Raw genomic sequence first — 72,089 nt, forward strand, 5'->3', positions numbered from 1 at the left:
TACAGTGAATTTTTTTTAGGACTCTTTCAGTGCATTTGCCCATTTCCTGATGGGTGATTTATGAGTGCACCTGCCTGCAATGCACTGAGCGTTAGCAGTTTTTGACCAAAAACAGCATGACACCTGTGCCCCACCTTCCCTATTCACCCAATCTCACCCTGAGCCACCTTTTTTGTTTGTTTGTTTGTTTCCCTGGATGAAAACTATCCTGAAAGGGAAACGTTTTGCCAATGTGGAAGAGGTGAAAACAAAAATGACAGAAGCACTAAAAGGCATCAAAATCGAAGAGTTGAAAAACTGTTTTGAGCAGTGGGAAAAACATCTCAAAAGGTGTATTGCATCAAATGGAGAGTACTTTGAAGGTGACTGAAGGTTAAGCATGTAAAAATACTCAATTTTTAATAAATAAATTCTTTTTTGGGGGTTCACCCCTGGTGTGTGTATATACCCATGAAACCATCACAATAATCAAGAAATATATCCATATAAAATATTCATCACCCCAAAAAGTTTCTTTGTGCCCCTTGGCAATTCCTTCCTCCTGTTCTCTAGCATGCACTGATCTACTTTCTGTCACTGTAGATTACTTTGCATTTTCTGGAATTTTATACAAACAAACTCATACAGCATGTACCCTTTCTGTCTGGCTTTTTTCACTCAGCATACTTATTTTGAGATTCATTCATGTGAAATTTTGAGAAGTGGTGAAAGTAGATATCCATGTCTTCATCCTGATACTAGAGCGAAAGCATCCATCATACATGTACTTTACATACAATTATGATGGAATACATCACAATTAGATACATTAACTGTAAAGTTTTCATAGGTGCCCTTCATTGGATGAAGAAGCTTTCTTCTATTCCTAATTTTCTAAGAATGTATGACAGAAGTATATTTTGTCAAATCTTTTTACAGCATTTATTGAAATGATCATATGGTTTTTCTTGTATATTAGTATATTCACTTTGTCCCCTCATTAGCTTACAAACTTGGATTTCAGCCTCTGTATTTAAAAATTAAAATTTAACCTTCTGCCCTGGCTGGTGTAGCTCAGTGGATTGACCATGGGCCTGTGAACCAAAAGATCATGGTTCAATTCCCAGTCAGGACACATGCCTGGGTTGCAGGCCAGTTCCCAGGAAGGGACAGTTCTCAGCAGGGGACACATGAGAAGCAACCATACATTGATTAAAAAAAACTTAAAAAAATTAAAATTTAACCTTCTTAGTATGTATTAATATGGCAGCCCCTCTAGGTCTCATTCTCCCCCATCCCTTGCCCCATCACTTGTAGGCATGTTATTCATTACTATGGTGTCTTTCTCCAAATGTGGTGCCTGAATCTCAGGTACATTTTCATGAGTTACAGATTCTTGTGTTTTGATATAGACTAAAGATAAAGGGCTCAAATACTCTTAGCAATGTTGTAAGTACATATACACATATACACACGTGTGTATATGTGTATATGTATGTACAATTACTACATATTAGTATGTTTATCTTTTGGTCTGTATCAAATTGTTCATTTCTATTTAGTTAATAAATTCATGTACATGTATTTCATCTGTTAAAAAAAGCAGTATGGCAAGAGCAGTGTGCTTATCATAGGAAGATTACAATATAGGATTTTCATGCAACTTTGTTCAAAAGCTTTGAAAACATTAATTTGCTTAATCCATGGGACTAGTGAATATAGCTATAGAAAACACTGTCCTGGACTGTACAGTTTAAGTACTTTACATAGACACAAGGTTGATAGGTTTTTGAAACCTCTAGCTGCTTAAAGCACATCTTCTACACTGTCATTAATCGATTGGCATTCCTTTGACTGTTTGCTCTACAATAACCCAGAGAAAACTTCATTACACATTTCAGTGACACTTTAGATAGAGTGAATACTGGAGAGACAGTAGATTGCCTGAACTGGAAGAGAGAAGATAAATAAATTTATATCCTTTTTTTGTTTTTGTTTTTTGCAACTCTGCAAAACACAAACAGAATTATATAGCCAATCATTAAAACCCCTTTATTTTATTACATAAGCCCAGATCAAAATAATTCCTTTTTAACACAACAGTGATGATGTCCCAGTGCTTCTCAAAGCAGTTCTCTTTCTAATGTTTCATTAGCTTTTTAAACTTCTTGCTTTGATCCAGAGTATTTTTTTCTTTATTTCATTTGCAAAGCAAGTAAATGTAATAAGCTCTCTTTTGGAAAATCAGCCTGGCTTAAATCATGCATTCTTTATACAATGTTAGGAGGAGAATGGTTAACATTTGTAGCCTCATGACTTGCAAATGAAAGAAAATAATAACGCTTAGCAAGACATTAGAAGAACACATTCACCATGAATCATATTGCCCTTGAAGGTGCAGCTTAAAAAAGCAGAGAAATAGATTTGACACCATTTGGACTTGCCGCTCGGACATGCTGCATTAAACTGTTCAAAATTAATTTAATCTGAGCGAGGAGAATAATAGCCTCTCAGTTCAAGGCTTCTGATAGCTGTAATTTGCACTCAAAAGTACTTCCAAAGGGAAAGAATAAATGAAGGGCGACTCTCCAAAACTGAGTGAGCAAATGTATTCACTAAATGAAAGCCTCTTGATCACCCTATAAAAGATCATCCAAAAAATTGACACATTCTATATCATTCTCTTGGGTAAGAATTTTTTTCTTGCAACCATTCAGTTGCTCTGCTTTAGGGACAGATTCATCCCTTTTTAAACTGTTGATGGCTCTGGAGGAAGTGTCTGGCTTCAGCTGCTACATTAATTCAGTGGCCCAAAACCAATTTGACAAAAAATCATGAATTCATGGACTTTGTGCCCAATATTCTCTTTCACACTCTTGGGAAGACATTTCTTGGTGAGTTAGAGCAAGAATCATAGCAACTATTTAGGATTTCAGGCCAGTCCGTGATACTTTTGTATAGTCACAGAAATATTCTCTACAAACTCCAATGGCAAGGTGCTGAGTACAGGGAAGGATATCTACTCGAGACAGGATGCTCACACTCAAAGCTCAGAGACTCACCAAACCAATCTAGTAATGAGCAGGAAAAGACTGGTAAATAGTGTGATTTGAAGAGAGCCAATAGGATCTATTTGTTGGGAATTCTCTCTTCCATGGATTTACCAGAGTCAACAATTCTGTTCATATGTTACTCCCTCGGGGATAATGACTTCAGAAGTCACCGATACATTGTTTATCATATTAGCAGTCATCTGGCACTTCACAGAACTCTGAGGGATTGGGACAAAACACAGGCATTGAGAAAAATTGCTTCAAGAATTTTGGACAGGTGAGACCCTTTGCAACTTAGTGGAAGAGGGAACTCTTGATAAATGTTTCATTCACAACTAATTAAAAAAGGAATAAATGCAGACAAAAATAGTGATACTAAATACTTAAATAATTACATGCACGGAAGGACAAAACTAACTTCATTTTAAGCAATTTCTTTTCCTTGAGTTAATCAAGTACTTTTCCACATACACTGCAAGAAATTATTTTTCCCTTAATTTGAGCTCTAATGGTGGTGAGAAAGTACATGTGGGAAAGTAAAAATAATGAGTTTTTTCCAAATAGCACAAGAATAAGTAATACATCAGTATTCAAGTTTCATTTCCAATTCTTTAGTTGCTTTTCTTTTGCAAATTTAAAGAAAGGAAAACCAAAGGTCTTTTTGAATTCTCTGGTAATACTTAATTTCTTGTGAATAATTTACCTGCCAGTAGTTATTTGTCCTATAATAATTCAAAGAATGCTGGTTATGCCGGAGTCCTTTTTTAAAAAAGAAAAAAGAATATCTCGAAGATACGTTAAAGTTTTAAAATAAATTGAGGACTTCCAGAACATTAAATAAAATACTCAGTTGCTATTGATCACTGTTGCCAAATAAGCTCCCCCAGACCACCCCCCAATAAAGCAGGAATACATATTATTTGAAGGGGTCCAGAACACGTCTGTCCAGAATGTGCCATTTTGGCATGTGGACTATATTGAGCTAAAGACAATCAAGGCCAAAAGAACTCAAGAAGAGCTGATTACCTCCCCTTTAACTGCCTAAAAGGGTTTAGATAGGGGGCCTGAGGCAGGAAGGAAACTATTATCAGAAATAACTACAGAGAATATGGGCTGGCTGTCCTGAACCTTGGGGAATGCTCAGTACCTCCTGTTTATTCAAAGTCCTCTCTGTGTCTCATTGTGTCTACAGACATGACCAACATTGTTTACCAAACATTTGCTCTTCCTGTCTTCCTCTGAATTGTCTTCCCTCCCTTTGAAATCACAGACCCCTATTCCATCTCTTATCTCAGGAAGGCATATAAACTCCACCTGCTCGACTTGTCCTTGGGCCTTAAATATTGTACTTATGGGGCTCCCATAAGTATATCATTAAGTTTGTCTTTCTCCTGTTAATCTGTCTTGTGTTAAGTTGACTCCAGCCAAAGAACCTAGAAAGGTCTAAGGAAAGTTTATCTTCCCTAACATATTTGAAAACTGCACACAGTGTTTTGCATACCTGTTTGGTCTTTAATAATAACTAATGAGACTTCCGGCCAATATGGAGGCATAGATAGACACACCATGCCTCCTCAAACGACCAAAAGAAGGACAACAATTTAAAAAGAAAAAACAACCAGGAGTGACAGAAAATCAAACAGTATGGAAGTCTGACAACCAAGGAGTTAAAAAAGACACATTCATCCACATCAGTAGGACGGGTGGAGTTGGGCATCCAGGGCTGGGAGCACTTCAGCATGGCGGCAGGTAGCGGGTCCAGTGAGGCAGTGGTTAGTGGAACAGTGTGTGCAAGGCTGCAGCTAGCCCACACGGCAGTGGCAGACAGGGCAGTCTCACATTCATATGCAGATAAACCAGGAAGAACAAAGGGGGAGAGGGAAGTCTCAACCTCACAGGATTGTTCATTGGAGAGACCCACAGGATTCTAGAATGTACACAAACCCACCCACCCACCTGGGAATCAGCACCAGAAGGGCCCAATTTGCGTGGGGGAGGTAGGGGAAGTGACTTAAATCTGGCAAAGAGCAGAGCAAGTACCATTGTTCCCTCTCGGAACTGCGCCCCCACATATAGCATCACAACATAGTGACTGGGTTGCCCTGCCCTGGTGAACACCTAAGGCTCTGCGCCTTACTACATAACAGGCAGGTTAAGGCAAAAAAAAAAAATGGCCCAAATGAAAGAACAGATCAAAGTTCCAAAAAAAAAATACAACTAAGCAACAAAGAGATAGCGAACCTATCAGATGCACAGTTCAAAGCACTGGTGATCAGGATGCTCACAGAATTGGTTGACTTTGGTCACAAATTAGATGAAAAAAATGAAGGCTATGAAAAGTGAAATAAAGGAGGATGTAAAGGAAACCAACAGTGATGGGAGGGAAACTGGGATTCAAATCAGTGGAGTGGACCAGAAGGAAGAGGGAAACAACCAAACAGAAAAGAATGAAGAAACAAGAATTCAAAAAAATGAAGAGAGGCTTAAGAACCTCCAGGACATCTTTAAACATTCCAATGTCCAAATTATAGGGGTACCAGTAGGGGAAGAGGAACAGCAACAAGTGGAAAACTTATTTGAACACATAATAAAGGAGAATTTCCTCAATTGGCACAGGAAATAGACTCCCAGGACGTCCAGGAAACCCAAAGAGGAATACACCAAGGCACATAATTATATTAGCCAGGATTAAAATGAAGGAGAGAATCCTAGAAGCAGCAAGAGCTAAGGGGACAGTCACCTACAAAGGAGTTCCCATCAGACTGTCAACTGATTTCTCAAAAGAGACCTTACAGGCAAGAAGGGGCAGGAAAGAAGTACTCCAACTCATGAAATCCAAAGACCTACAACCAAGATTAATCTATCCAGCAAAGCTTTCATTTATAATAGAAGGACAGATAAAGTGCTTCCCAGATAAGGTCAAGTTTAAGGAGTTCATCACCACAAAGCCTTTATTATATGAAATGTTAAAGGGACTTATCCAAGAAAAAGAAGATAAAAAGTATGTACAGTAAAATGACAGCAAACTCACAATTATTAGCAGCCACACCTAAAACAAAAACAAAAGCAAACTAAGCAAACAACTAGAACAGGAACAGAACCACAGAAATGAAGATTACATGGAGGGTCATCAACAGGCAAGTGGTAGGAGGAGAGAGGGTGGAAAAGGTACAGAGAATCAGTAGCATAGATGGTAGGTATAAAATAGACAGGAGGAGGATAAGAATAGTATGGGAAAAGTAGAGGCCAAAGAATCTATATGTAGGACCCATGGACATGAACTAAAGGGGGGGGGGAACGTGGGTGGGAGGTGGTGTGCAGGGTGGAGGGGAGTGAAGGTGTAAATGGGACAACTGTAATAGCATAATCAATAAAATATAATAAAATTTTTTCTGGAAAAAAACTAATGAAATTTCTTCCTAGAGTTATAGCATTTTTAATGGGTTAGATTGATATTATCATGTTGGTGATTTAAAAGGTTTTATAGTTAACAGAATATTTCAAAATGGCCAAAGTTTTGTTCATCTCCTTATATTGGCCAATTTATTATTTTCACTTCAGAAGAAACATGCACCTCTGTATATTACTTACTATTTAATAATATATTAGGCAATGTTTCTCACAATGGGATTCTGAACCATTTGTATCAGAATCATTTGTGCCATTAAGAAAACATGAGTCAGGCCTTATCCCTGACATTCCCTCCACAAAGATCCATTCTGAAGTTTTAGAAAAACTGTATTTCATATTTTAGACCAAGTTCCATACAATACAGAATCCCACCCTAATATATTCATATAGCCTCTGCTTTAAAACTTGCACTAAAATGGAATACATGATGTCACGCATCAGCCATTATTAAACAATGTTTATAGTCAGGAAATTTTACCTTATATTAAAGTCAAATGTATCGTGAAACTTCTACTTGTTGGTTCCAGTTCTCTCCTCTGAAACTATGCAAAATAAATATAATTCCTTGTCTGCCTTATAGTCCTTCAAATACTTAAAGACCACTATTATATTCCATCTTTTTTCTGCATTGGGCAACATATCTTTACTTCCCACAACCTTTTCTTATCTGACACCATTTCCATATCCCTTACCATTCTTTTTTTACCATCCCTAAATATACCCCAGTTTGTTGTTGTCATTCTCCAAAGGTCATGCCTAGAGCTAAACATAATATAAAAGATGTGGTTTGACCAGTGTAAAGTTTTATGATACTATTTTTTTTCTGTCACATATTTAGAAAACTGTCTGTTCAGTCTTAATAAAGTACCCTAAATTTGTGTGGCCTTTTATGACTGTGTGCATTGTTTTGCAGCCACATATCACTGTAGAAGCATATTGTGCTTACAGGGAACAAAAAAGTATAGGTCTTGAGAAGGATGTTCAAGCTGGTGGGTTAGGATGATCCTGAACACACGTCCCACAGACACAACAAATATATACCTACATATGGAACAAACCCCCTGGAAAAGCACTTCAAAACAACCTGAAAGCCTGTTCCACAAAAAGGATAAAAGGGCCATATGGAGATGGGTAGGAGTGGCAGAGACATACTCTCACCAAAAATCCGTGCTGGGACTCACAGTTGGGAGGGATCTCTAAGACAATCACTAACAGAATTTCTCCCTGAGGACCAAGTGATTTGTACCCCACATCAGGCAATCCAAGCCTTGGGTCCTTCATTGGAAGGACACTTTGAAAACCAGTAGGGCTCATGTCCAGGAGAAAAATAGGGGTACAGTGAATGAAGATCTCACTTTTATTTTAATTTTTAAAGATTTTATCTATTTTTTTAAAGAGGGGAAGGGAGAGAGAAAGAGAAGGAGAGAAATATCAATGTGTGGTTTTTTTTCTTGCACACTCCCTACTGGGGACCTGGTCCACATCACAGGCATGTGCACTGATTGGGAATTGAACCGGAGACCCTTTAGTTCACAGGCTAGTGCCCCATCCACTGAGCCACATGAGCCAGGGAAAGACCCCACTTTTTAAAATATTTTATCTATTCATTTTTAGAGGGGATGGGAAGGAGAAAGAGTGGGAGAGAAACATCAATGTGTGGTTGCCTCATGTGTCCCCTATTGGGAACCTGGCCTGCAACCCAGGCATGTGCCCTGACTGGGAATCGAACCCGCAACCCTTTGCTTCACAAGTCTGTGCTCAATCCGCTGAGCTACACCAGCCATGGCAAGACCCCACTTTTAAAGAGTTGCATGTAGAACCACTTGCCTAAGGACCCAGTGCAAAAAGTAACAGGTTGAGACGAGTCCAGACAATATGTGACAAAGAATCACTTGCTGATCTTGAGACATCTGCCAGAGGGACAGAAGTCTGCTGAGACTCTATCCAGGGACAAAATAGTGACAGTCACCATTTTAATAGGCTCTCTCTAACTTGCTGGTGCTGACACTGGCAGGTGACATTTTTGCACTCTCACTCATACCTGCCAACAGTGGCAGGTGAGCGATATTCCCTACTCCACCCCCAGTCACTCATGGTACTGATAAATGTGATAGGAGAGCAGCTACAAACTCATTCCACTTGCAGATCCCCACGAGAACCAATCAGAAATGCAGGTCATATAGGGGACACCCCTTGAGCACCCAGCTCTGGTGGTCAGGATGGATTGCACTTTGGACCCCATGTGACATCTCCTACACAAGACCATTGCTCCAACACTAGGAGAGATATACAGCTCCAAGCTTGCCAAGGTAGCCTTAAGATTCCCAAAAGAATATTTCCACTCCTGCTGCAGCTAGCCTGCCAAGGCATCCCCAGCATGGCATGCCCTGGGTCTTCCACTGGGTCCTGCCTGCTCCAGCTCAAGCTCCAGCCAACCCCACAAAGGGGCTCCAGTGTGGTACATCCCACACTGGAGAACTTCCCCCACCCATATTCACTACAGCTCCAGCTAGCCTGCCAAAGCCACCAGGGATATATAATCTAAACAAGAGACACTCCTTCAAGACTGAGAGAGGCAGCTGTTTCACCTGATTCATAGAAACAAACACAGAGTCAAACAAAATGAGGAGACAAATATGTTCTAAATGAAAGAACAAGATAAAAAAAACAGGAAAAACAGAAACAGGTTAGTAACTTACTCCATAAAGAGTTCAAAGTGATGGTAATACAGTTGCTGGCCAAAATCAGGGGAACAATGGAGGAACACAGTGAGAACTTCAACAAAAACCTAGAATATATGAAAAAATAGAAGTAAAGAATCAAATAACTACAATGAGGGGTTCAACGGAAGATTAGATGGTATAGTAGATGACATATTAGCCAACTGGAAGACAAAGTAGTAGAAATTACCCAAACAGCAAAAATAAAACAGAAGTAAAAAAAAAATTAGGGTAGTGCTTGTCTTGCTTCCTGGCCATATGGGTGGTTACTCTTGATTGGGAATCATTGGAGTCAATCAACTTTAGGATCCACCTTGTTATGAAAATTGGAAAGGAAAAGCTGGGGCATAAGCAGACACTGAAAATAATCAGACAAGACAAAGTGAAACTGGTCATTCTTGCCAACAACCGTCTAGCCTTTAGGAAATCTGAAGTAGAGTAATATAGGATGTTGGCCATGACCAATGTCCATCACTACAGTGGCAATAATATTTAATTGGGCACAGTATGTGGAAAGTACTACAGAGTGTGCACACTGGCTGTCATTGATCCAGGTGATTCTGATATCATTAGAGGCATGACAGAACAGACTGGAGAAAAGTAAATCATGCAAAACTTTTCTTTAATAAAACTGGCCAGAGCTTGTTTTATTTATTTAAAAAGTGAGGATAGAACCCTGGCTGGTGTAACTCAGTGGATTGAGTGAAGGCCTGTGAACCAAGGGGTCGCCGGTTTGATTTCTAGTCATGGCACCTACCTGGGTTGCAGGCCAGGTCCCCAATAGGGGGCATACAAGAGGCAATCACACACTGACATTTCTCTCTCTTACCCCTTCCCCTCTCTCTAAAAATAAATAAATAAAATCTTTAAAAAATAAGGATGGTTTAAGAGACCTCTGGGACAATATCAACCATATTAACACTCACATTATAAAAGTTTCAAAAGGAAAAGAGAGAGAGAAAGGGAAAGAAAACTTATTGCAAGAAATATTGGCTTTTTGGCCAGTCAGGCAGCATCTGACACTGACCTACACCAGAGTCACTCCCAAGAGGCCCCAGAATCAACATATTTGGTGGCTGGCTTCAGATCACAAAAGAGCACTACCCATTTAGCTCCACAAGTGCCATAGGACTCAACAGGCACCAGACTGGACTAGGGTGAATTCCACTTTGTGGATCAGCCCCCACACAGCAGCTCATACAATGTTGTTTTGGTCAATTCATACTGCCACCCAACCTAAAGGTCAAGCTCACCCACAAATGTGCTTTTTTAATTAATTTATTTATTTTTAGAGAAATCGGAAGGGAAGGAGAAAGAGAGGAGAGAAATGGCAATGTGTGGTTGCCTCTTACACTCCCCCTACTGGGGACCTGGCCCACAACCCAGACATGTGCCCTGACTGGGAATCGAACCAGGAAGTCTTTGGTTTGTAGTCTGGCACTCAATCCACTGAGCCACACCAGCCGGGGCAATCTCCAAGATTTTTATGCTTTTTTATGTTATTATAAAAGGATGCCTTTCCAATATGGATGTCTTTAATTTAAATTTATTGCTTAATTGCCCAAGCAAGAACTTGCAGGGAAAATGTTGAATAGAAGAAGAGAGATTGGTTGTTCTTGTCATATTCTTTATCTTAAGGGAAAGTGTTCAGTATTTCACCATTATGTATGATTATCTGTGGGTTTTTGCAGATGCTCTTTATCAGATTGAGGAATGCACCTCTATTCATAGTTTGTTGAATGTTTTTATCATGAAGATGTGCTGGATTTTTTTCTAGTACTTTTTTTCTGCATATTAATATCGTCATTGATCATTATTTTTTAAGTACTCTTTTAAGCTTGCCCACTGTCTCCTCTCTTTTGGGATTCTAATAACATGGGTGTTAGATGTTTTTTTAATAGAAATAGAGGTTCCTGAGGTTATCTTAATTTTTTCCCTCTATTTTTCATATTGGGTAATTCTATTATTCTCTTTTCAAGTTAACCGATTCTTTCTTCTGCACCTTCCATTCTTCTTTGAGCTTATCAATTCACTTTTTATTCTAGTTTTTTGTATTTTTCATTTATGAAATTTCCATTCAATTGTTTTTAAAATGTTCTGTTTCTTTGCCTAGACTTTTTATTTCTTTGCTGAAACTTTCTATATTTTTTATTTGTTTCAAGCCACCTTGTAGTTGCTCCTGGAAGAATATTTATGATGGCTGCTTTAAAACCATTGTCAGGTGATTCATCTTTCCTGTCATCTTGGTTTTGGCCCCGACGAATTGTCTTTTATCATTAACTATGTTCCTGATTCTTGGCAAGATGAGTAATTTTTTAAAAAGAAACCTATGTATTTGGGGTGTGATGTTATAAGAATAGGTGTCTTATTAAAACCTTCTGTTTTTGCTGACTTTATCTGACATCAGCCTGCCAAAGCAAAGTAGGGTGCTGCCTAGTTACTGCCAAATGGGAGTCAAAGTCCAAGTTCCCCGTTAAGTCCTCTTTTGACACTGAGAGTGGCTTCTCATAATGGTGGGTAGAAGTGGTTCCTTACATGTCCTCCCCTGACACCACAGTGGTAGGAGAATGTATGGTATCATGACTGCAGGATAATAGTGAAAGTTTTCATTGTCCTCCTAGACCTTTTATGATACAACTCCATTGGAGAGGTAGTGGGGTACTTCGTTACTTCTTGGTGGGGTAGAAGTCCATACTCCCAGTAGTATCCAGTAAGATACCATGCAGGAAGTAAAGAGAATGGTGTGTTTCCTTACTTCCCCATTCAGGTCAGAGTCCTCACTCACTACTCAGCCTTCTCCTTAGTTCAATTCTCTCAGTGGAGAGTTTGGAATACAACATTACAGCCCTAATGAAGGTAAAGTCTAGGCTTGCCACTTACTGTGTTCTCTGGTGTGGGTAGATATTGGGTCGCAGTTTTTCTTTGGTGTTTTGCTGGAGTAGAGCAGTTACTATCTAAAAGTTTTTTTTTTATGTGATGGTCTGGCCCCTTCCTTGTCCTTTAGCCAGAAACAACAGATTTAGGAGATGGGGGTATCTCTTTTGTTGGCTTTGTTCATATTTTTGGTTGTCATCTTTTGCTTTAAGTTTGGTATAAATGAGGCAAAAAGAAAACCCAGGGAACTCACCATCATGTTGTTCCTTTAGCACCGAGGTCCTCAGCCAGTATTCCTTCTTCTCTCCACCTTTCAGAGTGTTCTTAAGTTTGTTTTACATACAATACTTATGGGTTTTAGTTGTTCTTAGCAGGAGGAATATAGAAAAGTACACCTACTCCATCTTTCCAGAAGCAGAAGACAGGTAATCAGAACATTTCTGATTTGTTTAACCAGCTACACATTTATTTGACTTTGTTAGCCATCCTTTACTGAATCATTTTAATGCATTGATGTGTTCATTATTTCATTCAACAAATGATTCTTGAGCATCTATTATGTGCTTAGAACTAATAAATGAGGCTCCATCTTTGCCCTAAAGAAGTTCAAAATCTAGCAAGAGGACACAAGGAAACATTTGATAAAAATACAGTTTCAAACGTGCAATGGTCTTGCCAAAAAAGAGACACCTATATGACAGATAAAACAAGAGACTCTATTAATGTCTTGCCAAAATCTAGATATGTTATACCACCTGTTTTCCCTTCACTACCAGTCTATCAATCCAGTAACCCTTTTAATAAAGATAATTAAATTATCTTAACAATATTTATTTCCATTAAATGAAGGGTACACTTTATATTTACTATTTTTTGCTAAATGGTCATAAATGTACTTATTTATTTATTAATTAAAATATTGGGAATTTATCAATGCAAAGATGCCTATTGTCTACAATTGGGAGGATTTTCATTTCACACAATTCTGGGGGTGGGAATCAAAACAACATTTTTAAATTAGAGAAATATTTGTGCAATTCCATTCTTCTGATAATTCTATTGTGATTTCTCAAAGATTAGTGACAGGCTGGGTAGGGAGGGAGGTGCTGGTGACTGGCACCATATGATCTCACCTTTAACAGGAAGCTAAACAATGAAACAAACAAGGAAGCAAGATAAAAACAAAGACACTGAAATAGAGAACAGGGGGAAAGTGACCAGAGGGGAGAGAGGAGGGAATTTCAGGGGGAAAAGGGGGAAGGATTTACAGGAACTAGTATAAAGGACACATGGACAACAACTAAGGGGGATGGAAATGGGAGGGAGGTGGGGAGCACTTGGGGGGGTGGGCTGGGATGGGAGTAAAAAACAGAAAACTGTACTTGAACAATGATTAAATAAATTAAAAAAAAGATTAGTGACAGAAGTTTCATAACTACATCTGGAATTTGCTCCATTTCCCTTACATAAAATCCATCTGGTCTGGAAGTTTAAAGCATTGAAAGAACATTAATGCTCTCTTACTATTCTTTCCTATGTGTTGGGCCTCATTTCACCCCTAACCACATTTATTTAATGGACTCGAACACAAGGTATTTTTCTATATAAATGTTAGGTACAAAATAGACTCGAATCAATATATTTCTATCATCTGTTCATATTATGTCTCTAGCAGAGGTCCCCTCTTGTCCTGATTTTCACTCTTACATTTAAAACCATTACCAAAGCCCTTTTGTCTGTCCTCAGCATTTTTAGCATTTTTATAGGTTTCAGGCATATTTTGTGCTTAACCTTTCTAACCATATTCTAATGGAAGATTTTAGATTTGTTCTTGCTTATATGTATTTTTTCTAGATTTGCATGTCTCTGAAGATTAATTTGAACTCATGAGAGATTTCCCAATGCAGCCACATAGTTTTCTTTAGCTGACTCTACAGTTCAAAATGTTTTTTAAAGTGTCTTATCCTTCTTGAGTCATCTGTTTTATTTATTTTTAAAGATTTTATTTATTTATCTTTTTAGAGGGGAAGGGAAGGAGAGAGGGAGAGAAATATCAATGTATGGTTGCCTCTCATGAGTCCCCTGCTGGGAACTGGCCTGCAACCCAGGCATGTGCCCTGACTGGGAATCGAACCGCGATCGTGCGGTTCGCAGGCCCGCGCTCAATCCACTGAGCTACACCAGCCAGGGCCTTATTTATTTTTTAAATATATTTTATTAATTATGCCATTACAATTGTCCCATTTCCCCCCTTCATTCCCCTCCACCCTGCACACCCTCCCCCCACATTCCCCTCTTTTAGTTCAAGTCCATGTGCATAAGTTCTTTAGATTCTATATTTCCCCTACTATTCTTGCCCTCCCCCCTATTTATTTTCTACATGCCATCTATGATACTTATTATCTGTACCTTCTCCCCCCTTCTCCTCCTCCCACTCCCCTGTTGCTAACCCTCCTTGAGATCTTCATTTCTATGGTTCACTCCTGATCTAGCTGTCCTCTTAGTTTGCTTTTGTTTTAGGTGTGGTTGTTAATAACTGTGAGTTTGCTGTCCTTTCACTGTTCATCTTTTTTATCTTCTTTTTCTTAGATAAGTCCCTTTAACATTTCATATAATAAGGGCTTGGTAATGATGAACTTCTTGAATTTGATCTTGTCTGAGAAGCACTTTATCTGTCCTTCCATTCTAAATGAAAGCTTTGCTGGGTAGAGCAATCTTGGTTGTAGGTCCTTGTCTTTCATGAGTTGGAATACTTCTTTCCAGCCCCTTCTTGCCTGTAAGGTCTCTTTTGAGAAATCAGTTGACAGTCTGATGGGAACTCCTTTGTTGGTGACTGTCCCCTTAGCTCTTGCTGCTTCTAGGATTCTCTCCTTCATTTTAATCTTGGCTAATGTAATTATGATGTGTCTTGGTGTATTCCTCTTTGGGTCCACCTTCTTTGGGACTCTGTGAGCTTCCTGGACTTCCTGGGAGTCTATTTCCTTTGCCAATTGAGGAAATTCTCCTTTATTAGGGTTCAAATAAGTTTTCCACTTGTTGCTGTTCCTCTTCCCCTTCTGGTACCCCTATAATTCAGATGTTGGAACATTTAAAGATGTCCTGGAGGTTCCTAAGCCTCTCCTCATTTTTTTTTTTGAATTCTTGTTTCTTCATTCTTTTCTGTTTGGTTGTATCTCTCTTCCTTTTGGTCCACTCCATTGATTTGAGTTCAAGTTTTCTTTCCATTACTATTGGTTCCCTGTGCATTTTTCTTCATTTCACTTACAGTAGCCTTCATTTTTTCATCTCATTTGAGACCAAATTCAACCAGGTCTGTGAGCATCCTGATCACCAGTGTTTTGAATGGTGCATCTGACAGGTTTTCTATCTCTTTATCCCTTAGAAGTATTGGCTCTGGGGCTTCGATCTGTTCTGCCATTTGAGCCATAATGTTTTAGTCTGGTCATGCCTGTTTATGTATGAGGGGTGGAGCCTCAGGTGTTCACCAGGGCGGGGAAACCCAGTCACTGGGTTATGAGTCCTCTGTTTTAGAGTCTCTGTCTTCACATCTTGCCTGTGGAAATCTTATTTTTATAATAAAGTATACCTCTGAATAACCTTCCCTTGTCTTTCTTACCTCTCTCAGTACTTCTTGTGGTATGTGCCAGTAAAATATACCAGCACTTTTTTCTAAAGCAATGTTGCCAAATGCCTACTCAAATAAATAAGCATTTTCCTCTCAACTCCTCCCTTTTGGAGGGAAACAAATTTCACATGGCAACCTGTGAATGTGTGATGTGTAGATGTAATCCACACACCCCCATTTATAGGAATATAAAATATCTAAAACAGATGTTTCTGTTCTTATGCCAATATATCTTTGCATCAAGAAATGATATTTTCTCCTAATGTTTATACTGACACAATCCACACTTGGATAAAAAAGGTCCATGTTAGGGTAGAGCAAAAGTGATTATTGAGCAATTGTAAAACCACTTCATATTTTACCCCTGTACTCTTACCATGAGCTATTATGAGAAAACTAAAATACTAAAATATAACCTATTATGCACACACACACCCATGTCTCCAGAAAAAGAAACCCACATAATGGTATAGTATTGTATGTTTCAAACATTTTTATTCTGAAATCGTAACTCATACATATAACACAACTCTGCTACCATAAGGCATGTAAGAAAAATAAAATCTGGAGTAGCTATTTTTAATAGGTATATATAATTATGAATATTGTGATGTCAATTAAAGATTAGGAATGAATGTTCAAAGTACATATAAAACCTTTAATATATTTATTTTCTTATTTTGCTTGTGAACGAAACACAGATTTTCTCTAATTGTCTTTTTTCAACTTTATTAAGGTGTGATTGTCAAATTAATTTTGTTTATAGTTATGTATACAATATGATTTTTAAATTTTTACAAGGTGATGATACAGGTGAAAGTGATTCATGCACAGTCATTATAGTAGTAAGGTATTGTGAATTTGACTGTATATCTACCTTTACCAGTGAGTTTTATACTTTCATATGTTTTTTTTTTTTGTTGTTTACTGTCCCTTCATTTCAATTTGGAGACATCCCTTCAACATTTCTTCTAATACACGTCTAGTGCTCAAGAACTCCAGCACTTGTTTGAGAATGTCTACCTTCGTTTTTGAAGGAAATGTTTGCTGAATAGAGTATTACCAGTTGTCAGATTTTTTCTTTCAGCACTTTGATTATATTACCTACTCTCCTGACCTACAAAGTCCCTGCTATAAAATTTGCTAAAGGCCTTATTGTTAATGACCTACCTTTGAGTTTTCTGATTTTTTCTTCTGCATCATCGAGTCTGCTTTTAAAGCTCCTTATTGAAGTTTTCAGTTCTATCGTATTTTTCAGCTAAAAGATTTCTGTTCAGGTTTTTGTGGTTTCTATTTCTTTATTAAATTTCTCATTCTCTTCATGTACTGTTTTCCTTATTTTATTTACTTGTCTGTGTTCATTTACATTTCATTAAGCTTCATCAATATTAAAAAAAAGGTGATATATTATGACCAAATTGAGCTTATTCTAGATCGATTTACATTAAAAAAATCAATTAACGTACTATACCATATTATAAATTATGAGACTGTCCAGAAAGTGTCTAGCCATGTAATATGAAAAATAGAGGCATTTATTGAAGAAGATACAAGGTACCCTCTTCAATTGTAGAAGAAACATTGTACATAAGACAATGATGCCTAAGTCCCCTTCCAAATAGGCATCTTGGAACCTCACGCAGTTTTAATCTCCGTCAGCTGCTCCATTATATTTTTGTGAATCTCCCTGATTGTCTGAAATCTCTTCCCTTTCAAAGGTGATTTCAGTTTTGGGAAAAGCCAGAAGTTGCTGGGTGCCACATGTGATCTGTAGGGGGCTGAGTCACCTGGGTGATTTGATGTGTCACCCAAAAACTGAACAAGATATGAGGCATGAGCAGGTACATTGTTATGACAAAGCTGCCAATCACGGGTTGCTCATAGCTGCAGCTTTCTGAATCACCTGAATAGTTTCTGTGGAGGAATGTTCAAGCTTAATGCAAAATTGATAGAAATTTGCTGCTCTACTCACTCAGTCATTTTGGATGGGATGGCTACACAGTACACTTGCTCACTCAATGTCATTTATCACCTCCACTGACTAGTACAGTGAAGTCATACTTGTTCACACATGTGCATTCCAGTCCACTCTCCTTGGCTGTTAGGTTACATCAATGTCATGAAACCCATTCTCATTATATTAGTAATGGCTGGAATTTTTCCAGACAGACCTGTATTTGTAAGGTGCTTAGAACAGTGTCTAGCATGTAGTAACCACTATGTAAATGTTAGCTATTATTAATATTATTATAATTATTTTAAAAAACTGTGACTGGGTGCAAAATAGTAATCAACCTATGGAATGTAATTACCATGCAAGGTGGTACAAAACAAAAATATTAGTAGCTCCTATAAGGGTTTAGATTAAAAAATGAAAACTTTGTAATGGATTACTCAAGGTAGGAATATTTTAGAAGTCCGGGACTTCTGATGTTGATGTCAAGGATAACCAAGTTTCTTGCCAGTATGTGTCTAGATTCTCTAGAATATAATGTAGCTTGGTAGAAGTTTCTTGTGGTATAGTGTAACTGAATTGCACTAGGTGTCAGCAGACCTAGACTTTTGTACTAATTTTGACATTTAAAAGGTAAACTTTTTGGAAGCTTGTTCAAGCTTTCATTTCTCAAATTCAAAATGACAGTAACTGTACCTCCTTCTCTCACAGTGTATCGTTGTGAAGATTCAATCATATAAATAAACACATGGAAGGGCTATGTAGATGATGAATTGCTTTACAAATATCAGGCATTATTCTCAAATTCTGCTATCACAGCATCTCATACAAAATAGGATAATGCTCTGGCTGATCTAACGTCTACCTCTTACCAATCTACTTGGACACTTTTTAGTCCTTATCTAACTGTATCTCCTTCCTGTACTTAGCCCTGATTACCATTTATTTCTTGATACACTCCTGTCCACTCTTCTTGGATAATAATTTTTTGCTGCCTCCCTTTTTATATTTCCTTTTTAGAAAAGACTTTATTTATTTTTAGACAGAAGGGAAGGGAGGAAGAGAGGGAGAGAAACATTAATGTGTGGTTGTCTCTTGTGTGTCCCCCACTAGGGATCTGGCACACAACTCAGGCATGTGCCCTGACTGGGAATTGAACCAATTACCCTTTGGTTTGTCGGCTGGTGCTCAGTCCACTGAACCACACCAGCCCGGGCTTCCTTTTTATATTTCTTAATATCCCTTCTCAGTCGTCACTCTTCTTGCTGCACTCACCCTCTAAATATTTTTACTTTGGGGGAGTATTTCATACTTTGTTCCTAGGTGATGGCAAGTCATTCCTACATATATGTATGTTTTAGTCAGAGTTCTCTAGAGAAACAGAACTAACTAATAGGGTGTGTGTGTGTGTGTGTGTGTGTGTGTGTGTATGAAGAGTTTTATTATAAGAAATTAGCTCACATGATTATGGACATTGTCAAGTCCAAAATCTGTAGGGTGGGTTGGTAGCCTGGACACCCAGGAAAGTAGATACTGCAGTTCTAGTCTGAAGACCATGCGCTATAGAACTGACATTGTAAATAAAATCTGAGGGCTGGTCTTTTTTTTTTTTCTTCCTATTCAGACCTTCAACTGATTGCATAAGGCCTATTGGCATTATAGAGGGCTATCTGCTTTACTCAACATCCACTGGTTTACATATTTATCTCAGCCAAGACATCTTCACAAACACATCTAGAATATCTGGGTATCCTGTAGCCCAGCCAAATCAACACATGAAAGCAACCATAATGTTATATAATAAGATGACTTTAAAACATTATCTTCAGGGCAGAATATTTTATCTTTCATCTCACATTTCCATTTCTATCTGGATATCTCTATCTGAATGCCCTCTAGGAACATTAATTATATCCCCTAACCCTGTGCCTTTTCTTATATTCTCCTTCTCAGGTAATAATTTAAAAATCTCAGAGTCATTCTTGACTTTCTCCTTTCCTTAATACACAATTAGTCATTAAATGTTGTAGATTTAATCTTCCAAATCATTCTCAGACCTGTATCTTTCCATCTTTATGGTCAATTTGAGCTGTTCAAAATCTGAATTATTGCAGGTATCTACTAATTTGTCATTGTCTCTAATATTTACCCCCTGTAATCTTTATTATCATGTTTAAATTCAAGCCTGGTTATGCCATCCTTTACTTATAATTCTTCAATTACTCTTAATTATTAATAGTATAAAATATAAAAGTTTTAACCTTTTATACAAGATTTTTGTGATCTAAACTAAACCACTATGAGTGACAGCTACTTCTTAACCAATTACAGCTTTGTCCTTACTCTAGTCTGCCCTCCCTGTGGATAAAATATATTCAGATGCCCAGTCATAGATAGCAACCTCTTACTGAGAACTTGTGCAAATTAAACTTTCATTTTAGTTTAAATTTAGTAGGGAAGTATACAATTTAGGATGAATCTTTTTATGAAGTGAGCAGTCACTGATTAACAGGTCTGTTTTATAAACCTATATTTCTGTTTAAGTTTGCTTAAAGTGAGGCCATACCTATGTTTGGATTTCCATTTAGCAAATGACTGGCAGAGACCATCTTGAAAACATTGTCAGTTTCTTACATACTTGCTGCAATAATATTACTCATATGGGGAAAATAGGAAGATTTGGTGGAAGGGTCATATGTATCACTTTTCCCTGGACAACAAATCAAATATAATACCAAGTACAAATCAAACACTGGATCTGTCAAAATGAAATGAATATAGTGATTCTCAACGCAACTAATCTTTCTCTTCAAGAAAATAAGATTTACTTCAAACTATATTCAAAGAAAGAGTGCTGCATTTTTTATTTTTAAGTGTCTAACTTTTTGGTTTATTGTCATGAATTACATTAGACTACAATATTTGTGATAAATTTTCTGCTGTTATGTGTTGCAAGTTTTTAGTTTATAAATTACTGCTAAGATTAGTGTGCCTTATATAAATTGTCACTTATTCTGATTACATCATATATATATATAATCTTATTTATTTTGTTTATATATACTTAATATATAGATATGTTTTAAGTAAATATTTCCCCAAATTCTAACCAATAGATATTTATTCTTTTTTTAAAAATTTATTTAGTTATTTTTCAAGTACAGTTTTTTTTGTCAATTTCTCCCATCTCAGCCCCCCCCCCGCCCCGTCTCCCCACCTCCCTCCCATTTCCCACCCCCCCACAGTCCTCATCCCTGTGTCTTTCATACTTGTTCCTCAAAATCCCTCCCCGTTTTTCCCCTTAAATTCCCTTCCCTCTCCCCTCTGGTCGCTGCCCACTTGTTCTCTATTTTAGTGTCTTTGTTTTTATTCTATTTGCTTGTTTATTTTGTTATTTAGCTTCCTGTTAAAGGTGAGATCATATGGTATTTGTCTTTCAACATCTGGCCTATTTCACTCAGCATAAAGCTTTCCAGTTCCATCCTTGTTGTTGCAAAGGGTAGTAGCTCCTTCTTTCTCTCTGCTGCATACAATTCCATTGTGTATATGTACCACAATTTTTTGATCCATTCATTTACTGACGGGCACCTAGGTTGCTTCCAACTCTTGGCTATTGTAAATTGTGCTGCTATGAACATTGTAGTGCATAGGTTCTTTGAAATTGATGTTTTAGGATTCTTGGGATATAATCCTAGCAGCGGAATTGCTGGGTCAAAAGGCAGGTCGATTTTTATTTTTCTGAGAAAATTCCATACTGTTTTCCATAATGGTTGTACCAGTCTGCAATCCCACCAACAGTGAACTAAGGACCCCTTTTCCCCACAACCTCTCCAACATTAGTTGTTTGTTGCTTTGTTTATGATAGCCATCCTGACAGGTGTAAAGTGGTATCTCATTGTGGTTTTAATTTGCATCTCTCTGATAGCTAACGATATTGAGCATCTCTTCATGTGTCTCTGGATATTCTGTACGTCCTCTTTGGAGAAGTGTCTGTTCAAGTCCTTTTCCCATTTTTTAATTGGGTTCGATGTCTTCCTAGAGTGGAGTCATGTAAGTTCTTTGTATATTTTGGAGATTAAACCTTTGTCTGAGGTATTATTGGCAAATATGTTTTCCCATACAGTTGGTTGTCTTGCTAATTTAATACTGTTTTCTTTGGCCATGCAGAAGCTTTTTATTTTGATGAGATCCCATTTGTTTATTCTTTCCTTTATATTCCTTGCTCTAGGGGACATATCAGTAAAAATGTTGCTGCGTGAAATATCTGAGATTTTCTTGCCGATGTTCTCCTCTAGGACTTTAATGGTGTCACGGCTTATATTTAAGTCTTTTATACACCTTGAATTTATTTTGGTGTATGGTGTAAGTTGGTGCTCAAGTTTCATTTTTTGCATGTAGCTGTCCAGTTCTCCCAACACCATTTTCTGAAGAGGCTATCTTTACTCCATTTTATGTTACTGCCCCCTTTGTCAAATATTAATTGACTGTAGAGAGTTGGGTTGATTTCTGGGCTCTCTGTTCAGTTCCATTGGTCTATGTGCCTGTTTTTATGCCAGTACCAGGCTGTTTTGATTACAGTAGCTTTGTAATACAGTTTGATATCAGGTATTGTGATCCCTCCTACTTTGTTCTTCTCAAAAGAACAAAGAGCAAAAGAGCAGTTGCTATTCGGGCTCGTTTATGATTCCATATAAATTTTTGAAGTGTTTGTTCTATGTCTGTGAAATATGCCATTGGTACTTTAATAGGTATTGCATTGAATCTGTATAGTGCTTTGGGTAGTATGAACATTTTGATGATGTTAATTCTTCCAATCCATGAACAAGGTATATGTTTCCATTTGTTTGTGTCTTCCCTGATTTCTTTCTTCAGTGCTGTGTAGTTTTCTGCATACAGGTTTTTTACCTCCTTGGTTAGGTTTATTCCCAGATATTTCATTTTTCTTTTTGCTATATCAAATGGAATTTTTTCCTTGATTTCTGCTTCTGCTGATTCATTGTTCGTATACAAAAATGCCTTTGATTTCTGGATATTGACTTTGTATCCTGCTGTTTTGCCAAATTCATTAATTAGTTTGAGCAGTTTTTGGGTAGAGTCTATAGGATTTTCCATGTACACTATCATGTCATCTGCAAACAGTGACAGTTTTGCTTCCTCCTTTCCAATTTGGATGCCTTTTATTTCCTTTTCCTGCCTGATTGCTGTGGCCAAAACTTCTAATACTATATTGAATAGAAGTGGTGAAAGTGGACATCCTTGTCTTGTTTCTGATCTTAGTGGAAAAGCTTTTAGTTTTTTCCCATTGAGTATGATATTGGCTGTAGGTCTCTCATAAATGGCCTTTTTATTATATTGAGGAATGCTCCCTCTATTCCCACTTTGCTGAGTGTTTTTATCATAAATGGGTGCTGTACCTTATCAAAAGCTTTTTCTGCATCTATTGATATGATCATGTGGTTTTTGTCTTTGCTTTTGTTTATGTGATGAATTACATTTACTGATTTGCGAATGTTGAACCATACTAGCATCCCTGGGATGAATCCCACTTGGTCGTTGTGTATAATCTTTTGGATATATTGTTGGATGCGATTTGCCAATATTTTGTTGAGGATTTTAGCATCTATGTTCATCAGCAATATTGTATAGATATGTTTTAAGTAAATATTTCCCCAAATTCTAACCAATAGATATTTATTCTTTTACCCAGAACCCATGATAGCCGACATAACTAATTCAGGCCAAGAAATGCAAAGTAATAATGCACCTAATTTGTTCTTTGTTTCCTGATTCCAGCAGCCCTTTGGATAGAAATATCCCTGTGCTAACATAAAATAGAACAAGTCTCCACAATTGGAGATCTATTTTAAATACATATATTAAATGTAAAATATGACATATATTTTATTTTTTTATTTTAAATTGTGGTTAAAAACCACTTAACATAAAAGTTCCTTCATAACTATTTTAAATGTGTAGTTTGGTAGTCTTCAGTATATTCAATCTGTTTGAAAATTGAATAAATACTGAAAAGCCAAGTGAGGAAATAAGAACCTTAAAAACTAAGACTATAACCTATTTCTTTTCTTTGCATATTTAGTGTAATTGCATCATTTACTTTAATATTACAAAATGTTTTACTGTAAAAATTATAAACATACTACCATGCCATTAAATATTTTTAACAGTACACATTTGTTTATTTTTTAAGGGAGGATAGTATACTATTGTACGGATATATTTTAATTTATTTAGAAAATATTCCATTCTTAAATATTTAGTTTCAAAATTTTTACTAATATAAATGCTGACATTTTGAATAATCCTATACATTACACATTTATGAATATTTTCTCACAAAAATATCTAGAAGGAGATTTGAATTTCTAAAAGATAAAAACAGATTGAGCGTCATTTAATTGTCTTGCAAAAAGGATATATGAAGTTGTGCTCTTAACTACAGTATATGATAATACTGTTTACTCATAGTTATTATTAGGGAAAAAGGATTTTAAATGGTCTTTCATTGTTTTAATTTCTATTTTTTATGATTATATCTTTATAGAGTAATTATATAGCAATTATGTTAATTACTATATAAATAATTATAGTAATTCTAAATAATTATAGCTATTATGTGGTAGCTATATCAAGCAATATATAGTATTAATGTATATTGTTTATTACATCTTTCTTTGATTACTTCAAATGATATTTATACAATTGACCCTTGTACAACATGGATTTCAACTGTGCAGACCCACTTATACACAGATTTTTTTCAATAAATACCTGTACTGTTTTCCATCCATGGTTGGGAGTTCACAGATGAGGAGTGCTGACTATATGCCTTCATCTGTGCCATTTCATATAGCTGACTTCAGCATCTGTGAATTTTGGTATTTGCTGAAAGATCCTATCCCATGGGAGATAAACTACAGAGGGAATACTGTAGTTAAGTTTTGGGGGAGTCAAAGATTATAGGTGTATCCCCTGTGTTGTTCAAAGGTCAGCTGTAGCATATGTTATCTGTTATATGGATCTTGGGATTGTGACATTTCCGATCTACAATTAGCAGGAATGGCTAATACATTTAAATAAGGTTCATTCGACATCGGTTTAATACATCTCTTACATTTACATGGTTTATATAATATGCTTGGCTAGTCACTATGCTACATGTTTTATATACACACTACATATATTATATATAATACACATATTTGTGTCAAAATAACCATCAAAACAACCCTATGAGGTAGGTGTATTTTTGTTACCTCATTTTGTAGATGAGGCACTTGTAAAAGAGGCTAAATGATTTGTCAAAGTCACATATCTACATGGCTAGTGAGTGTTGTTTCTGGGATTGGACTTTGAATCCTGGTAGAGTCTGGCCCTATAGTCTCAACTTATAATTATGATACTATAATACCTCCTGGTAAGTTTGTTTAATATATACTATGAGTCAAACATTGTGCTGTGTTTGGGGTTGAAACACTGAATTAAGTCTAGCACACCTACTGACATCTTAAAGTCTTACTTGAGAGATAGTTATGACAAACATTATAAAATAATTGCACTAATTGTTAAAATAAAATTGTAATGTAAGCTAGGAAGCTTAAGTTAAGGGTCTATGTGAGCACATAATTGAGATGTGACCTAAACAGTCAGTGAACCCTTCTTTAAGAAGCAGCTTCAAAATTAATGCCAAATTAATGTCAGATTTTATTTCATTTTTTCAATTACTGATCATGTCATTAGACTACTTTTAATTGAGGAATGTGTCTACTCTTTACTGATTTTAATAACTTTTTAAAATAATGGCTTTTGGGCAATATCTGTCATATGTTAAAAATAACATTAAAATATTCAAAATTTTATGTTATTCATGCTTTTGACATTCAAAATAAGTGTGGTTCTAGAATGTATATTTTGTTCCAGAGATGTTGCTGTATATTCTTTCTCTGGCTTTTTAAAAATTATGATAGTTTAAAAATAATATTCTCCCACTCAACTGCTGAGCATAGCCTTTAGTCTCACCCCCTTGGGAAGTAAGAGCACAGATGCCTGGCAGCTGCATAGCAAACCTTATGGCCTACCAGGGCAGGGGAGTGAATCCACACTTCTGCCTCACTCCTGAGCATAGCTTCTAGTCCTGCACCTCCAGGAAGCATGACCACAGACCACCAGTCCATGTAGAGCACATCCTGTGGTCCACTTGGTCAGGGAACTAAGCCAACAGCTCTGCCCAAATTTGAGCATAGACCCTGGCCCCAGAAAACCAGGCAGCCTGAACAGTGACCCTGAGCAGCCTTGGAGCCCAGTGGGTATCACCCAGCTGCAAGCTGCAGAGCTCAGCCTACTAACTAAGCCAGGAGCTGAGCCCAGAATGCAGCCTTGCCTGATTGCTGAACACTGCCTACAGCTCACCCAAGGAGGGGGCACAGCCAAAACCTTGCCCAATTATAGAGCATAGCCTGTGGACCTACCTGGCCAGGGATCCTAGAAAGCAACCCCACCCAAACACAGAGCAGATCTCCAGCTGTACCCAAAGGTGGAGTACAGGAAGTGGCCCCACAGGACCAGAGGGTTCAACCAGTAACCTCACCCAACAGCAGAGCACAGTCTGTGGACAACCTAAACTACAAAGCCAGATCCTGACACATTAGCCTACTTGTGGGCACAGACTTTGGCCCTGCCTGATTGTGACAGAGTACAGTAGGAAACCCCATCTGACTAGGAAGCCAGGCCTCTGGCCCTACTTGAATATGGAGGTCAGCCAGTGGCACCACATGGTCAGGGAACACAGCCTGAGGCCACATTTGACTGGGAGAGGTTGTAGAACTTGGCCCAAAGCCCTACCAGTTGTGGAATATAACTAGGGAAACTGCCCTTCCAGGGAAAACAGCCTATGACCCCTGTTGACCAGAAGTGATTGCTGAGCCCAGCTAGTGGGTCCACCAGACTGTGAAACATAACCAGAAGCCCCATGCACCCAGAGAGCCCACCCAGTGACTGCATCCGAAGTGTCTGTTAAGGGCTGAATGAATTAAAAAAAAAAAAAACTATGTGTGCGAGCATGCGCACATGTGTGTATAAGATGGAATATTATTCAGCTATGAGAAAGAAGGAAGTCCTGCCATTTGCAAGAATGTGGATGAGGCTTGAGGGCTTTATGCTCACTGAAATAAATTAGACTGTATACTCTTACATATATGTAGAATCTAAAAAAACCCAAGGTGATGGAAACAAAGTCAATTGGTGGTTTTGAGGGGTGGGGTAGGGTAAAGGTGAGGTGGACAAAAGTGGCCAAAAGGTACAAACTTCCAGTTACAAGATATATGAGTTCTGGGGATGTAATATATAGAATGATGACTATAGTTAACAATATTGTTTTGCATACTTAAAGCTGCTAAGAGGGTAGATCTTAAAATTTCTCACTGCACACACAAAAATGGTAACTATGTGAGGTGATGGTTGTGTTAACTAGTCTTATGGTAATCATTTTATAGTATATATGAGTATCTATATCACATCATCATGTTGTACACCTCAAATTTATACAAGGTTATATATCAAATGTATCTCTATAAAGCTGGAGAAAATGTAAAAAATAAAACAGTTCTTATCTGATAGTACATCTTTATTTTTATTAGTAATCTTTTTCATTATATATCTGGTTATTTTGGCCTACTCAGCCTTACATATAAATTAAAAAATAATTTTATATAGATACACAATAAAACCCACTGAGATATTAATTAAAATTGTATTAAACATATAAATTAATTTTGGGGAGAGTTTGCATACATACAGTATTGAGATTTTCCACCTAAGAATGTAATACATCTTTTCATGTATTCATATTTATATTTTGTGCCCTTTAATTATAGTTCTCTTATATAGTTCCTGAACATTTCTTGCTAAGTTTACTGTTAACTATTTTGTATTTTTTGATGATTGTTATTGATGAGTTCATTTTTTCTGTTGTATAGCCAGGGGTGATTTTGTGCCATTGGGGTACTAAAAATCTCTGGAGACATTTTTGTGTCATAATAGTAGGACACAGGGTAGCATAATGTAGCAGAGTAGTGCTACAGCCTGCTACTTGGCAGAAGCCAGGGATGCTGCTAAACATCTTACAATGCATAGGGCAGGCCTCCATGTCAATGAACTGCTTGACCCACAACCCACTTGTGTTAAAATTGAGAAACCATGGTATAAGATCAAGCTGTTATTTTCTTTTGAATACATTAATTTTATGACCGCAAGTTAATTGCACTTTCTTATTGTTTCTATTTTTCACTTTGATTATCTTGGATTCCTCATGTATACCACAATATTTTAATGGTATGTACCCTCTTCTTTCCAATATTTTAATTTCATTTCATTTCTTATCTGAGAAAAGTAGCTAGGGTGTCCAGAATGTTGAATGAAGATGATTACTAAAAACGTTTTTGTGTCATTCCTGTTTTGAATGACAATACATCTGGTTCAGCATTTCCCAAATTGTGTTTTTCAGAGCCATGGTCCAACCAGATGCTTCACATTAAATAGTTTCTGTGGAAGTCTTGCATATCATATCCCTCTATGGCAGAGTCACAATTTATATTAGCATATTAAAGAAGCACTTTGAAAAATGATGCTGGGATGCAGTGGTTCTCAATCTTGGCTGTACATAAAATTGCCCTACTAAAAAAAAATACTTAACATCTGGACACCACCTCCAGAGATTCTTAGTTAGTTGATCTCTGTTGAAACCTGGGAACCAAAAAAAAAAGTTTTTAAATCTTTCTATGTGATTCTAATGTACAGCCAGGTTCAAAAACCACTACTTTTTTCCTCATCATTAAACATGAAATTTGTGGTTTGAAACAAATAATTGTATTATGTAATAGATGAAATATTTTGCTTCTATTTAAAAAGGAGTTTTAAGAAACAGGAATGCCAATTTGTAGTTCATTCTCTATAACTTTATTCAGCAATCTTCTCTATGCTGTTTCCTGATCTCAATTTAGTTGTTATTCACAACTAGTTGCTTTGGTTTCATAAATGCAGGATTTCTGATTTCTTTGAAAAAACAAAGAAGGCATTTCCTTGTTTCTCATCATAAGACTAGAATAAACAGCTTTACTCTGATTCCTGAGGTGGTCTTTTTCTTCTGATCTGTAGTATCTCTTCATAAATCCAGACATATTTAAATTTTTCTCACTTTGAAGGAATATACAGGTAGACCAGCTTTTGCTTATTGTGCCCACTTATTTTATTTTTCCCACTACACTCTCTTCTCTAATGGACTATGACTTATGAAGAAGGATAGTGTCCACCTTAACTTTATGCATCTTGTGTTCACTTGCTCTTAGTGATTTAGAGTGTATTAGAAGGACTATGTCAGGATCTCCTCCATTTGCTTCCCAAACTTGTTCTTTCATAAGGAAAGCACTGTGATTGTGCATCTTCTTATATTTGTTGACAGACCTTTTCAGCATTTCAGCATCATTATAGGTTTTTACTTCTTCTCATATGTTGTAATTCATTTCAGTAGGATGGGAGAGGGAGGGAAGTTAACAGTTTTAATTATGTGACCAATTTACCTGGACTGTTTCATCTTGTTATGTTTTAACCCATAAAGCTAATGTAATGACCTTTATAAATAAACTTTTTTCCTATTAGGGATATTATTTATTTTTATTTTTAGACAGAGGGGAAGGGAAGGAGAAAGAGAGATAGAAACATCAATGTGTGGTTGCCTCTCATGTGGCACCCACTGGGGACCTGGCTCAAAGCCCAGGCATGTGCTGTGACTGGGAATCGAACTGGCGACCCTTTGGTTCACAGCCCATGCTCAATCCACTGAGCTACACCAGCTATGGCTATAAATAAATTTACTTAACGAACTTACACAACTCCTCTACAGGAAGACAAACAATCCAATTAAAAAAATGGGCATAGGACCTGAATAGACTCCAAGGAGGACATACAGAGGGTCCAGAGACATATGAAAGGATGCTCAACATCACTAGCCATCAGAGAGATGTGAATTAAAACCACAATGAGATATGACTTCTTACCAGTCAGAATGACCATCATAACCACATCAACACACAAGTGCTGGCAAGGTTCTGGAGAAAAGGGAAGCCTAGTACACTGTTGGTGGGAATGCAGACTGGTATAGCCACTGTGGAAAACAGTATAGAATTTCCTCAGGGAACTAAAAGTGGAACTGACTTTTGACCTGGCAATTCCACTTCTGGGATTATACCCCAAGAATCCTGAAACGCCAATTCAAAAGAATGTGTGCACCCCAATGTTCATAGCAGCACAATTTACAATAGCCAAGGGTTGGAAGCAACCTAGGTGCCCATCAGTAAATGAATGGATGAAAAACTGTAGTACCTTTACACCATGGAATACTACACAGCAGAAAGAAAGAAGGAGCTCCCACATTTCACAACAGCATGGACGGAACTGGGGAACATTATGCTAAGACAAATACCATATGATCTCCTCTATAAGTGGAAAATAATCAACAAAACAAACAAGCAAGCAAAATAGAACCAGAGACATAGAAATACGTAACAAACTGACAGTGATCAGAGGGGAGTGGGAGGGAGATAACAGGAGAAAGAAGGGGAAGGGTCATCAAGGAACATGTATAAAAAACCCATGGACAAAGCCAAAGGGGGGAAGGATTCAGGGTGGGAGGTAGGAGTGTGTAGGGTGGGGGGATGTGGTGAAAGAAAAATGAAGACAAGTGTACTTGAACAATAAAAAAAAATTAAAAATTAAATAAACTTTTATTTTACTTATTCATATGAATTATAGATGTCATCCTATATCTTTGCCAAGAACATTCATTTGATATCTAAATTCTTCCTCTAATCCTTTGGTGATTATTGCTATTATTTCCATTTCTGTTTCTTTTAAAAAATTTTTTTTATTTAATTATTCTTCAAGTACAGTATTCTGTCTTTTATTCCTATCCCAGCCCACCCCCCTGTGCCCCACCTCCCTCCCATCTCCACCCCCCTTAGTTGTTGTCCATGTGTTCTTTATACTAGTTCCTGTAAATCCTTCCCCCTTTCCCCCGAAATTCCCTCCCCTCTCCCCTCTGGTCACTCACTGTCCCCCTGTTCTCTATTTCAGTGCCTTTGTTTTTATTTTGCTTGCTTGTTTGTTTTGTTGTTTAGCTTCCTGTTAAAGGTGAGATCACATGGTATTTGTCTTTCACTGCCTGGCTTATTTCACTCAGCATAATGCTTTTCAGTTCCATCCAAGCTGTTGCAAAGGGTAGGAGCTCCTTCTTTCTTTCTGCTGCATAGAATTCCATTGTGTATATGTACCATAATTTTTTGATCCATTCATTCACTGACGGGCACCTAGGTTGCTTCCAGCTCTTGCCTATTGTAAATTGTGCTGCTATGAACATTGGGGTGCATAAGTTCTTTTGGATTGGTATTTTAGGGTTCTTAGTATATAATTCCAGCAATGGAATTGCTGGGTCAAAAGGCAGGTCCGTTTTTAGTTTTCTTAGAAAATTCCATACTGTTTTCCATAGTGGTTGTACCAGTCTGCAATCCCACCAACAGTGAACTAGGGACCCCTTTTCCCCACAACCTCTCCAACATTTGTTGTTTGTTGCTTTGTTTATGATAGCTATTCTGACTGGTGTAAAGTGGTATCTCATTTTGGTATCTCATTGTGGTTTTAATTTGCATCTCTCTGATAGCTAGTGATATTGAGCATCTTTTCATGTGTGTCTGGATCCTCTGTATGACCTCCTTGGAGAAGTGTCTGTTCAAGTCCTTTTCCCATTTTTTAATTGGGTTAGTTGTCTTCTTAGAGTGGAGTTGTATAAGTTCTTTGTATATTTTGGAGGTTAAACCCTTGTCTGAGGCATCATTGGTCATTATGTTTTCCCATACAGTTGGTTGTCTTTTTATTTTAATACTGTTTTCTTTAGCCACGTAGAAGCTTTTTATTTTGATGAGATCCCATTTGTTTATTCTTTCCTTTATGTCCCTTGCTCTAGGAAACATATCAGTAAAAAAGTTGCTGCTTGAAATATTTGAGATTTTCCTGCCAATGTTCTCCTCTAGGACTTTAAGGGTTTCATGGCTTATATTTAAGTCTTTTATCCACCTTGAATTTATTTTGGTGTATGGTGTAAGTTGGTGCTCAAGATGATATGTACACCAATATTAATCATTTGTTAAAAAAAAAACTACCTGTGAAAAGCAAATTGAAATTTACGATGGGTAACAGATGGATTTTCCAATAGAACACTTTTTGATGTACATGACAAAATCCAATATATGATCTATTCTCCAACATACATGATTCCTTTCTATTTATAGCATATTAGGCTAAATTCCTTTCTATTTATAGCATATTAGAGATGTTCTAACATAATTTATTTCAGTGCATGCAAGAAATCATTTGGATGATACATATTATTTTTGATGTACTATCAGCAGAATTTGCTATATCATATTCTGCACAATAATTTGCCTCATAATTCAATGTAGCAGCATCATCATTCCCTGTTCTATAATTACAAAGTAAACAAATTTTTTGAACTTTATTTTAAAACTTTGATTATTTTTCTAGTAATGTTGCAATTATTTAAAATACAGTATATTGTATCATGGTATCTGAGTCATTTTGGTATGTTCTGTGTAATTGTCTATCTGTGACTCCCTCAAGTGTTTAATCAACTTTTGTTTGGCACATTATCTGTTTATTTCGGCTTCCTCGTAAGACTCAAAGTCTTCTTAGTTACCACTGTCATTTTGTATGTCAACCTTTTGAAGAAAATTGATGCCTTTAAGGAAAGAGGTGATGAATTGATTGTCTCACTTTACTGTAGAGATATTGCAAAATTTAAATACGAGGAAAATCCCTATACTTTAATTTTTTAAAGATTTTATTTTTATTTATTTTCAGAGAGAGGGGAAGGGAGGGAGAGACGGAAAGAGACATCAATATGTGGTTGCCCATCCAGTGCTCCCTGCTGGGGACCTGGCCTGAAGGCATGTGCCCTGACTGGGAATCAAATGAGTGACCCTTTGGTTTGCAGGCAGGCACTCAATCCAGTGAGCCACACCACCCAGGGTGGAAAATCCGTATACTTTAAACCATTTGCACACCAACATAAATGACAAAGTGTGAGAAATATTTACATGAAAAGGACTTCAGATATAATAACAAACATGCTAAAGAATGCATAAAGTCATTCCAAGGAAAACTTGAAAAAAGTGTTTTGGGGAATTTGAAGCATTTTAATGGATCAATGTCATTATTAATATTAGAATAATACAATTAAGCAAAAGTATAAAATACTATAATGAACAGGAGGGAGGGATGTTTTGGTGGGCTGAGATGGGAGTAAAAGAAAAAACTGTACTTGAACAACAATTAAAATAAAAATAGAAAATAAAAAATACTATAATGAAATATAGTATTTTTGAAAGGAATGTAATTTTTATATATTGTAACCCATATTCTCAAAAAAGTTAAGCATTAGGGACTTTTAGTCAACCTGGAGGCATAGATAGACACACTTCACCTCCTTACACAACCAAAAGAAGAATTACAACTAACTTCAAAACAAAAAAAAAAACACCCAGAACTGCCAGAAAATTGAACTGTATGGAGGTCTAACAACGAAGGATTTAAAGAAGCCACATTCATGTAGATGGACAGGAGAGCGGAGATGTGCAGAGAGGTGGTGTGGCATGAAGAAGTGGAGGAGGCAGCAGTGGCAGAATGGGCAGTCCCACATTCACATGTGGTGGATAAAAATAGTGAGTGATGCCTTAAGAGTGAGCAATCCCAGCCTCAGGCCAGACCTGTACAGCCCTGGGTTCCAGCACGGAGGAGATAAAGCCCCATTACCTCTTGCTGTAAAAACCTGTGAGGATTGGGGCAGTGAAAGAAACTACCAGTTTCTCAGGAGAGTCCTTTTAAAGGGCCTGTGGGCTTGGCATGAATGCAAATTCACCCATTCTGGGAATCACCACCAAGACAACAGCTAGAAGGGTGCCAGTTGTACTCGGGAAGTGGGTGAAGTGATTAAGAATGGGGAGAGTGGAAGGCAAACCAACAAAAGATAGGAAGCAGTATTGTCCACTCTCCAATGCTTCCAGCACCCACGCAAAGAGCCATATGTTACATTCCACTCTCACAAGCAAGAAGGGTCGGAGATGGTCGGGCAGTCAAAGATGTTTTATTGGCCAAAGTTTCAAAGTTTTACCTGCGCAGGGGCGAATTCTCGGGGTGTCCGGAGACACGGTGCCAAAATGGCTGCAAATGAGAATCGCGCCTAACGCTTACAGGCTAGGGTTCTTATAGAAGCGGGCAAGCAAGCGGGTTTCCAGAAGCAAAGGTGGCAGTTAGTGATAGGCTAAATGAGCTCAGGTGTGAAGCACTTAACAACAACTCCTGACACATGGAAGCCCTCTATACGTTTTGACCAATTCCTAACTCTCTGGAACACCTGCCTGGGGGTGGGTGCGGTTTCCACTCAGGCTTGAGCAAGCAGTCTTGGGTTGAGCAAACAGCTTAGCACAAACAACTTATTTCCTCCTTGACTCAAACAACTTATTTCCTCCTCAACTCTAACACCAGAGAGCAATGAAGCAGGTTGCCCCACTCTGGTGAATACCTAAGGCTCTTCCCCATACAACTTAACAAGTGTGCTAAGGCAGGGAGTCAAACTAGCTCTACCTAATACACAGAAACAAACACAGGGAAGCTGCCAAATTGAGGAGACAAAGAAATATTTCCCAAATAAAAGAACAGAACAAAACCCCAGAAAAAAGAATTAAATGAAATGGAGATAGCCAGCCTAGCTGATGCAGAGTTCAAAACACTGGTCATCAGGATTCTCAGCCAACTCATTGAGTATGGCAAAAACATAAGGGAAGAAATGAAGTTTACACTAAGTGATACTAAGAAAAATCCACAGGGAACCAAGAGTGAAGGGAAGGAAGCCAGGATTCAAATTCACAATTTGGAACACAAGGAAGAAATAAACATTCAACCAGAACAGAAGAAATAAGAATTCAAAAAAATGAAGAAAGTATAAGAAGACTCTGGGACCTCTCCAAAAATGTCAACATCTGAATCATTGGGATGCCAGAAGGAGAAGAGGAAGAGCAAGAAATTGAAAACTTATTTGAAAAAATAATGGGAGAAAACTTCCCTAATTTGGAGAAGAAAATAGACATACAAGTCCAGGAAACAGTGTCAAACAAGTTGGACCCAAAGAAGACCATACCAAGATACATATATTAAAATGCCAAAGGTTAAAGATAAAGAGAGAATCTTAAAAGCAGCAAGAGAAGAGCAGAGTTACCTACAAACAAGTTCCCATAAGACCGTCAGCTGATTTCTCAAAAGAAACTTTGCAGGCTAGAAGGGACTGGGAAGAAATATTTGAAGTGATGAAAAGCAAGGACCTATAACCTAGATTGATCTATCCAGTAAAGCTATCAAAGCTAGAATTGAAGGGCAGATGAAGTGTTTCCCAGACAAGGTAAAGCTAAAGGAATTCATTATCAACAAGCCATTATTATATAAAATGTTAAAGGGACTTATCTAAGAAAAAGAAGATCAACCTATGAACATTAAAATGACAACAAACTCACAACTATCAATAACTGAATGTAAAAGCAAAAACAAACAAAAAATCTAAGCAAACAATCAGGACTGGAACATAATCATAGACATAGAGATCATTTGGAAGGTTATCAGCTGGAAGGGGAAAGGCAGAGAATGGGGGGAAAGGTACAGGGATTAAGAAGCATGATTGGTAGGGATTAAATAGACGGGGGGGGGTGTTAAGAGTAGTATAGGAAATGGAGAAGCTGAAGAACTTATATACATGGCCCATGGACATGAACTAAGGGGGGATTGCTAGTGGAAAGGGAGGTACTGGGTAGAGGGAGGCAAAGGGGAAAAATTAGGATAATACTAATAGCATAATCAATAAAATACACTTAAAAAGTTAATATTAGGGCAGTAAGATTATTCTATATGAAACTGTAATGGTCAATCCATACCATTATGTATTTGACAAAATCCATAGAACTTTATAACACAAATAGTACATTTTAATGTATTAAAATATTTAAAAATCATTTAGAAGGTTGAGGTCCCCTGGGAGAGAATATGGATTATATATATATATATATATATATATATATATATATACACATATACATGTGTATATATATATAAAATTGTACCACAAAGGTATGAAACATCACTGAAGAGGGTGGTAGAATATGATGGTACTGACCTGAGTAACTTTGGAAATAAGTGGAGTCTGTAAAGGCAAAGTTAAAGGAAATGTACATAAATACCCTATTCAGATCGATTTGTTTCTTATGGGACTATGGGGTAATCATTCTGAAACCATTAGAGTTGACCCTTGAATACTTTGGACATTAACAGCATTTACTCTTCATATAGTCAAAAATACATGTGTATCTTTTGAGTCTCCAAAAAGCTTAACAATTAGTAGACTAATGTTGATCAGAAGTTTTACTAATAAGAGTTGATTAAATATATTTTGTATGTTATATGTAGTATATACTGTATTCTTACAATAAAATAAGCTAGAAAAAGGAAAATGTTAGGAAATAATAAGGAAGGGAAATTATATTTACAGCATTTATTGGAGAAATCCATGTATAATTGGACACACATAGTTTAGCCAATATTGTTCAAGGGTTAACTATATATAGGTATACAAAAATTTAACAATTAATTTAATTGATGGTGCATGTTGGGAGCCAGATTTCTTACTATTGGAGTTGGTTGTTATAGATGAGCAATGAGAGGAGACTATGATCCATGTGCTAATGAATCAGAGTTGAACACACTATTATGAACATATATTTAGCTTAATAACAATACATTATATGTGTATATATGTGGCGGACTCTGGCCAGCAGAGTACACCTGTTGTGACTGAAGATGAGAATAAATGCACAGGCAACAGCAATCCTATGGAGAAAAAGGGAACAGACTGGCTACTCTTGCAAGGGGAGGGCGCCTCTGAGTGCTTTAGCCACTGTCTCCAGAGGAGAGCGCACTGACCCTTGCCTAGACAGGCTTTTATTGTTTTTCTCAGGTCTTACATCAAAGAAGGATTTATTACCTATTACATAGAATACTATTGTCTACATTTTAGGTACAATCAAGGAAATAAAAATAACATGCAGAGGGGAATGGCAGCGAGCTGATTAGCTCTGTCCTTGGGAAAATTCACACAGGCTTTGGAAACTACCTTGAAGATAATACACATTTGTTGTTTTAGACCAGGGTGAGGGAGTTTCAGCAAGAGCAAGCCGTAACAGTCTGTATGCACTTTCTAGGCCTGACTCTCACGGGAAAACTCAGTTTGAAGGTCTGGCTCCTGCCCATCACTTTGCTTCTGTAGGTTTTCCATACATGGCTGAGTCACATTTGCCAGACTAAAACAGACCGGTTCCCTATGTATATATAATGTGTGTGTATATAAATGGGTTAGTATACACGTATCTTTGCTGTGTCAGCTCAGTGAGCGAAGAAGCAATGACATTCCAGTAGCAAAAGTACTCTTTGTTCTCAGATCGTGGTTTCTAATACCATTACACAAGGAAAGAAACTAAGTTTCTTTGTAGAAATAACTGATTCTAGGACTGGAACTGAGGATATATAGGATGAACCTGGAAGATCTTTTATTTCTGGAAATTAAGAGATAAAGATAAAAAAGAGATGGAAGTGTGTCAAAGGAACATGTGGGCCAACTGAAACAGCTCCCAGTGGCCGAAGTTGAAGTAATTTAAATAATAAAACAGTGTAATATTAGCTTATAACCCTGAATATAAAATAGGTACTCATTAGTCCACACTTATACAATTAATGATATTGTAATAAATAAATGGAAGATAAGAGACAAATCTCCCATTTTGAAGAATTCCAAATAATTTAGGTAGGCATTCCATCATCAAGGGGATGGAGCATAACTCCCCAGGGGAGTTATGGGATACAGATAATGACTTTATTCCAAAAAATACAGTGTTAAAAGAGGAAGGGAACCTAAGAAACACTACCTCAACCTGGTGAATGATAAGCCATGGAGCCTTAATAAGACAGAATAAGAATGGCAATTCACCTGGGTGATCTTCCTAACCAAAACCTATAAGCCCAGTTTAATTATCAGACAAATGAGGAAACATCAGCCAAATCCCCACTGATGAACAGTGTACAAAATACCTGACCAGTACTCTTTGAAACTGTCAAAGTCATTGAAAACTGAGAAAGTTTGAAAAATTGTCACAACCTATAGGAAACTAAAGAGACATGATGACTAAATGTAATGTGATATCCGGGATAGGACCTGAGAATATTAAAAGGACGTTAGGTAACAATAAAGAACCCTAATAATGTATTTAATTTTGTTAATAATAATGTATTAATATTGCTTAAAATTGTGACAAAAGTACCATGCTAATATAATATGTTAGTTAATACAGAAAAATGGCTGTGGGATGTATGGAAACTCTGTACTATTTTTACAATTTTTTTGTAAATCTATATTTTAAAAGAATGCAAAAAATGGTTAAATTGTTGCATTGAGGATATGAAAAATACCAGGGTGACATTACAGCAATAAAAACCGCAATGTCTGAGATGAAAAATGTATTGAATGCAATTAATGGCAGATTTAACATAGCAGAAAATGAGTGTACTTGAGGACATAGCAATAGAAACTTCCAGAAGAAACTCATAAAAAATATTTTAAAAATATACAAAATATTGGTTAATTGTGGGAAAATTTCAGGTGGTCTAATATACGTGTACTTAGAATCCTCAAACTGTAGGGAACACAAAAAACCTTTTTAAAATGGCTGAAAATTTTCCAAATTTGATTACAATTGTAACCCCAAATACCCCAAAATTTCAATGACAGTCAAGCACAAGAAACATGAAGGTAATTACACCAATATATATCAAAATTAATTACTCAAAATCAGCAGTAAAGAGAAAATCTTAGAAGCAACCAGGGGAGGCAAAAGATACTCTATGTATAAAGAATCAAATTAAGCAGGACATCAGATTTCTCATCAAACAATGCAAATGAAAAGTCAGTGGAGCAACAACTTTAAAATATTGAAAGAAAAAAACCCTCATACATAATCTGAAATAATTTATCACCAGCAAACCCGAACCACAAGAGTGTTAAAGAAGTTCTTCAGGCAGAAGAAAAAATCAAATTAACACAGCTCAAGATTGATCTAATGACCTAGACAACTAATTCAGGGGATTTTTCAAAATCATAGTACAAAAGGGTAAAGAAATGAAAAGCCTGAGTGAAACATCTGACATGGAACACTTTGTTCCACAGGCAGAGAAAGGAGCAGAGGAAGTACTTAAAAGAAATAAAAACATATAGAAATTTATACATATGCACACATGTACACACTTATTTGACGTATTTCAGTGAATTGTTATGTATATGCAGTTCTGAAAACTCCCAACTCTAGGAGGCATTCAGCATTTCCTTTCTGTGAAATGTTTACACATCTAGTTAACAAAATCTTTTCAGAGCCACAAAAATTTGTTTCCCCATCTGCTCCCAAATTAGGCCTTTAATAATTCATTTTGTAGATGACAGTCTTAAAATATTTTTGTATTTTGCCACAGAGAATCTTAAATTTTCAACTGAATCACTGCAACAGATTTATCACAATAGGGTTTAAGAGCTGGGATTTACAAACTTTTAAAAAATGTATAGTTAAGCCTCTGACACCTGTTATTTATTTATCTATCTATTTATTTATGTAAAGACCAGTATTCCATGGAATGGAGAAGACCAGGTGTTCTTTTGACTAGTGCTTATTATATCTTTGAAAGGTAACCATATTAGAGAGTATATTGAAAATATTTAATAATAGGCACTTAAGTCTAATCCAGTTATTTCAAGACATAATCTAACCTACCATTTTTCTTCTTGAATGATAAACACAGGACATTAAAGGAAATTGAGAAAAGAAGGGATGGTTCTAATTTCACAAGACAGATACCTTTTCTAAAGGATACTTGAAAAGTTATCAGATCCTGTATTTTAAAATTCTAGATACATACCTGCATTAATGTAGTGAGATGGGCACAGGGCTGAAAGACAAATCAAATTCTTGGTTTTGATCTGATCATATACTAGTAGCATAATCTTGTGTTCTAAATCTAATTCTCATTCACAAAATGGGATAGTAATATATACTCTACATCTATGATGGAGTTGCTTAGAGAGTTGAATGACAGTATATGTGGAAAAGCACTGAAAAATGTTAGACATTAATTTAAACCCTAGTTAAAATAATGTTATATTACATATAGTGATTTTCAACCTTTTTCATCTCATGCAGACATAAACTAATACTAACATTCTGCAGCACACCAAAAATATGTATTTTTTGCTAATCTGACAAAAATCAGTATGATTTTGATTCTTTCACACTGGACAGCTATAGTTGTGTTGGCTGTTGTCATTTTTTAAAAAATTCAACAGCCTGAGGGAAAAGAGTTCAGTGCCCCTGACTAAATAGTCAGGTATGGCATGTTTTAAAACTTCTTGTAGCACACCAGTGTAAAAAGTGCTGCTATATATTATTATTACTTACATATTAATTCATCCAAACACATTTATTCATACTTATATGAGGGTGGGGGGAGTAGGTTTACAGGTTTTCATATGGAAAACAATACAATGTATAATAAATAATACAGGAATAAACAATGTATTTTGTGTACTCAGAACTGTAAACCTACTTTTGCCGCATCCTGTATATTCACTACATATGCAGTGCTGAAAAATCCTCAAAAACTATTCTACTTCTGCATACATTGTACTGCAAGGGGACATGAAACAGACAAATACAATATATCAAATAGTGATAAGTGCTACAGAGGAAAACAGTTGGAAAACAACAGAATCTGTGGAGAAGTAGGAAAATTGATGCAACTTTCAGTAAGATAATTAGAGAAGGCCTCATTGAGAAGGCTACAAAGATCTGAAAAGAGCAAACAAATGAGCTCTAAGTATATCTGACAGAAGCGTGTTTCACAGTGAAAAGCAAATGCAAGAGCCCTGAAGCAGAACTATGGCTGAGCGCTGGAAGAGCCGCAAGGTTGCCATTTTGGCAAGAGTTGAAACTATAAGATGAGATCAGAAAGATAAAAGCCCCATATTATATAGAGCCCCATGACTATTTTAAGGACTGTGTCTTTTATTTTAAATAATTTGAGAAGAGAAGTGATATAGACTGGATTATATCTAGCAGAATACATGAGAAGGGAACAGAGGTGGAAGCACAGCATTAGCAATGATCCAGAAGGGAGATAATGCTGACAACAAGGCATTATCAGTAGTGGTAGAAAATGATCTGATTGTGGATGTTTCAAAATACTGACCTCAATATTTTCAACACTGACTCTCTGGGTGGCTCCATAGTGAAATTTTTCTTACCCTTAGTCCTTTGTTGCTTCCTTAAAAAAGGTCTAACATGAGCACAGAAAATTGCACACTTAATAAGCATATATTGGTAAAATTTTAAATTGATCACACCATGTAACCAGAGCCCAGATTTTAAAACAGAATATTGACAACGTATCAGGAGTCCCTTTCGTGTGCCCTTCCGATCATTACCACCTCTACTTCAGTAATCACTATAAGGACTTTATGAATTAACTTTGGCTGGTGTGGTTCAGTGGATTGAGTGTTGGCCTATGAACTGAAGGGTCACTGGTCCAATTCCCAGTGCCTCTCATGTGCCTCCCTATCAGAGACCCGGCCTGCAACCCAGATATTTTCCCTGACTGGGAATCGAACCTGCCGCTCTTTGCTTCACAGGTTGGCACACTCCATCCACTGAGCCGCACCAGCCATGGCAAGTGGTTTGTATATTTTTGTTCCTGCATAGTATTTTATTGTATAAATATTCCACAACTTATTTCTCAATTTTTGTCTTTTGGATATTTGAGTCATTTTCTTCTTTGAGTATACGAATAGCACTGCTATAAACATTCTTGTATATATCTTTTGTAGAATATACATTTGCATTTCTGTTGGGTTAATACCTAAGAGCAGCATTGTTGTGTCATAGAGTACACATATGTTTAGTTTTACTGGATGGATCCTATTGGTTTCCAAAATGATTGTACCAGTACACACTCCTACTATCAATACATGAAAGTTCCAAATGTTTCACGTCCCCGAGAGAATTTTATTTTTTATCCTTTTCATTTTAACCATTTTGATGAGTGTATAATGATATGGCATTAGTTTTCATTTCTCTGATGACTTATGAAGGAGAACATCTTTTCATATGTTAATTGGCTTGTTGATGTAAGAAACGTTCAAACCTGTAAGAATTTTTATAAGTTTATTTGAGCCAAACTGACAACAATTGCTGGGAAGCAAAATATCAACAGATTGAGGAAATGCTTCAGAGAATGTCAGTTTGGCACCTTATTTTATACATTAGAATCAAAGGAGGAGGAATAAATGGGTTACATGAAATCCATTGGTGATAGATTAGAGAGGAGGAAGAAAGCAAAGCAGGGAAATCTCTAGGAGTTGGGTAAAATGTCAAATGAATAGACACAGACTTCTTTTACATTGGTGGGTACAGGGTAGTTAACAGTTAAGAATTAACATGATAACAGTAACAATGAGGGGTTTTGTGGTCTCTACTGTGGTGGGAGATTGTTCCTTGAAGCTGGAGAAAGGGAATTACCCTGACATTCCAAAGGTGTGTTATCTTAGATGCAGTAAGGCCACAGACAGGCTCTGTTAAGGTAAAGATCAACCTTTGTCAAGGAAGACAGAGGCCTGGGATATGACTATCCGCTGTGACTAGGTTTCAGTTGGAGAGTTTTAATTGCACACCATCTTGTGTGGTTCCTTTTCATCTCTGAGTTTGTAATGGCACCACGCAGACCTCCCCTGAGCTTCTCGGGTTTAGTGTGTGGCCCCTTTTTGTCCATAGGCCATTTGGTTATACTCTTTTTTGAAGTGTTCATTTTTCTCTTGGGTTGTTTGCTTCTCTTGTTGATTTGTAGAAGGTATTGACATATGTGGATACAAGTCTACTCTAGGGCATTTGAACTGCAAAGGCATTTTCCACTCTGTTGCTTGACTTTGCATTCTTAAAGGTCTCCTCTGATAAACAGAAATTAATTTTTTTCATTTTGTTTCACTCTTTTTGTGTCCTTTTGAAGAAATTGTCATCTAATCCTATTTATGTGTCACATATAATAAGAAAATTCACATGTAATTGATTTTCATGTATGACTAGTTGGAGACAAGATTAATTTTTCTATATTAGTAATCAAGTTTATTTGCTAAAGTTTTTAATCTTCTTCACATTTTACTGTAGGTATCCATGTATATGTGGTTCCAATTCCAAGCTTGCTATGCTATTTGACTGTTCTATATTAGTAACAGCATACTATCTTAATTTTTGTAGCATTATAATAATTTTTATATACAGTAATGTAAGTCCTCTAACTTTGTTTTTCTACTTTGATTACTTTGAATATTCTTGTTCCTTTTTATTTCCATGTAGATTTATAATTAAATAGTCAATTTCCGCAAAAAATAAAACTAGGATTATTATTGGGACTCATCAAGATCAATTTGTGGGAAACATGATATCATTACAATATTGTATCTTTCTATATATGAACATGATAAATTCTACTTATTTAGGTCTTTAATTTTTCGCAAAAAATGTTTTCTAATTTTATCTTTACAGGCCTTAAATGTATTTTATGATATTTCTGGTACTAGTAAAAATGGTTTGGTTATTTTAAAGGTCATTTTCTATTTGTAGTTGTTATATAAATAAATATATTTTTATTTTTTCATACTACATGTAAGTTTTATTTTTTAAAAATTTTTATTGATGTTCAAATAAAGTTGTCTGCATTTTCCCATGACCACTTTCCCCTGTCCTACCCATGTCCACCTTCCATCCTCAATCCCAACACCCCTTGGTTCCATCTATAGGTCCCTCATTCATGCTCATTTATGTCAATTTCCCTTCTTTCCCCTGTTATTTCCCTGTCCCCTCCCCTCTGGTTACTGTCGTCAGTTTCAATGTGTCTGGCTATATTTTTCTTGCAAGTTTGTTTTGTTGATTAGGTTCCATGTATAGGTGAGATCATATGGTATTTGTCTTTCACCACCTGGCTTATTTCACTTAGCATAATACTTTCCAGTTCCATTCATGCTGTTGTGAAGGGTAGGAGTTCTTTTTGTTTTGCTGCATAGAATTCCATTGTGTAAATATACCACTGTTTTTTTATTTATTTAATTATTGTTCAAGTACAGTTTTCTGTTTTTTACTCCCATCCCAGCCCACCCCCCCAGTGCTCCCCACTTCCCTCCCATTTCCATCCCCCTTAGTTGTTGTCCGTGTGTCCTTTATACTAGTTCCTGTAAATCCTTCCCCTTTTCCCCCTGAAATTCTCTCCCCTCTCCTCTCTGGTTACTCTCCCCCTGTTCTCTATTTCAGTATCTTTGTTTTTATTTGGCTTGCTTGTTTGTTTTGTTATTTAGCTTCCTGTTAAAGGTGAGATCATATGGTATTTGTCTTTCAACACCTGGCTTATTTCACTCAGCATCATACTTTCCAGTTCCATCCATGTTGTTGCAAAGGATAGGAGCTCCTTCTTTCTTTCTGCTGCATAGAATTCCATTGTGTATATGTACCACAATTTCTTGATTCATTCATTTACTGACGAGCACCTAGGTTGCTTCCAGCTCTTGGCTATTGTAAATTGTGCTTCTATGAACATTGAGGTGCATAGGTTCTTTTGGATTGGTGTTTTAGGGTTCTTAGGATATAATACCAGCAGTTGTGCCACTGTTTTTGATCCACTCATTTGCCTATGGGCACCTAGTAAACACAGTTTTAAAAATACCAACTTTGTATCAAGCAACTTTGCTCAATTAACTTATTAATACTAATTATAAATTTTTTGGATTGTTTACATATGCAATCATATAAAATTAATTCTTAAAATAAAGAAAGCTTTATTTTAAGCTTTCTTAAAGCTTAAGGGAGAGGGGAGAGAATCACAGAGGAAAAGGGGAAGGATTCACAGGAACAAGTATAAAGGACACATGGGCAAAAACTAAGGTGGGGGGAAATGGGAGGGAGGTGGGGAGCACTGGGGTGGTGGGCAGGGGTTGGGAGTATAAGACAAAACTGTACTTGAACAATAATTAAATAAATCTAAATAAAAATAAAGCTTTATTTCTTTCTGTTTTATTCTATGCCTTTTATTTTTTCTTCTTGCCTAATAGCACTGATTAGGATCTCCAGTACAATGTTTAATAGAAGGGGTAATGACAAGCATTCATGCAATGCTCCTGTTTTTAGGAGAATTGAGTTTAGTTATCTATTATTAAATTTAATGTTTACTGTAGCTTTATTGTAGAATTTTTTTAGATTTCAGTAAGTTCTCTTTAATTGCTCTTTTTTTTCATAGTAAAATATTTGTGAGGATTTATTTTAAAAGTAAGAAGAGATATTTAGAAAAGCAAACTCATTCAGATTTCTCATCTGGGAGGATTTGGGGAAGAGAGAGCACTTTATACACATACATAAATGTTTGTAAGATAATTTTATAAACAATATGTTGAAAGTTTTTACAAAATTGAAGATAAAGGTCATGGACTTGAACTTTTTTTAACATTAAAAATTATTCACATTTGCTGTAATGTTTTTCTTTCTTTATTGATGTTCAAGTACAGTTGTCTCCAATTTCTCCCACCACTTTCCCCTGCCCCACCCACCCCCACCTTCCACACAAAATCCTTACCCGCTTTGGCTTTGTCCATGGGTCCCTTATACATGTTCCTTGATGATCCTTCCCCTTCTTTCTCCTGTTATCCCCCTCCCCCTCCCTTCTGATCACTGTCAGTTTGTTATGTATTTCAATGTCTATGGTTGTATTTTGCTTGCTTGTTTGTTTTGTTAGTTAGGTTCCTGTTAAAGGTGAGATCATGTGGCATTTGTCTTTCACTAGCTTATTTCACTTAGCACAATGCTCTCTACATCCATCCATGCTGTCAGGAATGGTAGGGGTTCCTTCTTTCTTCCTGCTGTGCAGTTTTTTCATCCATTCATTTACTGATGGGCACTTAGGCTGCTTCCAGCACTTGACTATTATAAATTGTGCTGCTATGAACATTGGGGTGCATAGGTTTCTTTCGAATTCTTGTTTCAGGATTCTTAGGGTGTAATCCCAGCAGTAGAAAGGCAGGAAAATCTCAGATATTCCACACAGCAATATTTTCATGAATATATCCCCTAGAGCAAGAGGCATAAAGGAAAGAATAAACAAATGAGACTTCATCAAATTAAAAAGCTTCAGCACATCTAAAGAAGACATTGGCAAAATGAAAAGGAAACAAACTGCATGAGAAAATATATTTGTCAATGTACCTCAGATAATGATTTTATCTCCAAAATATATAAAGAACTCAAAAGTTTCAATGCCAGGGAGGCAAACAATCCAATTTTAAAAATGTCAAAAGACCAGAACAATTATCCAAGGAGAACATACATAGGGCCCAGAGACATATGAAAAGATGCTCAGCATCACTAGCCATCAGAGAGATGCAAGTTAAAACCACAAGAGATACCACCTCACAATGGTCCAAATAGACATCATAAATGAATCAACAAACAACAAGTGCTGGTGAGCATGTGGAGAAAAGGGAACCCCATTGCACTGTTGGTGTGAATGCAGACTGGTACAGCTCCTGTGGAAAACAGTATGGAATTTCCTCAAAAAACTAAAAATGAAACTGCCTCTTGATAATTTTACCAGGAGTAAGGGTCTAAGTTTATAAATTTGATTATGTTTCAATTGATATTATCATAGTGTATTTTCTCCTTTTTATGTTAAAATAAGAACTTATGATTATTGGTTTTTATTCAATGATTATTGATTTTTGAATTTTAAATGAATCATGTACACCTGGGACAAACCTCCTTGATTTTTATATATTATCTTTTTGCATACATCAAAATTCAATTTCCTAATATTTTGTTTACAATTTTTGCATTAATGTATAAAAGAATGATTCAAATATGTGGTCTATAGGAAATATATTTTAAAGACACAAATTATTTGAATGTATAAAGATGTAAAGAGATTTACTATGCAAATGATATCCAAACAAGAGCTGAAGTAGATATACTAATATAAGATACAATATACTTGAAGGCAAAGAAATGTTTCTAAGACAAAAAAGGCAATTTTATAATGATAAGAACAGTTTTTCTACAAAATATAACAATTATAAACATAAATTTACCTAAGAGAATAAATCCAAAATTTAAGAAGTAGAAGCTGAAATAATTTAAGGGAGAAATAAACAATTCAGTAATAACAGTAAGGCACATAAATACCTCCCTTTGCTAAATAGATAACGTGGCTGAAAACAAGGAAATATGAGACACGAACAACACTAGAAACAAAGTAGACCTACCAGACATGTATAAAACACAATTTAATAACCGCAGAATAAATGTTTTTCTGAAATGAAGATGGAGTATTCTCTAGGATAAATGATATTTTAAGACAAAAATAAGCCCAATAAATTTAAAATAATTTAAATCATCTGATATATATTCTTCGAATGAAATAGAATATTGACATCACAGAAATAAAAAGTACTGTAAGAGAATATGATACACAATTATATGTCAAAAAATCAGTTAACTAGATAGAATAGACAAATGTCTAGAAGGGAAGAAACTACTGAGTTTCTGTGAGAAACAAATTCAAAAAGAAAATATGATAGAAAAAGACTAAGAGGAACAGATAATTAGTTCAGGGGTATTGGGAGTAAGCGGTGATGGGTACAGGTTTTTTGTTTGTTTTTTGGGGTTTTTCTGAAGTTATAAAAATCTAATCTTAGATTATGGTGATGGCAGCAAAACTCTGTGAATATACTGACATCCTAAGCTGTACACTTTAAATAGTGAATTTTATGGTATGTGATTTGTATCTCAATAAAGAGTATTTAATAAGAAACCACTGCAAAAGTAAAAACTTGGAGCAAAATAAGAAATTTAGTCACAGTATATATATTTATTCATGTCCTTTATGTTCTCATACTAATGTAAGCACTGTTCTTTTATTTTCAATGTTTAGAATAATCTGTAGATAAAGTTTGAACAACTTACATTCTATGATTGAAAATTATGCGAATGCTCAACATTTGCAGTGAAAAAGTACAGGTATACATAACGGCTATGAGGTGATGGAAAGGAGTAAGAGAACTCAATTGGAAATACAACTGCTAATGTCCTTATCTTACAAAGTGCAAATTGAAAGACCTTGTTTATATTTGATGGAAGAAGATATTAGGGTATATTTCTTATGGAAACAATAAATATAGGTACTAAAATAGAGATGTAATTTTATTGTCATGGTATTTCCTTGGCAGGGTATAAGTAAGCTTATTTCTAATCTATTATATCAGGAAGTCAAAAGATTGAAGAGTCAAAATTCATCAGTATAAGCATATTACTTACAGACATAGAAGTGATGACCAGAAGAGGGAGTTAAAATATTAGGAATGGTTCCCTTGGGGGAAGTGTAGAACCTAGGATTGTTTTCATAATAAGTCTTCTCCGTTATTTGATTAAAACATACTATTTAGTTCAACAACATATTTTTAGTATATAAGTTTGAAAATTTCTTTTAAGAGAGAAGCCAACAGTGGTTATTGAAAATTTATTATTATATTTTCTATGGAAGTAGGGTTCTTGCAGTGTCTAAAGGAAAAGAACTTCCTGAGACCTGCATGGGAGGATAGGGCTCTGTGGTATGGTTTATGGATGATGTAAAATTAAGGGGGTTCCCATCCCGACCTTCAAATGCCCCATCTCCATCCCTGTCACTGTGGAAAATGTCCAATCTTGTCTTCAGCAGGGCCAGGGTGAAGACCACTGTCCAGAGTCTATGCTTCAGATTAAAATACAGTCCAGCATCCAGCTAGATTAGGGTGTGTTTCCAGCTGTACTCCATTGCTGTGCTTCGGTATTCAGGCTCCCTCCTGGAGGCCATGGGCCATGTGGCTGCTAGGGCCACATGACCATGTAAAGAATAGGTACATGCACTGCGCGAGTGCAGGCTGAGAGAAAGACAGAGACAGAGAAACATCTTTATTTGCCAGGAGTTATATTAGCTTGGGTGTGAACCAGGTGCTTTCTCAAAATGGCCAATCTACTTCCTAAACTTTTGTGGGTTTTGGATAGGGTCCATCACCCAGTTGGACTGGTAGGCTTCTATTGTCCAGCACCACTCCCTGTGGACCCTAAAAATCAGGTACCAGAGGGAAGAAAGGACAGATAATAATCCCCTTGGTAGAGCATGATGCTGTAATCCCCTGCGGGGTGAAGCTGTAGTTTCCTGGTGAAGCAAACAGGCTCATGCTTCCCATGTTATTAAGCTCAATGCCTAATTCCTTTTGTTCCCTGTCTCAATATCTAGCTAAACACCAACAGTAAAAATGACAAATAAAATCAAGTACTGAAAATACTCTCCCTAAAGAAGTTCCAGAAAGTATGTATGTACTGTAGTACTATCTCCATGATTGGTAATAAATGTATTTCATGTTTTTCCTGCGGAGATAGAAAAATGTGAGTCTTTAGAAGGGAATGACAATTCTTCTTCTAAGACTGACAAAAAGGACCTTGACTGACACCCCTTAAACTCTGGACAAAGTGAGTATCCGTATCCACAGCTGCTCAGAGACTTGAATTTATTCCTGAAAACCAGAAGACAATTGATGGGACAGAAAGGCAGTTAATTTGAAAAGAATAAAAGGAACTGACTCTTTGCAATGGCTATGACTGACCTGTGAAATTCTCCTCCATCCCATGTTACTAAGAAGAGTCACTTGTGGCTGACTTAACACTGAATACTGAATGTTCACAGTCATGCAGACTAAGGAAATAGCAGGAAGGAAAGTAAGCTTTTAAAGGAAATGCACCACCACATAAGCTTCTTCTGTAAAGATGCTATTAGAAAGTTATACTAATGGTTTTAATATTGGGTAGAGAAACCTTTAAATTTTATTCCCAAACTAATAGATTGTAAGTGCTCTGTTACCCCTCCCTCAGATTTAGCCATAATGTGTAGAAAGACACCAAAATACACAGAGAAACTAAATATTTTCCATTCACTAACAACTGTGCCTGGTAAATACAGGAAATACTAACACATGGGAAGGTTATGTGCACCTTATTAGACTATATGTTAAGGTAGCTCCTGTGGACCTGTGTCCTTTTACAGGCTCTTAGGTCTTCAAGAATTTACAGCAATGTACACTGAGGACCCTCAAGCTAGATCTGGGAAGGCTGTGGGGCCCTCTGAATATGGAGTGTTGGGGGCACAGTCACTTTGGTGCTGAAACAGGTCAGTGACTGACTGATCAGGATATGATCTCTACACTCAAAATCTAGGTGCTCTGAGTGAGAGGGAATCTATTGTCAGGTTCCATAGATATTGTGCCCATCAGAGAAAAAAAATTCTCCTGAACCATATATCCTTGCATTTCTTACAGTAAATTTAACTCCATTATAAACTTACAGGACTACTCTCACAAATGTGTTTTGCAATCGACTGAAACATTGTTATGTGGCACATGACTGTATGTAACAGTATCATTTCACTCATAATTATATGAGGTCTGTCTGGAAAAAGCCCAGCCATTGTTAATATAACTAAAATGGTTTGCGTGTCATTGATGTAACCCAGAAGCCAAGGAGAGTGGACTGGAATGCGCATGTGTGAACAATGACAACTTCATTGTTCTAGTCAGTGGGGGCAGAACATGCCATTGAGTGAGCATGTGTGCCGTGTGGCTGTTGCATTCGAAATGACTGAGCAAGGAGAGCAATGAATCTGCATCCAATTTTGCATTAAGCTTGACCATTCTTCTGCAGAAACTATCGGGATGATTCAAAAGGCTACAGCTCTGGGAAGCTGGTAATTGTCAGCTTCATAATAAAGGGAAAAGATTTCAGACCATCATTGAGATTCAGGAAAAACCGAGGAGGCAGCTGATGAAGAATGGGAGAACCGTGTGAGGTCCCAAGGTCCCTACTTTGAAGGGTGACTGAGGCATCATTGTCCTATGTACAATGTTTCTTGTATCTTGTATCTTCTTCAATTAATGTTTATTTTTCACATTACATGGCTGGATACCTTCTGGGCAGACCACAGTGTATGCCCAGGATAACACGTGAAACACATGTTAGCTTTGAAAACATGTGCTAACATAAAAATGTATATATAAATGTTTATAACAGAATTATTCATATTAGCCAAAAAGTGAAAATGACCCAAGTATCTAGCAATTGATGAATGGATAAATATAATGTGATGTATCCACACAATGGGTTATTATTCACCCATAAAATTAAATAAATTACCAATACTATAACATGGATGAATCTCTAAAATATTATGGAAGGTGGAAGAAACTAGTCAAAAAAGACTACCTATTATATGATTTTTTAGATATGAAATGTACAGAATAAGCAAATCCATAGAGACAGAACATAGATTAGTACTTACTTGCCAGGAGCTGGGAGCAGAGGGTATGAGGAGTGCCTATAATTGGTATGGGGTTTCTTTATGAGTGAGGAAAATGTTCTAAATTTAGGTACTGACAAGGTTACACATCTGTAAATGTACTAAAAACCATTAAATAGTACACTGAAATGGTGAGTTTTGTGTTATATAAATTACATTGCAATAAAGACATTAAAAACACTAAAGGCAATATTCAATGTGTTTTTCAACATATAGATAAGTAGGAATTAATAAAAGTAAGGAAGGAGCTATGTATGTTAAGGCTAATATCTGAACAAATTAATAATGTAGTTTCAACCAGACCAAACTCTCTGGGCTAAGATAATTTCATAAATTATTAGTGTGTTACCAAATTATACTAAGAAATAATTTGTTTATATGTAGGATATATTCACTGGCAAATAAATGATATAAAGTAGGAATAGCTGTTAGAAAAACAAACTGCAGCATTATTCATTTATAAATATATACCTTCACATACATGCAAATACATTCTACTCTGCAATTAGAATTCAACAGATTTTACAATATATCCATTATACTATTCGGGGATAATTGAGGGATGTAACACATACCATATGATTACTCAGAGTCATCCAAAACATTAATTATAGCTTTAGTAATATGTTTTTGACATACCAACCTCAAATAAACAGTTATTACAAAGATAAGTAGAAATATACGAGGGGGACCCCATAAAACTGGAATTTATTTATTTAAAAATTGTGTATTTGCCATGGCTGGTGTGGCTCAGTGGATTGAGTGCTGGCCTGCAAATCAAAGGGTCACTGGTTTGATTCCCAGTCAGGGTACATGCCTGGGTTGCAGGCCAGGTCCCCAGCTGGGGATGTGTGAGGGGCAACCACACATTAATGTTTCTCTCCGTCTTCCTCCCTTCCCTTCCCACTCTCTAAAAATAAATAAATAAAATGTTTTTAAAAGTTTTGCATTTATTCTTACATGTTAAACTTTGGTCACCTTTAAAGTGCTCTCCATTTGATGCACTACACCTGTTGAGCCTTTTTTTCCACTGCTCAAAACAGTTTTTGATCTTGTGGATTTTGATGCTGTTTTTTGCTTTTGCTGTTTTTTGTTTCACCTCTTCCACATTGGCAAAACATTTCTGTTTGAGGACTTTTTCATCTGGAAAAAAAAGAAAGTCACCTGGGGCAAGATTGGGTGAAGAGGGAAGTTGGGGCTTGGGGGTCATGCTGTTTGTGGTCAAAAACTGCTGAACACTCAGTGTGGTGTGGGCAGGTGTGCTCATAAATCATCCATCATGAGATGGGCCAACACATTGAGTCTTCAAAAAAAATGCACTGAAGTTGAGTGCAGCCTCTCACAACACCACCAGCTGGTACACTGATACAGATGGGTTCCTAGAACACTCACCCAGCCGGGAAAGCCTGTACTATCAGGGGTCTGTTCTCTAGGAGATAATTCTGGCTTTTTTTGGGTTCCCCTTCCTAGAACTCAGATAAAAAATACTGTTAAACAAATGACTCAGTGGATCAGATAATCACCGAGGTGGAATTATGAGAAAGATTAAGAACATATTGAAAGTTGATTCACAATAAAATGTCATCCGAGAAAAAAAAAACCTCATGTGGTAAACCCTCAGCTCTGAAATCTTCATTTTATTAATCAAATTACAGCTCAACATCTAAAACTCTCTTTACAAAAATGCCAATTTCTGTTGTTTGTAAACTGTTGATATTCTTCATTGCATTCTGCCCTAGTCATATGTCCATATCTAATCCTGCACTTTCTGTATTCCAGCCCAGGAATAAACCATTTCAACAAGGAGCCATAGCCCTTTTTTATTGGCAATAGTATTTTGAAACGAAGTTCTGGGGACTAAGTGTGCACATCGTTACTGGTGTCATTGTGTTTAGGGCTTCATTGGAGCAAGCTAGGCAATATATTAATGACAACAACAATAACAAAAATGATAAGTACTTAAGGATATGCTCAATTAAAATTAAACATTAAATCAAATTTTCTTAAATTGTTTTGGTTTAATGTATGTCTTTTCTCTTTGGTTCCTAAGAAAGGTTAGCAGATAAACTTTATTTTATTTTATTTTTCCTACAATATACATAAAAGCTTCAAAATTACAATGCCAATATTGCCGCTGAGAGTAAAATTACTAAGTGGATTTTAAATTTTTTCTGCTTTTTTTCTTTTTTAAAAGATTTTATTTATCTATTCCCAGAAAGGGGAAGGGAGGGAGAAAGAGAGGGAGAGAAACATCAATGTGTGGTTGCTTCTCATGTGGCCCCCACTGGAGGCCTGGCCCCCAACCCAGGCATGTATCCTGACTCAGAATCAAACTGGGGACTCTTTGGTTCGCAGGCTGGTGCTCAATCCACTGAGCCACACCAGCCAGGGCTTTTTTCTTTGTCTCTAAAATATATTCTACTAAAGATATACAGTCTGAACCCTATGTTTAAAAGTCACTTAAAGTTATTTTTATGTATGGTTATTCTACCAATTTTACATGCAGTTAGGTTTGCTTATTTTAGCTTATATTCAATTTTAGATTTCACTGTTTCCCTTTACATTTTTTAAAATCCTCACCTGAGGACATTTATTATTTTTTCATTGCTTTTAGGGGAAGAGAAAGAGAGAGGGAAAGAGAGAGGAACATTAATGTGAGAAACATCAGTTGGTTGTCTCCAACTAGAGATCGAACCTGCAACCGGGATGTTTCCTGACCAGGGATCAAATCTGCAACATTTCAGTTTATGGGACCATGCTCCAACCAGCTAAGCTACACAGGCAAGGACTGTTCCCTTTTTGTTTAATTATATTTTTGAATATATAACATATGTATATGGTTCAAAAATTAAGAATACATACTATGTGCATTTATAGTCTTACTTCCATATATATTGCACAAACTACATTTCTCTATCTGAAGTGTAAGAAGGATCATCTATGGGTGGCTAAAAGAGATTCAGGTATAATTTCTTTTTTTTTTAATATTATTTTATTTAGTTACTTTTCAAGTACATTTTTTTTTCATCTATTTCTCCCATCCCACCGTACCCCCCCGCCCGGTCTCCCCCCTCCCTCCCATCCCCCCCCCAGTCCTCATCTCTGTGTCTTTCATACTTGTTCCTCAAAATCCCTCCCCCTTTTTCCCCTTAAGTTCCCTTCCCTCAGGTATAATTTCTAAGTATACTGAATCACCATAGTCAGATAAATAGGAAGCATCAATGAATAAATTAATATAGAAAGAAGGGAAAAATCATATATTTCAAAATAGAGGCTGGAAGAAATCAGGAAAACAGCAAAATTAAGGTGGATCAAGTAGATAAACATGATCCACTTTTCACTGTACAAAGTCTAATTGATATTATAAAGATTAAAATGGATTTTATGTTCTGTACTAGCTGTTCTAAATGATTTATTTCTTAATGTTTCATAGTAGAAATGTATAAGCAAACACACATGGGATGTCATGATAGTAAAGAAAAAGCTATTCATGTTCTGTCTATTGCTTCTGAGTATAATAGGTTTGGGACCACAAACGTTGTTTGTTGCTAGAGAAATCTGAGATTCATGTGAAAATTATTCTGTATGAGGCAGAGGAGGGACTATATTTAAATGAATAGTAATTTTCTCTATAATGAGCAGTTGATGTGAATATTAACAAATATTGACAATATGAAATAAGAAAAATGAAAATGTTCTGTGATGTTGAAATATATGATGATCTAAAGTACAAGACAATGACAACACAGAGGTGAGAGAGGCAAAAGGACCTTAAATTGTTGAAAACTGGTAAAAATACTAATATATATTATACTCCAATAACTCAAAAAACATTTTGTTATTTTTAGGGTAAATACCAAAACAATAGTAAAAGAATGTATAAATACAAAGCTAATAAAAATGTTGACACAAAAGTAGACAGAGAAAGATCTTTAAAAAGGGAAACAGTCAAGGTAATGCAAATAGAACAAAGACTAAGATGATGGTTAAATGTAATTATTCTAGTAAGAACATTAAAAATTGAATAAAGAGGATGGTGACAAGTGGGTACTGGAAATATCAGAAGGAACACTGTAAATTAAAAGATTGGTTAGCAACTGTGCTGTACACCTGAAACTAATGTAGAATAATATTGAATGTAAATGTAATTGAAAAATAAAATTAAAAATTGAGACAATACTCCAATTATTAAAGAAAAATTGTCAGAGTGAATTTTCAAAAGGAAAAAAAACCCTCAGTGCTACTTGTAAGAGACACTCTTTAAATATAAATACACAGTAAGAGGGTGCAACATGATATACCATGCAAGCATTAACCAAAAGAAAGATGAGGTTTTATTTTATGAATATCAGACAAATTAGATGTTAAAGTCAGAAACATTTTTAAAATTTTTCAATGACAATCAACATTCAGTATTATTTTATATATGTGTCAGGTGTACAGCATAGAGATTAAACATTTATATAATTTACAAAAAAAACCCCAAAACCACTTATATAATATATAAAGTGATCCCCCAATATTTCCAGTACCTGCATGGTACTATACATATTTAACACAATTGTATATTTTATAATAAAAAGGCCAACCTACCAGGTATAAAAATTATATTTTATTTACCTAATAGCATATTATCAAAATATATAATTTATGAATGGGGAGAAGTAAAATGAGAGATAAACATGTTTGTAATCACAATAGGAGACTTTAACACATACCTCTCCAATTGATAAAAAAAATATACAAAGGCAATATAAATGTTGAGGAATTGAATGACATTTTAACAAATTTAACTTAATTGCTATATATATATTGAAAGTGAAGAAAAACAATAAAAGAATACACATTATATTCCATGTACATGACCATAGTCAGGCCATAAAGCATGTGCCAACACCTTTAAAAGACTGAAATCATAAATAGTGTATGTTCTTTGTCCTCTGGGAATTAAACTACAAATGATAACTATAGAATACTCATGTCTGGAGTGATGGCTGCACCTGGGCTCAGGGCCAGGTGGCTCTGCCATCTTGTGCCCAGAGGGGAGGCAAGGGGCATGGTGAAGGGATGCAGGGGACTATTGAAATGACCTGGAGTCTGAGGAACTGGACCCTGAGGAGCTGCTGCTGGAGCTCAAGCCAGAGCCCAAGCAGGAGGAGCCTGAGCCTGAAGAGCAGCTGCCTTGGCCCTGTGCCCCAGTGGGAACTTCAGGCCCTGGGCCTGGCTCAGGAGTCCCTGGCAGCCAGGAAGTGGAGGAGGAGTCGGGACTGGTGTAGGGGGACCTGGGGGATGGTGCCATTGAAGACCCTGAGCTGGAAGTGATCAAAACTCTACTCAGGAAAATGGAGGAAGAAGCAGAGAAGCTAAAGGAGCTATGGAACAAAGTAGAGAAGCAGATGAACATGAGTCCACCTCCAGGCAATGCTGGCCCAGTGATCATTTCTATTGAGAAGATGGAGGCTGATGTCCGTTCCATCTATGCTGGTGATGTGGACTATGGTGCAACAGCAGAGCAGCTGGAAGCACACTTTCATGGCTGTGGTTCAGTTAACCATGTTACCATGCTCTGTGACAAATTTAGTGGCCATCCCAAAAGGTTTGCACATACAGTTCTCAGACAGAGTCAGTGAGGACTTCTCTGGCGTTAGATGAGTCCCTGTTTAGAGGTAGACAAATCAAGGTGACCCCAAACAAACCAACAGACCAGGCATCAGCACAACAGACCAAGGTTTCCCACGAGCCCGATATTGTGCCTAGACCACTACTTACAGCAGTTCCCGATCTCAATCTACAGTGATTTTAACAGTAAGCCCTGGGTTGCGTCCACAGGGGCTGGGCTAGAGAGACTTCATGGTATTCCCCTTACTTAAAAAAATGTGTATAAAGAGGAGATAGAGGGCAAAAAAGGAAAGAAGAAAAAAATAACTACCAAAACAAATAAACCAACCCAGAAGATGACCTTGATGGAAAAAAAATATTTTTAAAAAAGATATACTGTGGAAGGGGTGAGAATATCATAACTAACTGCTGAGGAGGGACCTACTTTGGGGAGTAGGGGAAGGTCCAGGGAGTGGGGCAGGGAGCTGTTCATTCACTCTGGGCATTCACCATGGACTCAACTGTGCAAGCTGCTCCTAGTTTCCCTGTTTCACTTTACCCCCTTGAGGGCTGCTCAAGGATAGGTGGGCATGGATGGTATGAGGGTTTTTGTTTTTTTAAAAAAACAACAAAAAAATAAAAGCTCTGGAAGGACTCAAACTGTTCTGCTTGTTATTTTCCCTCCATCTTCTCCCTCACTTTCACAGTGTCCTCTTGCCTGCTTCTGTCCTGGCAGATCAACCACCCAGCCCACCCCTCTTTTCTGGCTCCTTTTCTGTTCCTCCAGGTTGCCTGGTGATCTGTTTTGTTTCTTTTTGTGTCTTTTTCTGTTTTGAGTGTCTTTACAGGTTTCTGTAGCAGGAAGATCTCCATTCTGCTACCAGCGGCTCCAGTGTAAATTCCCCTACCCCCTGGGGGAATGTACTACCTTGTTTTGGCGGGTTTGGGGACATTTTTTTGTCTTTCAGTTTTTTCTTTGCAATTTCCCCCCTTTCATGTGGAAGGAATGGGAGGAAGTGGGCACAGGGAGGTGGGAGGTGGATTTTGTTTATATTTTCAGGTCATTTTCAGCAGGTGGGAGCTTTTAAAAATGTGTCATGAATAAAGTTTTTTAAAATAAAATTGTTTGGCCTTTAAAAAAGCCTCATGTCTGTAAATTAGGAAATAAATTTTATTTCTAGATAACTCATGGCCAAAATAATAAATTTTGATGGATATTAGAATATGTTTTAAAATGTTAATAAAATAAAAACAGGTGGGATACACAGCTAAAATCCATGTTTAGATGGTCAGATATAGACTTAAATAAGAATAGGAGAGAAGTTAAAAATCAATTATCTGTTTCCATCTTCAGAAAGTAGAAAATAGTAGAAAACCCCAAAGTAGGAGGAAAGAAATATAAGAGCAGCAGAAGAGAATGTTACTACAGATGTATTAATTTTTTATTGCTGTCCATTTACAGTTGTCCCACATTTTCCCCCATTGTTCACTCCTACTCTTTCCCCCCTACTCCCACAGTCAATCCCCCTCTTTGCCCATGTCCATGAGTACTCTATTCATGTTCCTTGGCTAGCCGCTTCCCTTTCTTTCCCATGTCATTCCCCCTCCATCCTCCCCTATGGTTACTGTCAGTTTGTTCTTTATATGCTAAGTCACCTATAAGTGGAATTTAATAAACAAAACAAGCACCTGGAAAAAATAGAACCAGAGACTTGCATTAAAATTTCTTAAACAAAACTATGAACAACTACAACTCAGTGTATTTTGATATGTGAATGAATTTCTTCAATAGTACAAAACACAAAAATGAATCAATACAAATGTGAATAGTCCTATACCAATTAAGGAACTCAGTCTGTAATTCCAGAATTATATGGTTTAACCAGTAATTTGTTCCAAAATTCTATAAAGACATAACCCCAGTCATATGCAAAACTTTCTAGAGAATAGAAAATCATAGAAAAAAATCTCAATATATTTTGTGATGTCTGAATAACACTGATACCAAAACCTCACAGGGCCATTAGAAAAATAGAAAATTACAGATCAAGCTCTCAAACATAAATGCAAAATTCTTAAACAAAATAATAGCAATATAAATCCTAGGGGATATGAAAAGGATAACTAAGTATAATCAATTTGACTTTATTGCAGAAACATGAAATTGTTCAACATTTTAAAAATCAGTTTAATTCACTAGCATAACTGAATAATAGAGAAAGTAATATGATCATCTCAATAGATATATAAAAAGTATTTGATAAAATTTATGATACAATTCTTAAAAAACTAGAGGTATTAGAGAACTTCTTAATCTAATGAAAACTATAAGAATAAAATAGCTAACATAAAAATAAATGCTGAATGCAAACTCTCCTTAGGCTCAGAAACAATAGAAAAATAGCTTTTATTATCACTTACATTCAAATTATGCTGGAGCAGTTCTGGTTCCAGGGGAGATAGAGCAAACATACTTTTTTTTTCCTCTCACTGAACACACCTATAAAACATGAACAGAATGCATACCACAGCTATTTGAGAAATTTAAAGTTAATAGCAGGAAAATTGAGGAAGATTGTCAAAATTTGAATTACCACCAAATTGGCAGTGCATTTACTATTGTTTTCCTTCAATCTAAACTCACCACAAAAACACATCTAGATGTAAGACAGAAATAGCTCCTGAGAAGCCCTCTAGCTTTAGATTAAGGGTCAGGAAAGGGAATATCTAATGCTCAGCAAAAATCACACATTTTCTCCCTCTACTCTTTTGTGCCCCAGCAATCAGGAAATCTTGTGGTGGCAAAGCCAATAGCCAATAATAAGAGACAGCAGGGGCCAAATTCTGAGGAGAGGTAACCTTCCTTTTCATTTAATGGAGCTGTGGTTCCAACAGGGTGGGTCTCTGTGGTTGTTTCATTTGAACCTAGAAAATACTAGGGAAATCATTGGAAAGTGACCCCATAAAGTTTATGAAATTATCCTCAAGCCATACATTTCAGGAACCAATTCAAATTAGCATACCAAAATCACTGGAGAGCTGACCCAACCTTACACTATCAACTAGGTCTAGACTGTAAATCAAGGACACATATTTTAATAGAAGACATATTTGAAGAGTACTACACAGGCTGTGAAAAGTGAACTGACAAGGAAACATAGGCCATAATCTGGAACTTGCAGCCTGAACCTAACCAGGACTGAAAAAAAAATGTTTTCCATAGATTTTAAATAGGGCACATAATTTCATAACCTAATGACCAAATGTTCAGGGGGAAATTCTAAATTATTTGTTATATAAATAACCATGAACATTTAAATCCCACTGGAAAAGCCAATTAACAGGTATCGAAGGCCAAGAAGATACTGATGTTGGAATTATCTTATAAAGACTCTAAAGTAGTTATTATTATAAAGAATATATGTGCATTCATAACAGTATCAAAAATACTTAGGAATAATTTTTTCAGATTTTCATTTATTTTTAGAGAGGGGGAGACAGGGAGAAAGACAAAAACATCAGTGTGTTGTTGCCTCTTGCCCCTACTGGGGAATTGGCCTATAGCCCAGTCATGTGCCCTGAGAGTGGGAATTGAACCAGAAACCTTTTGGTTTGCAGGCCAGCAATCAATTCACTGAGCCACACTAGCCAGGGGTGCTTAGGAATAAATTTAACTAAGGGGACACATCTGTACACTGAAAACTACAAGACTCTTGATACAGGAAATTGAAGAAGACATAAACAAATGGAAAGATATCTTGTGTTCATGGATCAGGAGATTCAATATTTTTTAAATGTCCATACTACCCAGATACTGCATCTATATATTCAATGTAACACCTATCAAACTTTCAATGTCAGGTATCACATAAAAAGAAAAAATAATATTAATATTTTGTATAGAACTACAAAAGACTCCAAATAGCCCAAACAATCCCGAGAAGGAAGAAACCTAGAGGCATCATGCTTCCTGACTTCAAACTATACTATAAGGAGATAGTAGTCAAAACAGTATGAAACTGCCATAAAAACAGACATAAAGATGAATGGAATAGAATTAAGAACCCAGAAATAAACCTCTGCATATATGGTTAACTAATAATTGACAAGGGAGCCAAGAATATTCATTTGGGAAAGGATAGTCTTTTCAACAAATGATGCTGAGAAAACTGTATAGTCACATTCAAAAGAATGCAACCTTGACCTTTATCTTACATCATACTCAAAAATTAACTCAGAATTCACTAAATACTGGAACTTAAGGTTGAAACTGTTAAACTCCTAGACAAAAACATGGAAAAAAACTCCTTGATATGGATCTTGACAGTGATTGTTTGGATATGACACCAAAATGCAAGCAACAAAGGCAAAAATCATTAAGTGGGACTGTGTTAAACTAAAAAGCTGCTCCACAGCAAAAGAAACAATCAACTAAAAGAAAAAGCATCCTACAGAATGGGGGAAAATACTTGCAAACCATATATCTGATAAGGGGGCTAATATCCAAAATATATAAAAAGTCATACAGATCAATAATAATAAAACAAACAATCCAATTAAAAATGGGCACAGGAAATGAATAGACATGTTTCCAAAGAAAATATACAAATGGCCAACAGGTACGTAAAGATAACCAACATCACTAATCATGAAGGAAATACAAATTAAAACCAAAATGTAATATCACCTCATACCTGTTAGAGTGGCTATTGTAAAAAAGAGAAGGGATCACAACTGTTGGTGAGGGTGTGGAGAAAAGGGAATTTTTGTGCACTAGTGTTGGTGGTAATGTAAATTGTTGTCACTGTGGACAACAATATGGAGTTTCCTATAAAAATAAATAATTGAAGTAGACTGTGATCCATTGGTCCTGCTTCTGGATATAAACCCAAAGTAAATGAAAACAGAATATTGAAGAGATATCTGCACTCCTGTAGTTATTGTAGCATATTCAGTATAGCCAAGATATGGAAACAACCTAAGTGTATGATAACAGATGAATGGATAAAGAACATATTATATATACATGAGCTTTAATATATGTATACATATAAGTATATAGAATGTTCTATATATTATAACATATAGTATATATTATGTTATATATGCTATATATAATATTTTATGAGACAGAAGGAAATCATGTTATTTGTGACAACATAGCTGGACCTTAAAAGCATTATGCTAAGTGAAATAAGTCAGATAAAGCCCTGGCTGGTGTGGCTCAGTGGACTGAGTACTGACCTGTAAACCAAAGGGTCGCTGATTCGATTCTCAGTTGGGGCACATGCCTAGATTGAGGGCCAGATCCCCAGTGGGGGTGTGTGAGAGGCAGCAACACACTGGTGTTCTTCTTCCTCTCTTTCTCCCTTCCTTCCCCTCTCTCTAAAGATACACAAATAAAATATTTTTAAAAAGTAAGTCACACCGGGCTGGTGTAGCTCAGTGTGTTGAGCGCAAACCTGTGAAACAAAGGATCACGGTTCGATTCCCAGTCAGGGCACATGCCTGAGTTGCAGGCCAGTTCCCAGTGGGGAACGCATGAGAGGCAACCATACATTGATATTTATCTCCCTCTCTCCTTCCCTTCCCCTCTAAAGATAAATAAATAAAATCTTTTTTAAAAAGCGAGTCAGAGAAAGACAAATAGTGTATGATCTCACCTTTGTGTAGAATCTAAGAAAGCCTAACTCATAGAAACATAGGTAGAATGGTAATTACCAGGGGCTGAGAGGTGGGGCAAATGGGGACATGTTGGTTAAAAATTATAAACTTCCAGTTAGAAGGTAAGTTCTTCTGATCTAAAGCACAAGATCATGACTATAGTTAACAATACTGTATTACATACTTGAATGCTAAAATAATTGATTTTAAATGTTCTTACCACAAAAAAGGAATGGTAATTATGTAATGTGCTGAAGGTATTAGCTCTCACTACAGTGGTAATCATATTGTAATACATACATGTATCAATCAACACATTGTACACCTTAAACTTACACAATGTTCCATGTCAATTATATATCAATAAAACTGAAACATAAGCAAAGTGAAAACCAAAAATAAAGTAGCTATTACAAAAAACTTGAGCAATAAATTTTGAGCAGCCTTACAGTAATGTTACACTAGAAAGTCTTAACAAAGAACAGAAGATATGTAGAAAAAATGCCAAAACTGAAAGTTGCATTATTTAAAATTTGAAAAAAAAAAAAAAACCTCACTGGATAGACAACAACAGAATGGCGATGACAGAGAAAAGAATCAGTGAACAAGAAAATAGATCTACAGATATGACCAAGTATGAAAAAGAGGGAAAATTTTTTTTGATTAAAGTGAGCAAATTCTCGGGTACTTGTGGAGCAATAATAAAAGGGCTAGCTCTGGCTGGTGTGGCTCAGTGGAGTGAGCACCAGCCTGTAAACCAAAGAGCTGCTGGTTCAATTCCCGGTCAGGGCACATGCCTGTATTGCAGGCCAGGTCCCCTGTAGGTGGGGTGTGAGAGGCAAGCACACATTGATGTTTCTCTCCTTTCTCCATTTCCCTCTGTCTAAAAATAAATAAATAAAATCTTTAAAAATATTTTTAAAAATTCTAGAATTAATGTCATGAGAGTCGTAGAAGCAGAGGGAAAAAGTATGTAATGCTGAAGAATATTTGAAAAAAATGATAGTTGAAAATTCTCAAGTTTGAAGAAATATATAAACCTATGCATCCAAGAAGCTTATAAAATTCCAAATAAGATAAACCAAAGAAATCCATGCCCAGGCACATCATATTCAAATTGTTGAAAACTAAAGACAAAGAAAAAATCTTGAATACATACAGAGAATAAAAGAGACCCCAAATGACCTCAGCAATGTTGAGAAAGAAGAACAAAGTTGGAGGGATCATAATACCTGATATCAAACTATACTACAAGACCACTGTAATCAAAACAGCCTGGTACTGGCATAAGAACAGACACATAAATCAATGGAACAGAATAGAGAGCCCAGAAATAATCCCATGTCTTTATGGTCAATTAATATTTGACAAAGGGGGCAACAGCATACAATGGAGTAAAGACACTTTCTTCAATAAATGGTGTTGGGAGAACTGGACTGGTACATGCAAAAAACATGAAACTAGACCACCAAATTACACCATACACCACAGTAAACTCAAAATTGATAAAATACTTAAATATGTCATGATACTATAAAATTCTAGAGAAAAACACAGGCAGTAAAATTTCATATATCTTGTGTAGCAATATTTTTGTTGATATATCTCCAAGGGCAAGGGAAATAAAGAAAAAAATAAACAAATGGGACTACATCAAATTAAAAATGTTCTGCAAAGCTAAAGAAACCATCAAAATGAAAAAGAAACTGGATGTGTGAGAGAACATATTTTCCAACAATACATCAGAAAAGGGTTTGTTCTCCAAAATATATGAAGAACTTATATGACTCAACACTAGGTAGACAAATAACCCAATTAAAAATGGACACTAGACCTCAATAGAAACTTCTTCCAGGAGGACATACAGAGGGCCCAGAGACATATGAAAAGATGTTGAGCATCACTAGCCATCAGAGAGATGCAAATTAAAACCACAATGAGATATAGCATTACACCTGCCAAAATGACTATCATTAATAAATCAACAAACAACAAGTGCTGGCAAGGATGAGGAGGAAAGGGAACCCTAGTACACTGTTGGTGGGAATGCAGACTGGTGCAGCCACTGTGGAAAACAGTATGGAATTTCCTCAGAAAACTAAAAATGGAATTGCCTTTTGACCCAGGGATTCCACTGCTGGAAATACATCCAAAGAAACCTGAAACACCAATTCAAAAGAATTTATGTACCCACCTGCTCAGAGCAGTGCTATTTACAATAGTCAAGATTTGGAAACAGCCTAAGTGCCTACAAGTAGATGAGTGGATAAAAATACTGTGGTGCATTTATACAATGGAATACTATGCAACAGAAAAAAGAAGGAATTCCTACTTTTTGCAACAGCATGAATGGAAATGGAGACAATTATGCTAAGTGAAAAAGTCAGCTGGTAAAAGACAAATACTCTATGATCTCACTTATAAGTGGAACCTAATGAACAAAATAGACTAATGAGCAAAATAGAACCAGAGGCATATGAATATTGAACAGATTGACAATTATAAGGTGGGGGTGTGTTGAGGACTAATTGAAAGAAGATGAAGGGATTAGTTAAAGAACATACATGAAGGACCCACGGGCATGGACAATGGTGAAGGGACTGATTATGGAAGTGGGGAGTCTGTGGAGGGGTGGGAAAGGGGAAAAAGTGGGACAATTGTAGTAGCATAAACAATAAAATGAAAAAATAAATAACTTTATTTTCATTGTAAAAAAATAAAAAATAACCAATACCCCAAATGAAAGTGGGGATATAATAACAGACCTGCAGACATTAAAAGGATATTAAGGGAATCCTAGAAAGAAGTCTATACATATAAATTCAACAATTTTGATGAAAAATTCTGATCCTAGAAAACCATTATTGTTGGATTTAAAATGCACCTCCCAAAATATTATCACATCATAATCACAGGAACCTGTGAATGTTACCTTATATAACAAAAAGGGATTTTTTAAATGTAACTCAATTAATGATCTTAATACAGGGAGATTATCCTGAGTTATCCAGTTAAGCCAAACGTAATCACAAGGTCTCCTATAAGAAAGAAAGTGGTGTCAAGACAGAGGCAGAGAGATTTGAAGTTTTAATTTTGGCCTTGAAGATTATGGTAGGTGTTCGTAGCCAAGTACTACAAAGCATGCAGCTCAGAAGCAGAAAAAGGTGAGGAAATGAATAATCCCCCAGAGCAGCGGTTCCAACTTGTTTGGCTCCAGGGACCTGTTTTGTGGAAGAAAATTTTTCCATGGACCGTGGGCGGGCAGATGATATTGGGGATGATTCGAGTGCATTACATTGAAGCTCACATTCTGCTCTGTGGCCTGGTTCCCAACAGTAGGTCCCTGGCCTGGAGTTTGGGGACCCCTGCCCTAGAGTCTCTTGAAGGAGCACAGCCCTGCCAACACTTTGATTTGGACCTGGTGAGATTCATTTAGACATTCTGACCTCCAGAACTGTAAGGAAATAAATTTGTGTTGTTTTAAGTCACTAAGTTTGTGGTATTAGTTATAGAAGTAACAATAAAACTAATAAAACTACAAACAAAAGTCACCTAGTGTGAAGTGGGTAGTCTAAATTGTTTTATTAGAATTAAAGTAATTGAATTAGTAGTTAAAAACCTTCAAAAATAGAAATCTCTAGGCTCGTATAGTTTTCTGTGTGAATTCTACTAAACACTTAAAGAAAAACACAACTCCTGTACAAGCTCTTTTCTATACAAGAAAATAGAAGAGGTAAGAATAATTTCCATGTACTTTTGTGAATTCAGCATCAACATGATAATAAAAACCAGACCAAAAAACCCCTGCAAATCAATATTACCCGTGAAGATAGATGCTAAAATACTCAACAAAATATTAGCAAATCTATTTGAGGAATATGTAAAATAATCATATATATATATATATATATATATATATATATATATATATGACATGATCATATCATATCAAGTGAATTTTATCCAGGAAATGCAAGTTGGCTTCAAAATTCAGAAATAAATCAATGTAATTCAGCCTTCAAAACAAAAACATAGAGAGAAAAAAGTATTTGACAATATACAATGTTCTTTCATCATAAAAACTCATAGCAACTTAGGAGTAGAAAGGGCCTTCCTCAACTTCATAAAATGTATCTAAAAATACCCTATAGTTAAATTCATAGTGAATAGTGAAATATTTAATTTTTCCTTCCTAAGATTGAAGTAAGACAAAGGTGTTCACTCTCACCCCTCCTGTTATTCCGAATTGTACTGGAACTCTTAGTGCAATAAGGCAAATGTATGAATAAAAGGCATCACATATCAGAAAGGAAGAAATAAAACTGTCCCTATTTTCAGACAATGTGATTGTCCTTTTAGAATATCCCAAGTACTCTACAAAGAAACTCCTAGAAATGATTAGAGAGTTTAGCACGGTAGCAGAATACAAGTTCAACACTCAAAATTCAATGGTGTTTCAATACAAAAGTTATACTTGATTACTTTCACTGAAAGACACACTAGAATGTTCATAGCAACATTATTCCAAGCAAGTAAAAAGAAAAAGGAAGAATGACTTTCAGGGCAGTTACAGATGCAGAAGCAGAGGCCATAGAGGCAGGTGCAAAAAAAGAGGCAGAGGCCAACTCTGAGCCAGGCTGTGGGCCTGGAAGCAAGGGCCAAAAATGGAGCTGCTGCTGGTCCAGAGAGTAGATCCATCACAGGCTTAGAGGTGAAGTCACTGGAGGTTTAGAGGGCAGACACAGAGCCACAGAAAATTATTGTCAAACACTGAAACCTTATGTAGTTTACCTTGCTAGGTTTCAAATTTGCCTGTGACCAACAGCCCCTTTATTTTTCCCATTTTCTCTGTTTTGGAATGGGGATATCTATCCTATGCCTGTCTCACCATTGTATTTTTGAAGTAGGTAACTTGTTTTCTAGGTTCACAGCTTCATGGATGGAGAAGAATTTTGCCCCAGGATGGAACATACCCACAGTGTCTCTCATACCCGATTTAGATGATGTAGAAGATGAGATTTGGAATTTTCTGAGCTGATGCTATTTAAATGAGAGTTTAGACTTAGAGTTGCTGCTGTAATGGATTGAGACTTTTGGGATGTTGGGATGGAGAGAATGTATTTTACTTGTGGGATGAACATGGATTTGTTGTGGGGGACAGAGGGTAACTTAGTCACCTCCAAAAGATATGTTTAAGTCTTAACCCTCAGTACCTGTGAAAGTGATCTCATCTGGAAATAGGGACTTTGTAAATGTGATTACAAATCTTAAGTTTAGATCATCCTGGATTTAGGCAGGGGTCCTACCTCCAATGACAATGTCCCTGTGACAGAGAGAAAAGGATAAAACACTGAGACACAAGGCCATGTGAGGATGGACACAGAGATTGAGGTAATGCATCTGCAAGCCAAGAAAAAAAGGATGCTCTACAGACATCAAAAAGTGAAAGACACAAGGGAAAATGATCTCTTAGAGACTTCAAAGGGAATGCAGCCTTTCCAATATATTGATTTTGGTCTTCTAGGCTCCTGAACTTTAAGAGAATAAGTTTTTCTCATGTTAAGCTGCCTAGTTTGTGATAATTTGTTATGTCAGTCCTAGGAAACTAATACACTATCTAATTAACATGTTTTTGTGTGTGTGAGAATTAAATGAGACAATGTATGTAAAATACCTAAAGAGGGAACATATAATCAATGATAACTATTATTATTAGTTAGCTATATAATAAATGCTAACTTAATATGAGGGGAACCTATTATTAAATCATATTATTTGTCTGAATAGGAAAAGCCACATGTAATCATAATAGATGATTATGCTATAAAAGCATCAGATAAAATTTAACACTTTCTGCCAATAAAAATAAAAATACATTAAGAATGTAAGAAATTCTTAATGTACCAGAGGGGAGAGGGAAGGGAATTTAAGGGCAAAAAAGGGGAGGGATTTGGAGGAACAAGTATGAAGGACACAGGGATGAGGACTGGGGGGGGGGAGGAAATGGGAGGGAGGTGGGGAGCACGGGGTGGGGGGGCTGGGATGGGAGAAATAGACTAAAAACTGTACTTGAAAAATAACTAAATAAAATTTAAAAAAAGAATGTAAGAAATGTCCTTAATGTGGTAAAGAGGAATTATTTTCAAAGAAGATTAGTAATATACTTAATATTGCTTATTTGCTGTACAAACCCTAGAGACAAGCCCACTGGAAAATAGGAAGAAAATATTGCCATTAAAGAAAACACAATGCTGCTTTTCAAAATGAGCTGAAATGTGTATTTTAGTAAGCCAGGTTATTCTCTATATAAATAACCATGCATAAGAAGCATGGAATTCAAATATTAATTCAATGATTAATTGAGTTACATTAATAATGGTGTTATTCAGATACTTTACCCTACTGCCTCTACCTGCACTGCACAAATATATCTATGAAAAGTTTCAAAAACGTACTGTAATATTTTCAGGTCACTTTTGTCTAGATAGGCATTATTTATTAATGTTTTTTAGAACTCTGACCAATGTAGTGAGACTTGAAAAAATAAATACATGGAAAAGTATTGTAATAGAAGAAACTAATATATTTTCATTGTTGATAGCTTAAATGAATGTCAGAAAAATCTAAAAGAATCATCTATAAAACCTTGTGACTCTGTCTTTAAGTTTATGTACATAGTCATAAAATACCAATAAAATTCTGACAAAATTTGTCCTAAAACACAATAATATTCTTCCTAAAATTAATTTAAAAAATAAGCAAGTGAGATTAAAAAACAGAAAATACTAGAGCAACAGGGATAATTTACTATAGAAGATATTGGACCATGTTAATTATATTAATATTTTCAGTAAAATACATGTCATTCTAAAAATTAACCTAATTATATAGGAAGTTTAAATATATAATAAAGTCAAGCTACAAAAACAACATACCAATAAAGTATTATTTAATAATTAGTGTTAGGATAAGTAGATTTTGTCTTTGGAAGAAAGAGTTTGATTTAAAATGCCTATTAAATACATAATTTATATAAAATTCAAATAAACTCCAGAAGAATGAAACATTGCATATTATATGATGCCATAAAAAGCTAGCGGAAAATAGAATAAGATCTTTTGGTAGATAATAACTTTCCACAATTTAAAGTAATAAAAGTTTAAAAGGTAAGATTGACAGATTCAATTATATAAAATGTGAAACATTTATTCAACAGAACATGAACAGAAAATAAAGAGAAAACTACATACTGGCATCAGGCAGGACAGATTAAGAATTTATGTCAATAATTAACAAAAAGAGGATTCAAATTCATAAGAATAAAATTAAGATACTAATGAGTAAAGGGAATGAACAGCCAGTAAAATAGAAAAGAAAAAGAGTGGGAACACAAGGAATAATGTTCATCCTTATGAGTCAGTAAAGCAATGCAATTTGAAACAGTAATGAGGTGCCATTTTGTACCCATTAAATGAGAAAAAAGTAAGCCTACTCATATCAGACAAGCCTGTGATTAAATCAGAGCACTCTACCTTTGTTAATGACCATGTAAACTAGTGTAACATGTAAAGCAATTTGGCAATATATATCAAGAGCCAGAAATTTTTGACCAATTATTTTACCTTTGGGAAATGAGCCTAAGACATTATTTGTTGGAGCATTATCTATGATAACAAAGAATTGGAATCCAGGTATATGTCCAAAAATAGTTGAATGAGCAAATTACAGTATAAAAAGTAGGCATTAAATTATAATTATATATATGCATGAATTTGGGAAATATGTAAGAGACATTATTAAGTAAAAAGAAGGTTTCATTTATAGAACAATGAATAAATGAAAGTGCAGATGTAGATATAACGGGTATTTTAACACCATGAATTTTATACTTGGGAGTTGTGCTTAATATGAGAATATATATGTTATCACTTCTGATCAAGATATAAAACTTTGAACAACCAACATTTAGGTTTTTTTATTTACTTCATTAAACAGAAGGATAACATATTGTCTGACATACCTTTTCTGATATGAGCCACTATTAACTGTATGCCTAGCCAATGAACATTAGAAAAATCTCACTGAAAATATATGGTGTATAATAATTTCTAAGCATTAATGAAAATATTTTTTCATTATCTCAACTTACTACCTGAACACTTTGCTTACTTTGGCACTATTAATTAAAACATCATTGTTATGATTTCAATGGAAATGGTTGTATGATCATTATTATTTTAGCAATAGCTTAACAAAGGAGTTGCAATTTATATAGTTTAAAGTTGTGAAACAGTCTTCACTTTTCTCTCTTTGGGATACTGATATGTAGCTATGTGAAAAATGTTGTGAACTTAGTAAGTGCAAAGAAGTAGAAATCTGGTGGCTTGTGAATAAGCACTTGGTCCTAAATCATTTCATTTGTAATGTGGTATTATCTATTTAAAAGAAGGCTCCTCTATATGCTCTAAAACAGAATGTTCCATTTACTGGCACATTTAACACTTTTAAAGACATTGTTTTTCTTTAGTTTTCAAATAGAACAACAAGAAAAGTAGACCAACTCTAGTTCTTGACCTATGACAACCTCTGGCATAGTTCTGTACCTGCTAATCTCAATACTCCCATCTTGTGTCCTCAACTCTTTCTGCTATAAGTAAATATGTTGGTAGACAGGTGCATAAGGTAGTTTCCATGTGAATCTCTTTCAGAGAAGAAAGAAAGGAGGGAAGAAAAAGAGAAAACAGCATGATATACCCAATAAAGGTATGTATCCTATAACAACCAATTTGTACTTCTAACCCCTTCAACTTTTTCATCCATTCCCCCAACCTTGCTCACATCTGTCAACTGTCAAAATGTTCTTTGTATCTATAAGTCCATTTCTATTCTGCTTATTTATTTATTTTTTAAATTCAATTGTTGATAGGTATGTATTTATTGCCATTTTATTGTTCATAGTTTTAATCTTTTTTTCTTCCTCTTACAAAAGACCCTTTAACATTTCATATAATACTGGTTTGGTGGTTATGCAATGTTTAATTACTGGGGTGTACACATGAAACTAATGTAATAATATATGTCAAGTGTAACTGAAAAATAAGTGATTTTAAAATGGAAAAAAATATTATGGATTCTAAAGCATCATTGCTGCAGTCCAAACCCTATCTCTTTAATTTAATAGTTACAAAGAGGGACCCCCCCAAAATGCAGAATTATCCTCTGAGGGGGTAGGCCCCTTATAGTCAGGCTTACCCTACTAGGTGACTGTTCTAGGAACATATCTGTAATAGAGTGCCAGCTGGTGTTGTTGTGAGAGGCTGCATTTGGCTTCAGTGAATTTTTTGAAGACCCTTTCAATGCATTTGCCCATTTCATGATGGATACTTTACAAGTGCACCTGCCCACACTACACTGAGTGTTCAGCAGTTTTTGACTCTAGACAGCCTGACTCCTGTGCCCCACCTTTCCATTTATCTGGTCTCTCCCCAAGTGACTTTTCTTTTTCTCCTGGAATGAAAAAATATCCTCAA

The 72,089-nt window shown here is 36.1% G+C and overlaps 2 pseudogenes; both read left to right on the top strand.

The window, feature by feature from the left end:
- Nucleotides 1-4,771: 4,771 nt before the first annotated feature.
- LOC119057290 (60S ribosomal protein L30-like) lies at nucleotides 4,772-9,767 on the top strand (annotated as a pseudogene).
- A 23,561-nt stretch (nucleotides 9,768-33,328) lies between these two features.
- LOC119057289 (polyadenylate-binding protein 2-like) lies at nucleotides 33,329-57,181 on the top strand (annotated as a pseudogene).
- The last annotated feature ends 14,908 nt before the right edge of the window (nucleotides 57,182-72,089 follow it).

This window comes from Artibeus jamaicensis, unplaced genomic scaffold (assembly GCF_021234435.1).
Source record: "Artibeus jamaicensis isolate MK-2021 breed Jamaican fruit bat unplaced genomic scaffold, CSHL_Jam_final contig_240, whole genome shotgun sequence".
Taxonomy (NCBI): domain Eukaryota; kingdom Metazoa; phylum Chordata; class Mammalia; order Chiroptera; family Phyllostomidae; genus Artibeus; species Artibeus jamaicensis.